The following is a 72089-nucleotide window of genomic DNA, read 5'->3' as shown; positions in this document are numbered from 1 at the left end:
GTAGAAGGTGACGCTAAAGCCAGAAAACACAAAAGGCATGCTGGGAAAAAGAAGAGAAAAAGGAGGAGAAAAGGGGAAGAAAAGCAGGAGAAGAACTCTTCTTCACACTCCCTATCAGAGAGCGAATCTATGTCAGGAACAGATTCTGAGTCTGAGGGGAAGCCAGCTGGCATGGTAGTGCAGGCTGTTCCCATGCAGTCTAAGGCCAGGCAAGAGGAGCGAGTTCCCTCCCTATGCATCACTTTGGCCCAAAAAGAGGAATCTCTGAAAGTGATGTGTCAACCCTCAGATAATGAGTCTGTGGATGCAGGAGGAAAGACAGAAGAGAAGGTTTCCCCTGCTAACAGGGAGAACCAAACCATCTCTGTCACAAAGCTGGAAGATCCACGGAGCGACGGGAGCTTCAGCCACACCCAGGAGCTTCCTGACATCATCCCCAAGCAGGATGGCCAGAAGGAGGAAACCAACCCAGAGCAGAGGTCAAAGGTGAAGAACCAGGCTCCCTCCAGGTCAAGGTCAGGGTCGCTGACAGACACTAAGATGGCTAGATCGAGTCTTAGTCGTTCGCCAAGCCCTAAGCGGTCCAGATCAAGTCGCAGTCGTTCACGAAGCCCCGCGGGATTGTCTAGTCAGCCTGTGTCTGTCAGGGGCAGGTCTCGATCTGGCTCAAAAAGCATGACTCCCAAGAGGAAGCAGTCCATGTCCCCCAAAAGGACAAGACGCAAGTCCCCATCTCTGTCCCCCAGGACAAGACGCAAGTCCCCATCTCTGTCCCCCAGGAGAGGACGCAAGTCCCCATCTCTGTCCCCTAGGAGAGGACGCAAGTCCCCATCTCTGTCCCCTAGGAGAGGACGCAAGTCCCCATCTCTGTCCCCCAGGAGAGGACGCAAGTCCCCATCTCTGTCCCCCAGGAGAGGACGCATGTCTCCCAAGAGGGGACGCAAGTCCCCTTCTCTGTCCCCCAAGAGACGACGTATGTCTCCTCTGTCCCCCAGGAGAGGACGCAAGTCATCTCCTCTGTCACCCTGGAGAGGACGCAAGTCTCCTTCTCTGTCCCCTAGACGGGGGCGCAAGTTGTCTCCTCTGTCCCCTAGACGGGGGCGCAAGTTGTCTCCTCTGTCCCCTAGACGGGGGCGCAAGTTGTCTCCTCTGTCCCCTAGACGAGGGCGCAAGTTGTCTCCTCTGTCTCCTAGACGAGGGCGCAAGTTGTCTCCTCTGTCCCCTAGACGAGGGCGCAAGTTGTCTCCTCTGTCCCCTAGACGAGGGCGCAAGATGTCTCCTCTGTCCCCTAGACGAGGGCGCAAGATGTCTCCTCTGTCCCCTAGACGAGGGCGCAAGTTGTCTCCTCTGTCCCCTAGACGAGGGCGCAAGTTGTCCCCTTCTCTGTCCCCTAGGAGAGGGCGCAAGTTGTCCCCTTCTCTGTCCCCTAGGAGAGGGCGCAAGTTGTCCCCTTCTCTGTCCCCTAGGAGAGGGCGCAAGTCCTCTCCTTTGTCCCCTAGAAGAGGACGCAAGTCTCTGTCTAAATCCCCTAGGAGAGGACGCAAACTGTCTCCATCTCCCAGACGAGGGCGGCGGTCTGAGTCCAGGTCACATGGCTGTGTCAGAAGGTCGAGGACCAGAACCCCCCCCCCTCGTCGAGGTAGACGTCTGTGGTCCCGCTCGCCTGTGAGGCAGACTCGCCGTTCACGCTCCAGATCTAGACGGCTCCATCGCTCCCGGTCAATGAGGAGAGGACGGCATTCCCAGAGCAGCTCCCCGTCTCGCAGAAAGAGGTCCCCCCCAAGGACACGACGGTCCCGGTCTCCGGTCAGGAGAGGTAGGCGGACTCGTTCCCGCTCCGTCGTGATCCTGAAGAGGAACAGGAAAGGTTCACGGTCCAAATCCCCACGGGGCAAGGACAACAAGTCCCGCTCCCGGAGCCGCAGGATATCCAGGTCACCAGTTAAGAAAATATGTTCTAGATCACCGAAGCGGAGCAGGACAAAGTCCAGATCCCCAGGACGCAGTAAACCATCAACATCACGATCACTATCGCCACGTAACCAGTCCAAGTCTCATACTCCTAAATCCAAATCCCAGAAAATAAACAAGCGTTCAATGTCAAAATCACCCACCAGCGACAAATCCAAGTCTGTCTCAAGCGACAGGCAATCTGAGAGCGTATCCCCAGAACGCTCAAGATCCAGGTCTACTGCCAAGGACCTAAAGTCTCCAAAAATGGCTGAGAAGCATACTGCAGACACGACTGTGAATAATGAAGCGTCTACTAAGCCTGTTGGGGAAGCTGTAGCTGCAGCAGAGCCCTGGAAGCCCCTCGCTTTGGCTGCTGCCTCCAGATCTACCACACAGGGCAAGCCAATGGCTGGGCATGCTGAAGAGAGCACCTCTGAGATTCCATCTGAAGACCATGACTCTGCAGAAGAAGAGCCAAAGGTGGCAAGAAGCCCAACAAGCTCCTCTGACGAAGAACCGGATGAGCATGCTACGTCCAGGTCTGTTTCACCAGAGACTGTTCCTGCTGATCGCCGCTCCAGGTCCTCACCTTCTAAATCTCCCATTAAGAAGACATTTTCAAAACAACGGCAGTCCTCAACTTCAGCGTCTCCTAGTAGGAAGTCCCGATCACCTGCTGGTAGGAAGATGTCCACCTCTCCCTCATGGAGGTGCTCCCGGTCCAAGTCCATCTCTCCCTCTCAGTCCAAGTCTGCCTCCAGAAGGAGACGTTCCAAGTCCCCAGCCAGGAAAAGGAAGTCTGTCTCTCCGCCTACCAGACGGAAGAAGAGGTCTAAGTCCAGAAGTCCGGCCCGGCGCAGGAGATCACGGTCTAAGTCACCGGTACGGCGCAGGAAGTCACGTTCCAAGTCCAGAGTCAGGACCAAGCGCTCTAAATCCCGCTCCCCAGCCAGAAGGAAGAGGTCCAAGTCTGCAGACAGGAGCAAACGCTCCAAGTCTCGTTCTCCAGGCCGGAGGAGAAGGTCCCGCTCCGGGTCGCGGCGGCGTCGGCCCGTCATGCGGAATCGCTCGTTTGACCGACGCGACCGATGGAAACGGGAACCAAGCCACTCGCCAATCCTCATCCTCCGCAAGCGCCGTTCCACATCTCGAGGCCGCCGCAGTGCCAGCAAGACCCCTCCTCGTCTCACTGAGCTGGGTAAGACTACACCTATATATAATCAGGGTTGGGCGGATTAATTGAAACATGTAATCGGTTAGTGATTAGTTGCATGAAAAATAAAGTAATCGGTAAGGTAATCCTTTGATTACTCAAAATAGTAACAATCGATTTACATTGATTACTTTTGGTTTACTTTAACTTCTAACACTTAGGGCCCTATAAAATTGTTTTTATTTTTTTGCCTGATTTTTTTTGTATTTTTTTGCCCGATTTTGTTTCAGGATTTTCCAAAATTCAGTATTCTTCCTTTTGTTTTTCTCAGATTTGTTTTGTAAAAAAAATATAATTATCGAAATTGTATGTTCTAAGTTCACAACAATGCTTAAACCACATCAGGAGATTAGATTTTTATTTATTTATTAATATATTTTAAAAACGTTATGGTTATTCTTTTAAAGTGTTTTCCTTACCAGTCAAGTTAACAGATCACCGACCATTTTGAATCCCACCGTACCTTCTCCGCTATGCAATCTGGTTCCGAGCTGGTCATGGGTGTACCTCAGCCACGCTCAAGGTCCAAATAGATATCATAACCGCCATCGATGAAAGACCGTCTGTGCTGGCGTCTTCATCGACCTGGCCAAGGCTTTCGACTCTGTCAATCACTACATTCTTATCGGCAGAGTCAATATCCCTGGTTTCTCAAATGACCGCCTCGCCTGTTTCAACTACCTCTCAGACCGGTCAGTGTGTCAAATCGGAGGGCCTGTTGTTCCGACCTCTGGCAGTCTCTATGGGGGTGCTACAGGGTTCTATTCTCAGGCTGACTTTTTTCTCTGTATATATCAATGTCGCTCTTGCTGCTGGTGATCCTCTAATCCACCTCTACGCAGACGACAACATTCTGTATATATCTGGCTCTTCAATGCCACACAGCACTCCTTCCGTGGCCTCCAACTGCATTTAAATGCTAGTAAAACGAAATGCATGCTCTTCAACCGACGGCTTCCCGCAGCTGCCCGTCTAGCGTCACTACTCTGGACGGTTCCGACTTAGAGTATGTGGACATCTACAAATACCTAGGTGTCTGGTTAGACTGTGAACTTTCCTTCCAGGCTCACATTAAGCATCTCCAATTCAAAATTAGGTTGAGAATCGGCTTCATATTTCTTAACAAAGCCTCCTTCACTCATGCTGCCAAACATACCTTTGTAAAACTGACTATCCTAGCGACGTCATTTACAAAATAGCCTCCAACACTCTACTCAGCAAATTGGGTGCAGTCTCACAGTGCCATCCGTTTTGTCACCAAAGCCCAATATACTACCCACCAATGTGACCCGTATGCTCTCTTTGGCTGGCCCTCGCTACATATTCGTTGCCAAACCCACTGGCTCCAGGTCATCTATAAGTCTTTGCTAGGTAAAACCCTGCCTTATCTCAGCTCACTGGTCACCATAGCAACCCCTACCTGTAGCACGTGCTCCAGCAGGTATATTTCACTGGTCATCCTCAAAGCCAACACTGTACCTGTACACAACCCATCTGTAAATAGCCCACCCAACTACCACATTCCCATATTGTTATTTATCTTGCTCTTTTGCACCCCAGTATCTCTACTTGCACATCATCATCTGCACATCTGTCACGCCAGTGTTAATGCTAAATTGTAATTATTTTGCCTCTATGGCCTATTTATTGCCATACCGCCCTAATCTTCTACATTTGCACACACTGTATACAGATTTTTCTATTGTGTTATTGACTACGTTTGTTTATGTGTAACTCGTGTGTTTGCTTTATATTGGCCAGGTCACAGTTGTATATGAGAACTTGTTCTCAACTGGCCTACCTGGTTAAATAAAGGTGAAATAAAATAATATGCAGTGCCTTAAGAAATGTACACTCCTTGACTGTTTCCACATTTTGTTGTTACAGCCTAAATTTAAAATGGATTCAATTTAGATTCTTAGTCACTGCCCTACACACAAATGCCACCTAATGTCAAAGTGGAATTACCACATGCTTTTAGAATTTTTTACTTAAAAAAATAATACAAGCTGAAATGTCTTGAGTCAATAAGTATTCAACCTAAATACGTTCAGGAGGAAAAATGTTGTTCTCTAGTTGCATGGACTCCGTCTGTGTGCAATAGTGTGTAACATGATTTTTGATTGACTACCTCATTTTTATCCCACTCATACAATTATCTGTAAGGTCCCTGAGTTGAGCAGTAAATTTCAAACAAAGATTCAACCACAAAGACCACAGAGGTTTTCCAATGCTTTGCAAAGATGTTCATATGGGTTAAATGGACTGTTTACAACCCAGGTGTGCAAAACTCTTAGACTTTCCCAGAAAGACTCACAGCTTTAATCTATGCCAAAGGTGATTCTAAAATGTATTGACACAGGCGGTTACTTACCTAATAAAGAAATATTAGTGTTTTATTTTTCATTCATTTTAGTTTATTTTTTACAAATGTTCTGTGTATTTTGTGTAGATTGTTGACAAATTGACAATTAAATCCATTTTAATCGTACTTTGTAACACAACAAAATGTGGAGAAAGTTGAGTTGTATATCCTTTCTGAAGGCACTATATAACAGTACATTTGATGTATAGGTTTATGCACCCACCTTGAATGTGCTAGAGCAAAAACCAAAACGTGCCCCCAGGGGGGGGTTTGGGAAACGGGTCCAGATGAGTGTGATTGACCAGTGGGCCAGTTGTAAATGTTTTGGAAGCCTTATCTATTAATTCAATCACAAAAGAAGCTGTCCAACCTTGATGGTCGATCAGTAGAATCTCTGAGAGCATGTGAGAAGTCTTGATGGTGTGCTAAATGACAGCGGCGAGTTTTAATCAAATTTTCCTCTTGATATTAGAACATAATCCCAAAAGTAATCAGCCGTATACGCTTTTCAAAATTAATCAGTTGCTCAATTACTTCATTTTATCAGATTACGTAATCCCAGTTACATGTAATTCATTACTACCCAACCCTGGGCATATTATCCAATGTACTGTTATTGTTTAGTACCCTCAGTTTAATGGTGGCTGTTCTAGAAACCTTTAGAACAGATTAGGTAGTCTGAAATTCCGCTGTTGACAGATGTCTGTTCCCTCCTCTCTCTTTCCTCTCCCCTTTCTCTATTCACAGACAAAGACCAGCTCCTGGAGATAGCGAAGGCCAATGCAGCAGCCATGTGTGCTAAAGCAGGTGTGCCCATCCCAGAGAGTCTGAGACCCAAGGCCATCCTCCAGCTGCCCCTGCCCAACCCAGCCCCAACTCCCCTGAATCTGCCTCTTCCCCTGCCGTTGCCTCTCAACATGCCCGGCATGGGCATGCCCAATATGCCCAACATGAACATGCACATGCCCAACATGCACATGCCCAACATGCACATGCCCAACATGCACATGCCCAACATGCACATGCCCAACATGCCCAACATGAACATGCCCAACATGAACATGCCCAACATGAACATGCCCAACATGAATATGAGTATGCCCAATATGAATATGCCTAATATGGGCAATATGTCCAATATGGCCATGAGTGCTGCCATGGCCAGTATGACCGCTGCCACCATGACTGCAGCCCTCACCAACATGGCCCAGATGTCAAACATGCCCCAGATGGCCCCCCTCCCCACTATCACCAACAAGCCCCAGATGGCCCCCCTCCCCACCATCACCAACAAGCCCCCTCCTAGCCAGGTTCCCCAAACAACCCTTCCCCCCCTTAACCTGGACCACATAGAGGAGGTGAAGAGGAAGGTGACTCAGCAGGCCAACATATACAGCATCAAGGAGCTCACTGAGGTAAGACTTATAAGAGGCTTCACTTGCAATGTATGTTTTAACAAAGATCTACTTAATGCATTGTCTATGTAGACTCCCCATATGGATTACAGCAAGCATTAAACTTTAGTTCAGACTCCTAGTCTTTGGTTTATGTAGTTGGGTATTTGAGGTTAGAAACAGAAGACTAGACTGTTTTTGGGGGGGGGGTTCTTTTGTACTACTGACTGTTCACATCACAATGATTTGTTTTTGTTTTTAAAATCAATCTGTGTGTATATGTGTTTAGAAATGTAAGATGATAGCGGCGAGTAAAGAGGAGATGGCCATAGCGAAGCCACACGTGTCTGATGACGAAGATGAGGACAGGAAGCCACGCGGCAAGAGCTTCCTCAGTGTAAGAACTCCCATCCTTCATCCTAACATTCATCCAACATTCACACATATTAGATGCATAATGAGCAGAGTGATGACATTTTAACTTAGACTTTTCTCTTTATTCCGCAGTAACTTTTATTTGGGGCGGATCACATGAGGCGAAAGGCTCCCCATGGAAACATCACCGGGCGGACAGAAGTGCGGGTTGTGGTTACAGAGAAGGAACAGTGTCCGATACTGCCAGCCCCTTTTCCCTGGACAATCATTCCCTCCCCCAGCACCTCCCATCATGCTCTAGTTGTCTGGGTTTCCACATGCTTCCAAAGCCACGGTTGGATTCCAAAGCTACAAAGTAAAAATTGGCTACAAAAATTAGCTTTTTGGTCTTCATTTAGGATTAGGCATAAAGTTAGGAGTATGTTTCAAATCAAATTTGAAGAAGAAATTGTACAAATGCGTGGGGTTTAGCCATAATTATGACTTCGTGGCTATGGAAGCTAGTGACGACCCATTGGACAGATTGGAGTGTACAGTGTGGTTACTCCTAGCTTCTACACATTGGTCAGACAGCTGTCTGGACAATGACTGAAGATAAATGAAAGAAGGAACACACTTTCAAATTTTGTCGACTCTTTCTAATGTTAAACTTTTTGTGTTTAGTTTTTGTGTTCAGTGATTAAATTACCAGCTCACGGTTCCTTTAGTGACATTTTAACCTGTGAGTGAACTGCTAGGACTGCCCTCGGTGCGCGCACCCACAGATGTCAGTAATATGATGGTCAGTTGTTTCTGTAGTGATGGGCAGACTGACCAGGTGTCTCCATTGAGAAGACAAACTGATCAGGGCTTTGGAGGATCCACTCTTAATGTTTTGTCACTTCTAGTATTTCTCTATGGTGTTTTTCTGTTAAATACCTGATGTAATCTTTAGCTATTTTAATGACTTAAAATACATTTTAGGATTTCCTTGGTCAGTAGGGTATTATTTGGCTGGCTTTGTACATAATGTATTGATGATTATTAAAGGAAACCAGAAAATTACCTTTCTTGTGTTCTTTATGTAGGAGCTATTAAGGTCAGAAGTACTGATGTATATTATTTCATTCTAATCGGAGATTGGTTCAGACCTGGGACACCAGGTGAGACTTCTCTCTGACCTCTTACAGATAAATGGCTAACTATGAGCCATGTGACTAAGTTTTTAAGCCCCCTCCAATTCATTCCACATGGACAGAACCCTATTGACCTCAGCCAGAGTTCTACTGGGTCCTGAGGCACTGGAGCTCCGGCCTGGCACTTTGCTGGGTCCTAAAGATCCCACTGTTGATTATTACTTACACTTATTTGGGCTTTTCAGACTGCACGTTCAGAGCTGTGCCTGCTATGATCATGTTGTTTGGACCATGGTGGCCCAAAGGCTCATTGAAGCTCTTTAGCATCGGAAATCAATGATGGGAGATCGATGGTGGAATGTTTTTGACAGCCGGACCATAGTGCTAGGAAAAGGGGTCATGCAATCGTTAGTCTGTCTGGTGAATTCTGGTGGAGAGATCAGAGCTGAACTGGTTTCAGTTGAAAAGTTGGAGGGGAGAAAATGCCAGACTTTTCTGAGGAAGGGCTGGACCACTACCTACTGAATCAAGTGAGGATCATATGCTGCTACGTAGTGTGTGGGTGTTGTGGTTATCCTGTGTGTTGATTATCGTGTATGTGTGTAATTGTGGTTCTGTGTGTGAGGTGGACCTGCGGCACCGTACAGTCAGCAGGCGTGTTGAGGAGGTTCTGACGGTGCTCAGAGATCTGACCACTGAGGTCAGCAAGAAAGACGGACGCTTCCAGTCCATCGCCCACGCTGGAGTCAACAACGAGAACATCAAGGCAACACAACGACTTTAATATCTTACATAGATGGGCATTCAGTATATCTGTCAATCTACAGAATTATGGGATCCCATCTCAGTGTGTGTGTGTGTGTGTACAGGACCAGCCTGCCATGGTGTCTAAATGGGCAGCCCTCCTGAGAGGCAGATGTTCCTTCAACCCAGCCATCCAGGTAAGGCCCACTATGCTCTGTGTATTAATATTCTGTGTGTGTCTGTGAGGGATCTAATGATTGTGTGTGTGTGTAGGTCCTGACTTCCAGCCTAGTTTTGGTCAGTGTTCCGGTGAGGGGGTTGATTGGATATCATCAGCATGTGGCTCGTCAGTGGAGGTACTATTCTCTGACTGGCTCCATTCTCCCCACTCCTGTCCGCGAGCCAGAGAAACTCCACCAATGGCTGGAGCTGGAGAGCTTCACAAGCCCCGCCCAGGACTGGCAGGTGGGATATCATAGAGCAGTGAATATAGTTAGCCAGTTAAATGTCCTAAATATTCTTAAATAACACTATTTGGTGTGTATGTCTTTTACAGCAGTGGTCATTAGTCGATTTTCAAACATTTCTGTCGCCAACGACACAAACTTGCACTCCTATTTATATACAACTATTTATTGCGCAATTGGCAGTAGGTGCACTTTATTCAGAAGCCCTGCGTACTGGGTAGGCAGAGTGTTCCCATTTTGAACCGTTTAATTTGTCAAACTCCGCCTACCTTAATCACCAGGAGAGCTGTGGCTAAGTCAAGTACTCCTACTGCGCCGGCCAATCGAATAGCTTGAATCACAGTGCTGACCGCTTCCCCCTACCCCACAGCAAAGTTTGATACCGGCCTATGTGAGATTTGGTAACTTTTAGAAACCATGACCAGAGAGACTGTCGAAGAATACAGAAAAGAGCTGCTGTTTGAGTGAGTTCATGTTTTAAGTTTTTATTCAGCACTGTCAACATTGTTTTTATTCAACACTTACAAAACATAAAATCTGCTTCCCTCGACATCCACTCACACTGCAGCTGCAATGAATGAGGAGCCAAGTGTATCGATAGGCCTGCATTTTTATTATTAGCAGCTCATCATGTCTATTTTAATATTGAGGATTTTTTTTTCTTTTTCTGGTCATATAAACAACATTAATTTGTACATAAGCAGTGTGACTCGAGTTTCCCCATCAGGTGACTGTGTTCCCCTCTCTCTGTTCAGTCTCACTGGAGGAAAGGAGAGAGCAGGGACCTTAAGAGGCAGACCCTGCTCTCTCCCTCCCTCTGCTGAGACTGACCATCAGACGCAGGTATCATCAGTCCAATCAAATAAAGAAGCTAATTATTAACATTTATGCTCAGTAGTTCCTCCCAAGTTCTACACCAACTGATCTATTTTGTTATCAAAGGTTGCATTTCGAAACATAATATGGTCTGAGAAGAAAGCAATTGTCAGGCCAAGCATATAGCCAACATGCTGTGCTGTATTAGGCCTACTGCGCAAACCTCATTCTTACAAAACTGTTTTTATTAGGGTAATGTTGTATAGGCTTGTTTAAAGTCATGTTTTTGACTGCGAACGTGATCTTCACTCCAAAGGTTGGTGACCACTGTTTTACAGGATGCCAAAGTGTGTGTTGAGGGAGACATTGTACCGGCCAAGGTGGTCAGTCTCTTCAGAGAACAACTAGAGACCGCCATACTGACCTGCAGCTTCAGTGGTGAGTGTGTGGCAGGGCAGGACAGGCCGTGGATTTGACTGATCAGATCTCCCACACACTGGAAAAGCTTTCTGTCACATTGAATACCTCTACAAGCAACATACACACACCCACACACTGGCCACAGTGTTGATAGGTGTTGGGCCAGAGTAAAATCTATAAACTGACCGGGCCAAAGGCTTCCCTCGTAGCAAAGGTGCAAACACGCACACATTCTAACCTGATCGTGTGTGTGTGTGTGTGTGTGTGCGCGTGTGTGTGCGCGTGTGTGTGTGTGTGTGTGTGTGTGTGTGTGTGTGTGTGTGTGTGTGTGAGAGAGTGTGAGCGAACGCAGGTAAGGTCAGCATCTTGGAGTCTGTGGGTTCGGTAGTGCGTGTTGCCATAGAGACGGTGGAGGGTGTGATGGAGGCAGAACTTGTTCCCACTGTGGAGCTGATCAACTATTGGCCGAAGAAGGCCCGCTGGCCCCGCCTTCTGCAGCGCTGGCCAACCACAGAGAGAGCTCGCTGCATCAAGGTCTCAGCTGGGAAACATGCTTTCTAACCCTTCTAACCTTCTACACCCTAACTTACTTTCTCTCTATCTCTCCCTCTCTCCAGTCGTTTGGGTTTAACCTCATGGCAACGTCTAATTACCACTGGCTGTTGTCGTTCTCACGGGCGGAGCAGGCATTGCTAGTGGCCGTTGATGAGGACGGTGGTTGCCGTAGGAAGTGTTACCGTGTTGTCAGACAGCTGAAGGAGGACACCTGGTGTCCCGGCACCAAGCCTGTCATCACAGCCTTCCACCTGCAGGTACCCAATCACAACGCAATGTCCCTGCCCAATGACTGCCCCCTTATCATACATCCTCAGTTAACCAATCAACTCTCACCCTTTCAGATGTTCAAGGTTATATTATATATTTCTGGTGTACATAGTCATCTCTCTCTGCGTTTATCCTTCTCGCTCTCTCTGCAGACTCTGTTGTTCTGGTGCTGTGAGAAGTTTCCATGTGGGCGTGACTGGCGCTGTGTAAAGGAGTGTGTGCTGCGTGTAGCCAGGAAGCTGTTGAAGTGTGTGAGCCAGCGCTACCTGAGACACTACTTTGTCCGCTCCTACAACCTGCTGAAATACAGTAACACCACAGAGTTAGACCACACAGCCCAGAAGATCAATGACTTTATAGCCAACCCCAGCCTATATGTCCACTAAACACTGATTATTAACACCAATTCTAGCATGATGTTTTTATTGCTACTATTCTTGTCTATCCTAATGTTGCAAACACAAAATGAATACAAGGTTGTGTTCAGTAGGGCACAGCCTACCAAAACATTTGTAGCAGTAGCTTTTTACTTAGTCAAATTCCTGTACATGCAAATGTCTTTGGTGAATAAAGATGATTCTGATTCACAGCATAGCAAAACATTTTACATCAGGTAATGAACATCCTTATTGAACAAGTCAAAAGTTTTTTATTCTGTACCTAAATAAAGTAGTTTTCTTATATTGCATGCATTGTTGCTTCTGTTGAAATTGTGGTTTCCAAAAAAACACCGTTAGAACTGTCTCTACGTTTATGATCCAGCAGAGGGCAGCATAGCTCCACTACCTGTGTGTGTTTGTGTGTCCTGCAGATGAGACGAGGGTTACTAAAAAGACCACAGGAGAGAGCTAGTCCTCACATTGCTTCACAGGTATGGTTGCAAAGGGAGGGTTTATTACTGTGAACTTTTTACATTTACCAGTAAACTACCAGAATTTTGGTCACTTATGTTTTTTTTTGGCGGGGGGGGGGGGGGGGGGCTTTATCACGTGACATCTAGTGGCCTTTTTTGGTTACTTCAGATTATCACAGGTGTCTAATTATTGCTGGCCCTCTGTGTGGCCTTATCACATGTAAAATATATATATTTTTAAGAACTTTTGGACAATATGGGCACAGATATGAAAAATGAATACTATATGAATACTTTTTAAATAACTTACCAAAGTTGCCATAGATTAACTGTTAATTAACAAAATTACTAAATTCTGGTAATTTACCGGTAGCGTTGCAGCCCTACTCCCAGAAGACACCTGATGCAGGCTTTATATTGGAAGACATGCAGTATCTGACTGAATGGCAAGGGCGGCATGGTCCTCCTAGGCACCCGTTTTATGGATGTTATTAACTTGCCCTCATGCACTGAACTGTATTGGGCTGATGTATACATACCCAGTTTGTTTTGTTTTCCTGAGAGAATGGATACAACATCTGAAGGAAAATAAACGTCTGTAGCCGCCAGTTGATGTGATGAATGACTGCTGAGTAGAGGTCTTCATTGGTCCAATAACTGAATAACCGGGACTCGAGCGGGTCCTGTTTGATTGTCATCGGTTTTCGGGTCTATGTAACTACAGCTGATAGACCCGAATGGACCCCGCCACGGCTCTGAATAGCCTACAGCATATTTATTTTACGCTCATAAGGAATTTATTGACCTTTAGAAAGCTTAGCCAACACATTTTGTGTTTTATTAGGATCCCCATTAGCTATTGCAAAAGCAGCAGCTACTCTTCTTGGGGTCCACATGAAACATTACATAGTACAGAACATTAATAGACATGAACGGCTCAGTTTTTAAAAAAGGCAAACTTAGCCTACATATCAATACATACACACAAACTAACTAGGTCAAATACAGGGGAGGCGTTGTGTCGTTGCTTTATCTGTTTTTTTGAAACCTGTGGAAACAAATGCTGTTCATTTGAGCAATATGAGATGGAACAGTGTTCCATGCAATAATAGCCCTATGTAATACTGTACGCTTTCTTGAAGTTGTTCTGGATTTGGGGACTGTGAAAAGACCCCTGATGGCATGTCTGGTGGGGTAAGTGTGTGTGTGAGAGCTGTGTGTATGTTGACTATGCAAACAATTTGGAGTTTTCAACACAATATTTCATAAAAAGAAGTGATGCAGTCAGTCTCTCCAACTCTTAGCAGAGAGAGATCGGCATGCATAGAATTTATATCAGCCCTCTGATGACAAAGAGTAAGACATGCCGCTCTGTTCTGGGCCAGCTGCAGCTTAACTAGGTCTTTCCTTACAGCACTGGACCACACGACTGGACAATAATCAACAGAAGATAAAACTAGAGCCTGCAGGACTTGAATTTTGGAGTGTGGTGTCAAAAAAGCAGAGCATCTCTTTATTACGGACAGACCTCTCCCCATGTTCACCATGACAGTTTACAATCTAAGGTAACGCCAAGTAATTTAGTCTCCTCAACTTGTTCAACAGCCACACCATTCATTACCAGACTCAGCTGAGGTATTTGTATTTATTATGGATCCCCATTAGCTTCCTGGGGTATGACAAAATGAAGGCAGTTATACGATTTTAAAAACATAACAATACATTCATTACAGAATTCTCAACACACTGTGTGCTCTCAGGCCCATACTCTACTACCACAAAATCCATGTGTACAGTTAAAGTTTACATACACCTTAACCAAATACATTTAAACTCAGTTGCTCAATTCCTGACATTTAATCCGAGTAAGGATTCCCTGTTTTAGGTAAGTTAGGATCACCACTTTATTTTAAGATGGTGAAATGCCAGAATAATAGTAGAGATAATGATTTATTTCAGCTTTTATTTATTTTATCACATTCCCAGTGGGTCAGACGTTTACATACACTCAATTATTATTTGGTAGCATTGCCTTTAAATTGTTTAACTTGGGTCAATGTTTCAGGTAGCCTACCACAAGCTTCCCACAATAAGTTGGGTGAATGTTGGCCCATTCCTCCTGACAGAGCTGGTGTAACTGAATCAGGTTTGTAGGCCTCCTTGTTCGCACACACTTTTTCAGTTCTGCCCTCAAATTTTTTATAGGATTGAGCCTTGTGATGGCCACTCCAATACCTTGACTTTGTTGTTCTTAAGCCAATTTGCCACAACTTTGGAAGTGTGCTTGGGGTCATTGTCCATTTGGAAGACCATTTGTGACCAAGCTTTAACTTCCTGACTGATGTCTTGAGATGTTGCTACAATATATCCACATAATGTTTCTCTGATGCTTATCTATTTTGTGAAGTGCACCAGTCCCTTCTGCAGTAAAGCACCCCCACAACATGATGCTGCCATCCCCGTGCTTCACGGTTGGGATGGTGTTCTTCAGCTTGCAAGCTGCCCCCTTTTTCCTCCAAACATTACGATGGTCACTATGGCCAAACAGTTCTATTTTAGTTTTTATCAGACCAGAGGACATTTCTCCAAAAAGTACGATCTTTGTCCCCATGTGCAGTTGCAAACCATACTCTGGCTTTTTTATGGTGGTTTTGAAGCAGTGGCTTCTTCCTTGCTGAGCGGCCTTTCAGGTTATGTCGATATAGGACTCAGTTTACTGTGGATATGGATACTTTTGTACCTGTTTCCTCCAGCGTCCTCACAAGGTCCTTTTCAGTTGTTCTGGGATGGATTTGCACTTTTCGCACCAAAGTACGTTCATCTCTAGGAGACAGAATGCGTCTCCTTCCTGAGCGGTATGACGGCTGCATGGTCCCATGGTGTTTATTCTTGCGTACTATTGTTTTTACAGATGAACATGGTACCTTCGGGCATTTGGAAAGGATGAACCAGACTTGTGGAGGTCTACAATTGTTTTTCTGAGGTCTTGGCTTATTTCTTTTGATTTTCCCATGATGTCAAGCAAAGAGGCACTGAGTTTGAAGGTAGGCCTTGAAATACATCCACAGGTACACCTCCAATTGACTCAAATGATGTCAATTAGCCTATCAGAAGCTTCTAAAGCCATCAAATTATTTTCTGGAATTTTACAAGCTGTTTAAAGGCACAGTCAACTTAGTGTATGTAAACTTCTGACACACTGGAATTGTGATACAGTGAATTCTCAGTGAAATAATCTGTAAACAATTGTTGGAAAAATGACTTGATGTCATGCACAAAGTAGGTGTCCTAACTGACTTGACAAATCTATAGTTGTTCACAAGAGATTTGTAGAGTGGTTGAAAAACAAGTTTTAATGACTCCAACCTCAGTGTATGTAAACTTCCGACTTCAACTGTACATGGCTATGTTATCATGTGTGTGTATGCATGTGTCTGTGCCTATGTTCGTGTTGCTTCACAGTCCCCACTGTTCCATAAGGTCTATTTTTAGTATTCATGGCTCTATGTAGTACTGTACGCCTCCCATAGTCTATTCTGGATTTGGGGACTGTGAAGAAACCTCTGGTGGCATGTCTTGTGGGGTATGTATGGGTGTTTGAGCTGCAAACAAGAAGTGATGAAGTCAATCTCTCCTCTACTTTGAGCCAGCAGAGATTGACATGCGTATTATTGTTTGCTCTCTGTGTACATCCAAGGGCCAGCCATGCAGTCCTGTTCTGAGCCAATTGCAATTTTCCTAAGTCCCTCTTTGTGGCATCTGACCACATGACTGAACAGTAGTCCAAGTGCAACAAAACTAGAGCCTGTAGGACCTGCCTTATTGATAGTGCTGTTAAGAAGGTAGAGCAGCGCTTTATTATGGACATACTTCTCCCTATTTTAGCTACTGTTGTATCAATATGTTTTCACCATGACAGTTTACAATCCAGGGTTACTCCAAGCAGTTTAGGCACCTCAACTTGCTCAATTTCCATATTATTTATTACAATATTTAGTTGAGGTTTAGGGTGTAATGAATAATTTGTCCCAAATACAAAGCTTTTAGTGTTTGAAATATTTAGGACTAACTTATTCCTTGCCACCCATTCTGAATCTAACTGCAGCTCTTTGTTAAGTGTTGCAGTCATTTCAGTTGCTGTAGTAGCTGACATGTATAGTGTTGAGTCATCCACATACATAGACACACCGGCTTTATTCAAAGCCAGTGGCGTGCCGTTAGTAAAGATTGAAAAAAGTAAAGGGCCTAGACAGCTGCCCTGAGGAATACCTGATTCTACCTGGATTATGTTGGAACGGCTTCCATTAAAGAACACCCTCTGTGTTCTGTTAGACAGAACTCTTTATCCACAATATAGCAGGGGGTGTAACAAAACAGCCGCCACAATCTTTTTATCATACATTTCTCTCAGCCAATCATCAGTCATTTGAGTAAGTTCTGTGCATGTTGCATGTCCTTCACTATAAGCATGCTGAAATGTCAACTTGTTTATTGTAAAATAGCATTGTATCTGATCAAACCCATTTTTTTCCAAAACTTTACTAAGGGTTGGTAACAAGCTGATTGGTCGGCTATTTGAGCCAGTAAAGAGGGCTTTACTATTCTTAGGTAGCGGAATGACTTTTGCTTCCCTCCAGGCCTGAGGTCACACACATTCTAGTAGGCTTAAATTTCAGATATGGCAAACAGAAGTGGCGCTATTATCCTCAGTAATTTTCCATCCAAGTTGTCAGACCCCGTTGGCTTGTCATTGTTGATAGACAACAATAATTTTTTCACCTCTTCCACACTCACTTTACGGAATTCAAAATTACTATTCTTGTCTTTCATTATTTGGTCAGATATACTTGGATGTGTAGTGTCAGTGTTTGTTGCTGGCACGTTTGTTGCTGGCACGTCATTAAAGCACTTGGCAATATCAGTCGGTTTTGTAATGAATGATTCAATGAATGATGTAGCTGAGTTTGCCTTTTTCCCCAGAATTTCATTGAAGGTGCTCCAATGCTTTTTACTATGAATATTTATGTCATATCTTTGTTTCATAGTGTAGTTTCTTCATGTTTTTCTTCAGTTTAATCACATGATTTCTCAATTTGCAGTACGTTTGCCAGTCGGTTGTGCAGCCAGACTTATTTGCCATTCCTTTTGCCTCATACCTCTCAACCATACACTTTTTCAATTCCTCATCAGTCCACAGGGATTGAATAGTTTTTAAAGTCATTTTCTTAAAGGGTGCATGCTTATTAGTAACTGGGATAAGCAATTTCATAAATGTGTCAAGTTCAACATCTGTTCGCTCCTCATGACACACCAACACATTTTATTTACATCAACAACATAGGAATCACTACAAAACTTATTGTATGACCTCTTATACATTATCAAGCATTACACACATGTTATCCAGATACTGACTGTTAGCACTTGGTGGTCTATAGCAGCTTCCCACAAGAATAGGCTTTAGGTGATGCAGATTAACCTGTAGCCATATTACTTCAATAGTATTTAACATTTTTACAGGAATGTGGTTCTGAATATAAACAGCAACACCTCCACCACTGGCATTTCTATATTTTCTGTAAATGTTAAAACCTTGTATTGCTACCACTGTATCATCAAAGGTATTGTCTAAGTGAGTTTCATACATATTCAGAATATGAATGTCTTCTGTTACAAGCAAGTTATTAATTTCATGAACCTTGTTTCTTAAGCTACATATGTTAACGTGGGCTATTTTGAGCACTTTTCTTGGATGCTTGCTTGTTTTCATTGCTTTACTGGGAAGCTTAGCAGAAGTAGATATTATCATGTTATTTTAGTGCAGGGTGAGCTGCACACAGGGAACATCCTACTAGGACACACCGCCTCAGTGCTAACAGCATAAATCTGGTTCGTAGACACATAATTGCTGCATAGAATAGATGTAGGATCAGCAGAGGCATTTAGGGCAGTTAGAGGGTGACTTAAATTGTGTCTACCACTGCCCCTGGTATAATGTACATTTGCTAAAGCATTATGATGACTCAGCGACACAATGGTAGGGATTAACTGAGCTGGGGTCATTGATAAATCAGGTCTAGAACTTAGGGAATGATTTGTACCAAATACAGTGCTCTTAGTTTTAGAGATGTTCAGAACCAGTTTCTTACTGGCCACCCATTCCAAAATAGACTGCAACTTGATTAGCTGTGGTTTCTGGTGCGAATATGGTTGAATCATCACAATACATGGACACACATGCTTTGTTTAATGCCAGTGGCAGGTCATTGGTAAAAATAGTAAAGAGTAGAGGGCCTAGAGAGCTGCCCTGCGGTACACCATACTTACATTTGACATTACAGAAACTTCCATTAAAGAAAACCCTTTGAGTTCTATTAGATAGATAGCTCTGAATCCACAATATAGCAGAGGTTGAAAAGCCATAACACATACGTTTTTTCAACAACACGTTATGGTCAATAATATCAAAGGCTGCAGTGACATCTAACAGTACAGCTCCCACAATCTTATTATAAATTTATTTCAACCAATCATCAGTTATTTGTGTCAATGCAGTGCATGTTGAGTGCCCTTCTCTATAAGCATGCTGAAAGTCTGTTAATTTGTTTACAGAGAAATAGCATTGTATTTGGTCAAACACAATTTTTTCCAACTGTTTCCAATGAGCTTGTAGCAAGCTAATATGTCTGCTGTTTGAAACAGTAAAGGCCTCTTTACCACTCTTGGGTAGCGGAATTACTTTAGCTTCCCTCCAGGCCTGAGGACAAAGACTTTCCTCTAGGCTCAGATTAAAGATATGCCAGATAGGAGTAGGTATAGTCAGCTACCATCCTCAGTAGCTTTCTAAGTTATCAATGCCAGGAGGTTTGTCATTATTGATCGATAACAAAAATAATCCACCTCTCTCACACTAACTTTATAAAATTCAAACTTGCAATGCTTTTTTCATTTGTTTTTTGTATGCATGAATATGATGGCTCACTGTTCATTGTTGGCATTTCCTGCCTTATTTTGCAAATTAAGTAATCAATAAAATTGGCAACATCAAATGGTTGTGTGATGAATAAGCCATCTGATTCGATGAAATATGGAGTTGAATTTGTCTTTCTGCCCATCATTTCATTTAAAGTACTCCAAAGTCTTTATCAGTGATCTTGGCTTTATACAGTTTCTACTAATTTTTGTTGAGTTTAGACACATAATTTCTACATTTGCAGTAAGTCAGCTGCGTAGCCAGACTTAGTCACTCCTTTTGTCCCATCTCTTTCAACCATACAGTTTTTCAACTCCTCGTCAATCCATGGAGCCTTAACAGTCCGTTTAACAGGTGCATGTTTATCAATAATTGGAAGAAGCAATTTCATAAATAAATCAAGTGCAGCATCTGGATGCTCCTTATTAATCACATCAGACCAACAAATACTTTTAACATCATCCGAATATGAGTCACAGCAAAATCTTTTGTATGATCTGTTATACACTATTTCAGGCCCAGCTTTTGGAACTTTGGATTTCCAGGATATAGCCACTATATTTTGATCACTGCATCCAATGGTTATGTGTAACGTTCGTCGTTGCATGAAGAAGGAGTGGACCAAAGCGCAGTGTGGTACATGTTCATGGTATTTATTTAAACTGAACACTGAAACAAAAGAACAAAGTGGAACAGTTCTGTCTGGTGCAGACACAAAACAACTACCCAAAGAAAACAGTTGGGAAAAAGCTGCGTAAGTATGATTCTCAATCAGAGACAACGATAGACAGCTGCCTCTGATTGAGAACCACACCCGGCCAAACACAAAGAAATAGAAAACATAGAACTAAAGAAATTAGAATGCCTACCCTAGTCACACCCTGGCCTAACCAAACTAGAGAATAAAACCCTCTCTATGGCCAGGGTGTGACAGTACCACCCCCCCCCCCCCCTCCCCCCCACAGGTGCGGACTCCGGCCACAAAACCTGACTAAAGGGGAGGGTCCGGTTGGGCCTCCTTTACAGCGGCGGCTCTGGTGCGGGACGTAGACCCCCCCTCCGCCTCTGGCTCCCCCCACTTTGGTGGCGCCTCTGGTGTGGGGACTGGGGACCCTAGTAGCGGGCCCCGGACTGGGGACCCTAGTAGCGGGCCCCGGACTGGTCACCCTCGTTGCTGGAGGCCCCGGACTGGTCACCCTCGTTGCTGGAGGCCCCGGACTGGTCACCCTCGTTGCTGGAGGCCCCGGACTGGTCACCCTCGTTGCTGGAGGCCCCGGACTGGTCACCCTCGTTGCTGGAGGCCCCGGACTGGTCACCCTCGTTGCTGGAGGCCCCGGACTGGTCACCCTCGTTGCTGGAGGCCCCGGACTGGTCACCCTCGTTGCTCGAGGCCCCGGACTGGTCACCCTCGTTGCTGGAGGCCCCGGACTGGTCACCCTCGTTGCTGGAGGCCCCGGACTGGTCACCCTCGTTGCTGGAGGCCCCGGACTGGTCACCCTCGTTGCTGGAGGCCCCGGACTGGTCACCCTCGTTGCTGGAGGCTCCGGACTGGGCACCCTCGTTGCTGGAGGCTTCTTGCCATGGATCATCACTGGAGGCTTCTTGCCATGGATCATCACTGGAGGCTTCTTGCCATGGATCATCACTGGAGGGAGGAGACGTGTGGGCAGTCTGGTACGTGGAGCTGCCACAGGGCTCACCAGGCTGGGAAGACATACAGGAGGCCTTATCCTTGGCCGAGGCACCGGATACACTGGGCCGTGGAGGTGCACTGTAGGTCTCGAGCTAAGAACCTGCACAACCCGTCCTGGCTGGATGGTGACTTTGGCCCAGCACGTGAGGGGCGCAGGCACCGGACGCACTGGGCTGTGCAGACAGACTGGAGACCGAGTGCGCAGAGCCGGCGTAGGATATCCTGGGCCGTAGAGACGTACGGCGTAGGAGAGCAGGACTGGCATAATCCTTTCTGGCTGGATGCTCACCCTAGCCCGGCAGATGTGGGGAGCTGGGATGTAGCGCACCATAACACGGTGCCCGCATAACACGGTGCCTGACCAGTACGACGAGTATTCCCCGTAAGCACGAGTTGGCCCATTACACGCTGCTCCTCCTTACCACGCTGCTTCGTCCGTTGGTGGTGGGTAGTTCTGTAACGTTCGTCGTTGCATGTAGAAGGAGTGGACCAAAGCGCAGCGTGGTACGTGTTCATGGTATTTATTTAAACTGAACACCGAAACAAAAGAACAACGTGGAACAAAACAGTTCTGTCTGGTGCAGACACAACAGAAAACAACTACCCACAAAACACAGGTGGGAAAAAGCTGCCTAAGTATGATTCTCAATCAGAGACAACGATAGACAGCTGCCTCTGATTGAGAACCACACCCGGCCAAACACAAAGATGGATCATCAGTATGGATACAGCTTTAGAACAAAGTTCTACAGCATTAGTAAAAATGTGAGCGATACATGTGGATGATCTTGTTCCTGTAGTGTTTGTAAACACCCTGGTAAATTTATTAATAACCTGAACCAGATTACAGGCTCTGGTTACAGTGAGAAGCTTCCTTTTGAAGCAGACAGCTTGATGAAAACCAGTCAATATTCAGGTGCCCAAGAAAGTCTCTGTTTACATCACATACAATATCAAGCATTTCACACATATTATTTAAATACTGACTGTCAGCACTTGGTGGCCTATAGCAACACCCCAAAAGAAAATACTTTAGATGTGCCAAGTTAACCTACAAGCAAAACACTTCAATAACACTTGACATAAGATCTTCTCTAAGCATTACATGGATATGGGTCTGAATATATACAGCAACACGTCACTCATAAGTATTTCTATCTTTTCTATGAATCTTATATCCTTGTATTGCTACTGCTGTATCATCAAATGAATTATTGGAGTCTCAGAAATTGCTAATATATGAATGTGATTTGATGTTTGCTCATTTTTGATTTCATGAACCTTATATCGAAGGCTAGATATATTAATATGGGGTATTTTCAGCCCTTTCCTGTGTAGCTTATCAGAGATAGACATAATATGGAAAAGATCAAACAAAGCAAGATACAAAAAATATATTCAGGAGTCCATTAATCAATTGGTGTGTGTGTGTGCTGTGGGGTTGAAGCTACGAACCCATAGGCTTGGCTCTCTCATCCCTTCCAGGCTTCTGTCATAGTGGATGTAAGCAATGTATCCGTGCGCTCTGGCAGCTTTCATGGCTGGGATGAGTTCTTTTGTCTTCTAGCGTACAGCTTCAGGGTAGTCCTCGTTGATAAAGATATTGTAACAATGTGCGCTGAAGCAAGTCGAGAAGCAAGTTCAGGGAGTGAGTCTTTTAATAAAATAAATGGAACATAATACAAAACAAGAAACACGAACATCACACAGACATGAAACAGAAACAATGACGCCTGGGGAAGGAACCAAAGGGAGTGACATACAGTGCCTTGCGAAAGTATTCGGCCCCCTTGAACTTTGCGACCTTTTGCCACATTTCAGGCTTCAAACATAAAGATATAAAACTGTATTTTTTTGTGAAGAATCAACAACAAGTGGGACACAATCATGAAGTGGAACGACATTTATTGGATATTTCAAACTTTTTTAACAAATCAAGAACTGAAAAATTGGGCGTGCAAAATTATTCAGCCCCTTTACTTTCAGTGCAGCAAACTCTCTCCAGAAGTTCAGTGAGGATCTCTGAATCCAATGATCCAACATTGACCTAAATGACTAATGATGATAAATACAATCCACCTGTGTGTAATCAAGTCTCCGTATAAATGCACCTGCACTGTGATAGTCTCAGAGGTCCGTTAAAAGCGCAGAGAGCATCATGAAGAACAAGGAACACACCAGGCAAGTCCGAGATACTGTTGTGAAGAAGTTTAAAGCTGGATTTGGATACAAAAAGATTTCCCAAGCTTTAAACATCCCAAGGAGCACTGTGCAAGCGATAATATTGAAATGGAAGGAGTATCAGACCACTGCAAATCTACCAAGACCTGGCCGTCCCTCTAAACTTTCAGCTCATACAAGGAGAAGACTGATCAGAGATGCAGCCAAGAGGCCCATGATCACTCTGGATGAACTGCAGAGATCTACAGCTGAGGTGGGAGACTCTGTCCATAGGACAACAATCAGTCGTATATTGCACAAATCTGGCCTTTATGGAAGAGTAGCAAGAAGAAAGCCATTTCTTAAAGATATCCATAAAAAGTGTCGTTTAAAGTTTGCCACAAGCCACCTGGGAGACACACCAAACATGTGGAAGAAGGTGCTCTGGTCAGATGAAACCAAAATTGAACTTTTTGGCAACAATGCAAAACGTTATGTTTGGCGTAAAAGCAACACAGCTGAACACACCATCCCCACTGTCAAACATGGTGGTGGCAGCATCATGGTTTGGGCCTGCTTTTCTTCAGCAGGGACAGGGAAGATGGTTAAAATTGATGGGAAGATGGATGGAGCCAAATACAGGACCATTCTGGAAGAAAACCTGATGGAGTCTGCAAAAGACCTGAGACTGGGACAGAGATTTGTCTTCCAACAAGACAATGATCCAAAACATAAAGCAAAATCTACAATGGAATGGTTCAAAAATAAACATATCCAGGTGTTAGAATGGCCAAGTCAAAGTCCAGACCTGAATCCAATCGAGAATCAGTGGAAAGAACTGAAAACTGCTGTTCACAAATGCTCTCCATCCAACCTCACTGAGCTCGAGCTGTTTTGCAAGGAGGAATGGGAAAAAATGTCAGTCTCTCGATGTGCAAAACTGATAGAGACATACCCCAAGCGACTTACAGCTGTAATCGCAGCAAAAGGTGGCGCTACAAAGTATTAACTTAAGGGGGCTGAATAATTTTGCACGCCCAATTTTTCAGTTTTTGATTTGTTAAAAAAGTTTGAAATATCCAATAAATGTCGTTCCACTTCATGATTGTGTCCCACTTGTTGTTGATTCTTCACAAAAAAATACAGTTTTATATCTTTATGTTTGAAGCCTGAAATGTGGCAAAAGGTCGCAAAGTTCAAGGGGGCCGAATACTTTCGCAAGGCACTGTATATAGGGAAGGTAATCAGGGAAGTGATGGAGTCCAGGTGAGGGACGAAGCGCAGGTGTGCGTAACGATGGTGACAGGGGTGCACCATAACGAGCAGCCTGGTGACCTAGAGGCCGGAGCGGGAGCACACCTGACAGTACCCCTCCCCGAAGCGTGGCTCCAGACACAGGACGCCGGGCAAAATGAAGATCCCGGGGATCAGGAGCGGAATCTGTCAGTCCGGCTGAGAAGTGGGAGCATGGCGACCTAGAGTGTACATATGTGACACTCCCCCCTCCCTGGCGGGTTCAGCTCCAGCCGCAGGACACCAACCAAAGGGACGATCCAGGGGATCAGGAGCAGACCGGTCACCCCGGCTGATGCACAGGAACCTGTCGCCAGCTGGGGCGCAGCAACCTGACAGACCGTCTGAGGCATGCGAGCCTGTAGCGGCTCCCGGACCGACGTCATTCCCACAAAAAAAAACAATCCCTGATGCTTCCCTTAGGTGAGGCCTCATTCTGTAACAATGTGCGCTGAGAGTCGTGAAGCAAGTTCAGGGAGTGAGTGTTTTAATAAAATAAACGGAACATAATACCAAACAAGAAACACTAACAGCACACAGACATGAAACAGAAACAATGACGCCTGGGGAAGGAACCAAAGGGAGTGACATATATAGGGAAGGTAATCAGGGAAGTGATGGAGTCCAGGTGAATCTGACGAAGAGCAGGTGCGTGTAACGATGGTGACAGGTGTGCACGATAATGAGCAGCCTGGTGACCTAGAGGCCGGAGAGGGAGCACACGTGACAGATATAAGTTCCTCTCAAGTTCTTGGCTCTTTCCACAACAGCTACCGTGTCCTTGAACCTCAGGAACTTGACCACTATCGGCCTGGACCTGTCACCTGGGCCGGTGGTGGGTTTTACAGTCCTGTGGGCGTGTTCCATCTCAATCTTCCTGTGGTCCATCTTCAATTTCTCAGAGATAATTTCCCTCACTTTATCTTTAGACTCTGTCCAGGTCTCATGTGGAGATTCTGCAATTCCGTCCACAACCATGTTGTTCCACCTTGATTGTCCCTCGAGTCTGATTTATCCGTCATTGTTATCATGGATTCACACACAGAACTGATGTCCTCTCTCAATGACTTACAGATTGCTGTCATCTTGTCGTTCTCCTGTTTCAACTCGAGCTGACCCTGGGAAAACTGCAAACTGTTCATCAGGTCAAGGACCTCTCTGGTCAGGTTGCCCATTCTTTTATTAGTTAAATCCACCAGTATTTGGACAAAACACTTGAAGCTATTTTCTTCTCGTTGTAACAACTGCTTGTATAACTATTTTTGTTTGTTTAAAATATCCTTCACCTGTGATAGAGAGACACTGTCACGTTGTATAAATGATTGGAGACAGGCACAGGAATACGTAATAGGGGGTTTTAACCTGTCTGGGAACGGGGTTCCGTTAACAGCCAGTGAAATTGCAGGGCGCCAAATACAAATCAACAGAAACTTCTCAAACATACAAGTATTAGGCACCATTTTAAAGATAATATTCTCGTTAATCCAGCCATAGTGTCAGATTTCAAAAATACTTTACAGCGAAAGCTCCACAATCGATTATGTTAGGTCACCACCAAGTCACAGAAAAACCCAGCCATTTTTCCAGCCAAAGAGAGGAGTCACAAAAAGCACAAATAGAGATAAAATTAATCACTAACCTTTGATGATCTTCATCAGATGACACTCATAGGACTTCATGTTACACAATACATGTATGTTTTTTTTTCGATAAAGTGTATATTTATATCCAAAAATCTCATTTTACATTGGCGTGTTATGTTCAGTAGTTCCAAAACATGCTGTGATTTTGCAGAGAGCCACATCAATTTACAGAAATACTCATTATAAATGTTGATGAAAATACAACTGTTATGCATGGAACTTTAGATAAACCTCTCCTTAATGCAACCGCTGTGTCAGATTACAAAACAACTCTAAGGAAAAAGCATACCATGCAATAATCTGAGTATGGAACTCAGAGCCCAAATCAGCCAAAAGAAATATCCGCCATGTTGCGCAGTCAACATTAGTCAGAAATAGCATTATAAATATTCACTTACCTTTGATGATCTTCATCAGAATGCACTCCCAGGAATCCCAGTTCCACAATAAATGTTTGATTTGTTCGAGAAAGTTCATAATTTATGTCCATATACCTCCTTTTGTTAGGGCGTTTGGTAAACAAATCGAAACGTGCGTGCAACTTCCAGCGGAAAGGTCGGACGAAAATTCCAAAAGGTTATATTACTGGTCGTAGAAACATATCAAACGATGTATAGAATCAATCTTTAGGATGTTTTTATCATAAATGTTCAATAATGTTCCAACCGGAGAATTCCATTGTCTATAGAAAAGCAATTTAACGGAAGCTACCTCTCATGTGAATGCTCGTGACTGCTGGCATACCTCTGACTCATTCCCCTCTCATTCAGCCCCCCTTCATAGTAGAAGCAAACAACATTCTAAAGACGGTTGACATCTAGTGGAAGCCTTAGGAAGTGCAACATAACCAATATCCCACTGTATCTTCAATAGGGGATGAGTTGAAAAACTACAAACCTCAGATTTCCCACATCCTGTTTGGATTTTTTCTCAGGGTTTTGCCTGCCATATGAGTTCTGTTATACTCACAGACATCATTCAAATAGTTTTAGAAACTTCAGAGTGTTTTCTATCCAATACTTCTAATAACATTCATTAGCATCTGGGACTGAGTAGGAGGCAGTTTACTCGCACGCTTTTCATCCAAAAGTGAAAATGCTGCCCCCTAGCCCAAACAGGTTTTAATAGTCCTCCCAAAAATACAACATGTCATGAAAAGGCACGGGACAATGCCCCCCCAAAAAACACGTATATAAAAACACAGGGATGTAACCCAAACAAAAGAGCGAGGGATGAAAAAACACGGGATAAAACCCGTAATAACAATACAGGTGAACAAGTGCACAACACCAGCAGCGGGACGACAATGGCCTTGAGGACGACCACAAGGACGTGGTACGGGTCGGTCAGGGCCAGTTGCAGCTGTCGAAGTTGTGTTGTCGTCAGATGGACCAGTTGCAGCTGCCGAAGTTATGTCGACTTCGGACAGGCCAGTTGCAGCGGCGTCGGACGTGCCAGTTGCAGCTGCCGAAGTTGCGTCGGACGGGCCAGTTTCAGAGAGCCTATATAGCCATAGACCTCCGGACATGATGCACGGAATGAGCAGCAGTACCGGAGGAATCCGTGACAGACACCACTGTCCTCAATGGTACTCCCGCTGGCTTTGGTCTTTGTTATGGTAGCTAGCAACGTAGGTTACGCTGTTACTACTCGCAGTTCCAGACAGGGCAGGTCACAATGAAGATTGAAAACAACAAACAGCAGGGATCTAGGACCTATTCGTTAACCAGAAGAGCAACTTGGCTGACACACATTGTTTGGTCACTCAGGTCCAATCGGTCTGGATGTTGTCGTGTCTGGGTCTGATTGTTCTCTGGTCCGTTCGGGTCTGGGTCCCCCCTTTTCTTAAATGATCAGGTCCATTCTGGTCTGGTTCTGTTTGTCCTCGGTTCCAGGTCCAACTTTATGGACCCGAAAACACCTTCACGGGCCATTTCACATATCCACTTTGGGGTGGCAAAGGCAGAATCGTCTTTGTTGCGTGGCATCATTGGTACAGTTAGGGTTAAACTGAGCTGACATTGAGGGCTAAGGATTTGAGGTAATTGGGTGAGTCATGTGTCACACAGTCCAGCTGGAATGGCCCCAGGAAAGAACACAGACATAGGTGGAGACAGAACACACTAATGTGATGTTATCTTGTGACTCAGTCATTTGATTGTTTTTTTAAGGTTGTTTGTCATGAAGCTGTTTGTGTGATTTAAAAAACAACATTCATACAGTATGTATTTTACCATGGTGGTGCTATCGAGAAAATGTGTGGTTTTGGCGAAGGCTGCTTTATCCTTTTTGTATCAAATAGAAGAAAGCTATTATGAAGTTATCACATCCCATTTATGTTCCATCTTGCCTGAGACACAGTTCTCCCAACTTGGATCCAGAAGCTAAGATGAGCTGTGCTGTGATTACTGATAGCCTGTCCCGTAAGTGTGTGTTTGTGTGTGTGTCCAAGCTGATGAGGGTGCAGGAATCTATTGGCTGCAGGCTCAATTCAACACTTTCCATTAGCATCTTTTGAGAGGGAGAGACAGAGAAAGAAAGACAGAGAGGGGAAGGGAGAGGGAGATGTGAACATCGTGTTTTTGTTATTCATTAACAATAACCACGTCTAGTACCGTATTCAGTTGTGGGGTTCGGACAATAAATACATAGGCTATTCCCCGGAGCTCACGGCGGAATATACCCCAGGCACGTCGCTGGCGCACGAGGCTCTGCAGCCCAGTGACACACGGTCCCGGGATTTCTCTCACCGCTCTCCTGTTCTCTCTCTCCTTCTTGTCTTTTCTTCGCGGTGAAAGATGAAATGCTCTGCCAGCTGACATTTTTTTTTTTTTACCGCAGCAGCCACATGAACAGACCAATGGAGCTATGACGTGTGTATCGGTGAGTCTCATTTATCACCCTGTTCTTCTGTGTGTGTGTGTTTGGTGTCCTGTAGGCTGTAACACTCATTACTATTCATCGGATGTTGCGCTTCACAGTGAAAATGTTGTGACTAAAACCCGCTATAAAATGTATTTCACTATAGGCTGTAGATAGATAATATAGCTGGATAGCAGATGGATAAGGTTGCTTTCTTTAGATATGTCCGGAGTCAAAGCGTCATGATCTAAGCTGCACAACCTGTGTCATGGCCACTGTAGCACCTGGGGGGTGTCACTGCAGCGAATGGAGAGGAATGGGCTCTGATTAAAATATACAGCCATATGCAGCTGATATAGGCCCAGACATAGGACGTTGCAGCTGCAGTAGGCCTACCAGTCACAGCTAAGAGATACATTTAGATGTTATTTGTTGTATACAAATATTTACCCCCCCCCCCCCCCCTCCCAAAAAAAAAATATATATATTCCATTCAAATGACATGTTTTGTCATGAATGGAAAGACCAATACAATATCAATACAATAAGAAAAATTACTTGTCCTAAACATTGGAGTGGGGGGGTTTAGAAACCAATCATTTAGAAACCAATAATTACAATGAGGAAATAGCTAAGGAGTAACATTGGGGTATTTTGTATCTGTTTTTCCCACCTTAATTTATGACAGGTTGTTGTCACATACTATGCTGCCAGCTTTAAGATTGTTGGCATGTTGATTTTGAATATAGGCAGAAAAGATTATTCCTCTGAAACAATAACGTAATTACACCATGCTATTGCCATGTTATTACCAGTTTATTCTGTGCTGTAGCCTGTAGTCCAATGTAAAATGCTACCAAGATTACTCTCATTTACTTTGTAGTTGGGGCATGAGAGGAGAGCATATCTCTCAGTTTCTATCATTCTGCACCCTGAAAGGTTGTACAACTTGTTCTCTCTGGCCAATGATGTTTTTTTAATTAGGTCTTCATATCTATACTTTAAAGTCTGCCTTTATTTGCACTATGGGCTTTGTCAAAACGTGCATGCATTTTTTTTCAACTGGCAGTAGAAGAGGGAATTTGCCCAGTTCAGCCCACATGCTAAGAGGAGTCTCAATGTACAGTTGAAGTCGGAAGTTTACATACACTTAGGTTGGAGTCGTTAAAACTCATTTTTCAACCACTCCACAAATGTCTTGTTAACAAACTATAGTTTTGTCAAGTCAGTTAGGACACCTACTTTGTGCATGACACAAGTCATTTTTCCAACAATTGTTTACAGACAAATTATTTCACTTATAATTCACTGTATCACAATTACAGTGGGTCAAAAGTTTACATACACTACGTTGACTATGCCTTTAAACAGCTTGGGAAATTCCAGAAAATGATGTGATGGCTTTAGAAGCTTCTGATAGGCTAATTGACATAATTCGAGTCAATTAGAGGTATACCTGTGGATGTATTTCAAGGCCTACCTTCAAACTCAGTGCCTCTTTGCTTGACATCATGGGAAAATCAAAAGAAATAAGCCAAGACCGCAGGAAAATAATTGTAGACCTCCACAAATCTGGTCCATCCTTGGGAGAATTTTCCAAATGCCTGAAGGTACCATGTTCATCTGTACAAACAATAATATGCAAGAATAAACACCATGGGACCACGCAGCTGTCATACCGCTCAGGAAGGAGATGTGTTCTGTCTCCTAGAGATGAATGTACTTTGGTGAGAAAAGTGCAAATCAATCCCAGAACAACAGCAAAGGAACGTGTGAAGACGCTGGACGAAACGGTACAAAGGTATCTATATCCACAGTAAAAGTCCTATATCGACATAACCTGAAAGGCCGCTCAGCAAGGAAGAAGCCACTGATTCAAAACCTCCATAAAAAAGCCAGACTACAGTTTGCAGCTGCACATGGGGACAAAGATCGTACTTTTTGGAGAAATGTCCTCTGGTCTGATGAAACAAAAATAGAACTGTTTGGCCATAGTGACCATCTTTATGTTTGGAGGAAAAAAGAGGAAGCTTGCAAGCCGAAGAACACCATCCCAACCGTGAAGCACGGAGGATGGCAGCATCCTGTTGTGGGGGTGTTTTGCTGCTGAAGGGACTGGTGCACTTCACAAAATAGATGGCATCGTGAGGATGGAAAATTCTGTGGCTATATCGAAGCAACATCTCAAGACCTCAGTCAGGGAGTTAAAGATTGGTCGCAAATGGGTCTTCCAAATGGACAATGACCCCAAGCATACTTCCAAAGTTATGGCAAAATGGCTTAAGAACAACAAAGTCAAGGTATTGGAGTGGCCATCACAAAGCCCTAACCTCTATCCTATAGAAAATTTGTGGGCAGAAATTAGCAAGGAGGCCTACAAACCTGACTCAGTTACACCAGCTCTGTCAGGAGGATTGGGCGAAAATTCACCCAACTTATTGTGGGAAGCTTGTGGAAGGCTACCCAAACGTTTGACCCAAGTTAAACAATTTAAAGGCAATGCTACCAAATAGTAATTGAGTGTATGTAAACTTCTGACCAACTGGTAATGTGAGGAAAGAAATAAAAGCTGAAATAAATCATTCTCTCTACTATTACTTTGACATTTCACATTCTTAAAATAAAGTGGTGATCCTAACTGACCTAAGACAGGGAATTTTTACTAGGATTAAATGTCAAGAATTGTGAAAAACTGAGTATAATGTATTTTGCTAAGGTGTATGTAAACTTCCAACTTCAACTTTATATATTCAGTGGGGCAAAAAAGTATTTGGTCAGCCACCAATTGTGCAAGTTCTCCCTTTTAAATAAATTCATAAAAAATCGTACAATGTGATTTTCTGGATTTTTTTTCTCATTTTGTCTGTCATAGTTGAAGTGTACCTATGATGGAAATTACAGGCCTCTCTCATCTTTTTAAGTGGGAGAACTTGCACAATTGGTGGCTGACTAAATACTTTTTTGCCCCACTGTAATTCAAGGTTTGTCTTTCCATCTTTGTCTGTCTCTATCTCTCTCCCTCCAGGCAGAGCAGTGTGACTGTGCGAAGAGAACTGGGAGGTGAGTGGCTGACCCAGGGAGGAGAAAGACATATTCTGAGACCATCGCTGTTTGAGTGTGTGCTAGACTCACAGTCGGAGTCCTGATCTAAACCAAACACCAACGCTCCCACCGTCCCTCCCACATGTCTCCCCCGACTCCCCCCATCCCTCTCCTCTTTCTCCCCTCCTCTCTACTGTGTGTCCTCTCCATGCTCCTGTCCCTGTCCAAACTGAGGGGCATCCTCCCCCCTCTCCTCTCCCTTATCCTGTCCCTCCCCCCTGCTGCTAGCCAGTCAGTCATCACCACGTCCCAGGGCAGACTGAGGGGTCAGTTGACCCCCATGCCCTCTGACCTGCTGGGCCCTGTGGTCCAGTACCTTGGGGTCCCCTACGCCCGCCCCCCCACCGGGGAGAGACGCTTCCAGCCCCCTGAGCCCTCCCTGTCCTGGCCGGGGGTGAGAAACGCCACCCAGTTCTCCCCCGTCTGCCCCCAGCCTGTAGAGGAACACAGCTTGCTGACAGAGATGTTACCTCTCTGGTACTCTGCCAACCTGGACATAGCCAGCGCATACCTGGCACAGCAGAGTGAAGACTGTCTCTACCTCAATATATACGTCCCTACTGAGGAAGGTATGTAGTATGTACAAACACACACACACCAATGCACTGCATCTACCTGAAATTATATTATGCATGCACCCACATGTTTCTTTGCTATCTGCAAGAGCTGTTTAGCGCTCTGAAAATATGGCTTGTGTGTGTGTTTCCAGACATCCATGATGAGGGCGGTCTGCGGCCGGTGATGGTGTATGTCCACGGAGGTTCCTACTCAGAGGGGAGCGGCAGCATGATGGACGGCAGTGTCCTGGCTAGCTATGGAAATGTCATCGTCATCACAATCAACTACAGACTGGGAGTACTGGGTTAGTCACTTTCATCATCATCATCATCATTGTCGTCATCATCACCATCATCACGTCGTTGTCATCATCATCATCATCGTTAAATTCTGCCTAATCACCTTTCTGTTACTCTCTCACTGGTTGAAATGTCACATTTCTGTTTTAACACTGGAAAGCTAGCAGCCTGTACACAGCCAGATTCATCTCTTGTGTGTGTGTGTGTGTGTGTGTGTGTGTACGCCTGGTTAGAGGGGAGCCATCAGCTCTGTGTTTATGGCTCACAGTAGGTGGAGTTCAATTAAGTTTCTGAGAGAAGGATGAGAGAGGAGAAGTAGGGGTGAGAGAGTAGAGGAGAGAGAGAAGAGAGGCAGGGTGAGAGGCAAGAAGGTGAAGGGAATGGGAGAGAGGGTGAGGGAAGGGGGAGAGAGGAGTGGAGAGGAAAGTATAAACTGAAAGAGGTAGTGAGGGAGTGGAGGAGGAGGAAAAGAGGGGCGGAGGAAAAGAGGGGAGGGGGGAGGAAAAGAGCGGGAGGAGGAGGAAAAGAGTGGCGGGGAGGAAAAGAGTGGCGGAGGAGGAAAAGAGGGGCGGGGGAGGAAAAGAGTGGCGGAGGAGGAAAAGAGGGGAGGGGAGGAGGAGGAAAAGAGGGGCGGAGGAAAAGAGGGGGAGGGGGGAGGAGGAAAAGCGGGGGAGGAGGAGGAAAAGAGGAGCGGAGGAGGAAAAGAGGGGAGGGGAGGAGGAGGAAAAGAGGGGTGGAGGAAAAGAGGGGGAGGGGAGGAGGAGGAAAAGAGGGGAGTGGAGGAGGAGGAAAAGAAGGGGAGGAGGAGGAGGAAAAGAGGAGCGGAGGAGGAAAAGAGGGGAGGGGAGGAGGAGGAAAAGAGGGGTGGAGGAAAAGAGGGGGAGGGGAGGAGGAGGAAAAGAGGGGAGTGGATGAAAATAAAACCAAACATAACTCAAACGGAAAGCATTTGCATTTCTGCGCAGAGGGGCGGAGGAAAAGAGGGGGAGGGGAGGAGAAGGAAAAGAGGGGAGTGGAGGAGGAGGAAAAGAGGGGAGGGAAGGATGAGGAAAAGAGGGGAGGAGGAGGGAAAGAGGGGAGGGGAGGATGAGGAAAAGAGGGGAGGAGGAGGAAAAGAGGGGAGTGGAGGAGGAGGAAAAGAGGGGAGTGGACGAGGAGGAAAAGAGGGGAGGAGGAGGAAAAGAGGGGCGGAGGATGAAAAGAGGGGAGGGGAGGATGAGGAAAAGAGGGGAGGAGGAGGAAAAGAGGGGAGTGGAGGAGGAGGAAAAGAGGGGAGTGGACGAGGAGGAAAAGAGGGGAGTGGACGAGGAGGAAAAGAGGGGAGGAGGAGGAAAAGAGGGGCGGAGGAGGAAAAGAGGGGAGGGGAGGAGGAGGAAAAGAGGGGCGGAGGAAAAGAGGGGAGTGGAGGATGAGGAAAAGAGGGGAGGGGAGGAGGAAAAGGGGATGGGAGGAGGAGGAAAAGAGGGGAGTGGAGGAGGAGGAAAGAGGGGGAGGGGAGGAGGAGGAAAAGAGGAGGAGGATGAAAAGATGGGAGTGGAGGAGGAGGAAAAGGGGGAGGGGAGGAGGAGGAAAGGGGAAGAGGAAGGTGGGGAGAGGAGGGTTGAAGTGATTTTACATGATCATTTAAGGTCACATGTATTTTGTGGCACAGCCCTCAGTGACACCCACACTCTCCAGCTCATCATGCATATGTCTGTTAGTGACACACTCATGTCCCTAGTGTGGTGTGTGAATTAGTGACACACTCATTTTGCGTCTGTGCATGTGTTCAGTGACACGCAGATGTTCTGGTGTCCCAGGTCTACCCCAGGTCTGACTGAGGGTGGTGAGCCACGGTCACATGACATCATTAGTCACTGAGTCCTCAGGGTTTGGCTACACTGCAAAACATGTCTGTCAATCTCACCAAGTTTTTTCTTGTGTTAAGACAATGAATATTGTCTACAGTAAGGCTTCACAACTGCAGCCACATACTGGGTTAGCATTAGGCTTAGGTTGTAACAGCATACTGTAATACTTGTTATTATTGATTTATTAAAATCATTAATGAGAGATTTATAAGTATCTGCCGCAGTAGCCAATTCCTAGTGAGCCGACTACATGTAGTCCCCGAATTGTAAGGAATAAAACCTTGTCTTTCCCTTTAGTTCCTAGCCCATATTTACATCCTGCTGTTCATATCATTGATGAAAATTATTTTTAAATATGATATTCCTGTTTGATGTGTTATTTTTAAATATAATTTTACTTTTGGTATTTACTAGACTTTCCTTTTATATTTTTGTGTATTTTTATGTGTTATTTCTTCAGGTTTCCTCAGTACGGGTGACCAGGCAGCTAAAGGCAACTATGGTCTGTTGGACCAGATCCAGGCTCTGCGCTGGGTGAAGGAGAACATTGCTGCATTCAGCGGAGACCCAGACAGAGTCACTGTGTTTGGCTCTGGGGCTGGAGCCTCCTGTGTCAGCCTGCTTACTCTGTCCCACTACTCTGAGGGTAAGTAACCTCTTACCCCTGAACCAAACCTCTGAACCCTTACCCTTGACCTCTTAACTTCTGTCAGCCTGGTCACACTTCTCAAAGAGTCACCTCCAATTCCTGACCTATAACCTCTGAACTCTAACCTCTGTCAGCATGCTGTGTATCAGATCTGTTCCAGAAGGCGATCATCCAGAGTGGGACAGCCCTGTCCAGCTGGGCGGTCAACTACCAGCCAGGGAAGTATGCAAATCTGCTGGGGGACAAGGTGGGCTGCAGCCTGGAGGACTCATCAGAGCTAATCGTCTGTCTGCAGGGGAAGACCTACCAGGAGCTGCTGGAACAGAACATCACCCCAGCTAAATACCACACCGCCTTCGGACCTGTCATCGACGGTGATGTCATCCCTGATGACCCCCAGATACTCATGGAGCAGGTGAGAAAATATAAAACACTCTATGGTTTATATACACTGTGTATACCAAACATTAACCTCTAGCGTCGAGCAATCCCGTATCCGGGAGCGTAATCATAGCCTCAAGCTCATTACCATAACGCAACGTTAACTATTCATGAAAATCGCAAATGAAATGAAAGAAATATATTCACTCACAAGCTTAGCCTTTTGTTAACAACACTGTCATCTCAGATTTTCAAAATATGCTTTTCAACCATAGCTACACAAGCATTTGTGTAAGAGTATTGATAGCCTAGCATAGCATTAAGCCTAGCATTCAGCAGGCAACATTTTCACAAAAACAAGAAAAGCATTCAAATAAAATCATTTACCTTTGAAGAACTTTGGATGTTTTCAATGAGGAGACTCTCAGTTAGATAGCAAATGTTCATTTTTTCCAAAAATATTATTTGTGTAGGAGAAATCGCTCCGTTTTGTTCATCACGTTTGGCTAAGAAAAAAACCAGAAAATTCAGTCACTACAACGCCGAACTTTTTTCCAAATTAACTCCATAATATCGACAAACATGGCAAACGTTGTTTAGAATCAATCCTCAAGGTGTTTTTCACATATCTATTCGATGATAAATCATTCGTGGCAGTTGGGTTTCTCCTCAGTAGCAAACGGAAAAGTACTGCAGCTGGAGATTACACAATAATTGCGACGGAGGACACCAAGCAACCACCTGGTAAATGTAGTGTCTTATGGTCAATCTTCCAATGATATGCCTACAAATACGTCACAATGCTGCAGACACCTTGGGGAAACGACAGAAAGTCTAAGCTCATTCGTTGCCCATTCACAGCCATATAAGGAGTCATTGGAACACAGCGCCTTCAAAATCTGGGGCACTTCCTGTTTGAAATTTCATCTTGGTTTCGCCTGTAGCATCAGTTCTGTGGCACTCACAGACAATATCTTTGCAGTTTTGGAAACGTCAGAGTGTTTTCTTTCCAAAGCTGTCAATTAAATGCATAGTCGAGCATCTTTTCGTGACAAAATATCTTGTTTAAAACGGGAACGTTTTTCATCCAAAAATTAAAATAGCGCCCCCTATATCCAAGAAGTTAAGAACACCTTCCTAATACTGAGTTGCATCTTGATACACACAGGAAACTGTTGAGCAGTTGCAGTTCTTGACACAAACCGGTGCGCCTGGCACCTACTACCATACCCTTTTCAAAGGCATCTTTTGTCTTGCCCATTCCCCCTTTGAATGGCACTCATACACATATTCACTGATTGAAGTGGATTTAAGTGAGATCAATAAGGGATCATAGCTGTCACCTGGATTCACCTGGTCAGTCTATGTCTTGTAAAGAGAAGTTGTTTGTAATGTTTTGTATATTACTCCGTGTAGATTATACATGTATTACAAGTTATATGGTTTATTCGTTTTGGCAAGATTTCATTTTGGGTTCTGAGATGAGGGTTAAGGATGCATTTTATACATATAGTGGGGAGAACAAGTATTTGATACACTGCTGATTTTGCAGGTTTTCCTACTTACAAAGCATGTAGAGGTCTGTCATTTTTTATCATAGGTACACTTCAACTGTGAGAGACGGAATCTAAAACAAAAATCCAGAAAATCACATTATATGATTTTTAAGTAATTAATATGCATTTTGATTTAAGGACATAACTCTACCATTCCAATTTACAATATCATTTAAGAACAAAATACCCTTTTCAAATATCTTTCCCATAAATACAGGTATTTTATGAACCAGCACATTCGAGTTCAGCCATAATATTTGTTCTATCTTTTCAGGGGGATGAAATTGAAATTGTAGCCAGCTCTGCAATGATTGTTTGAAAAAGAGAGATACTTTGAAAAAAGTATTATTTTCAATTAATAGAAAATGAGACATGGCAATCTGCACAAAGGCAAAAAGGCATTTTTTTTAGCAATGGATGAGCTTTTCTTATTAATCTACTTGAGAACCATTTAGGGTTCAAATAAAACTTTTGAATGAATTAACTTTTGAGTGAAGCTTTTAGAGAGAGGTTTAGTGCTTTTGTCACGATCGTTGTTGTATGAATCGGACCAAAATGCAGCGTGGTATGGTTCCATTATCTTTTATTAGAAGTGAAACACACAGAAAACAGTAAAGCGCAAAAACGAAACGTGAAGCTAATGTAGTGCTCACAGGCAACTAACTATACATAGACCAGATCCCACAAAGCACAATGGGGAAATGGCTGCCTAAATATGATCCCCAATCAGAGACAAAGCTAAACAGCTGCCTCTGATTGGGAACCATACCATGCCAACATAGATATATAATAACCTAGATAACCCACCCTAGTCACACCCTGACCTAACCAACATAGAGAATAAAAAGCTCTCTATGGTCAGGGCGTGACAGCTTTTATATTTTATCATCTCAACCCACCCAATTCATATTCATTATATAGATAGGCACGTTATATTTTATCTGGTTTAGCATCCCAGATAAAGCAAAATAGTTTTCGCTCATATGATTTGAAAAACAAATCTTCAGGAGTAGGCAGCGCCTATAAGTAAGTGAGTAAACTGAGATATGACTATGGAGTTAATCAGGGCAATTTTTCCATAAATAGACATACCTCTCCATGGTTGCAGGAGCTTGTCTATTTTTTTACAAGTTTTCTATTGAAATTCATTGTGGAGAGCTTATTTATATATTTTGTGATATGAATACTGAGTATGTCTACTTCACCATCAGGCCATTTTATAGGTAAACTGCAGGGTAATGTAAAAGTTATATTTTTTAAGGATCCAATACGTAATATTGCACACTTGTCATAATTAGGTTTTAGTCCAGAGAGTACAGAAAAGTTATCTTCAATGAGACATTGCAGGGATCTAGCTTGCAGACTTAATATAAAACTTGAGTCATCAGCATACATGAACACCTTTGTTTTCAAGCCTTGGATTTCGAATCCTCTAATGTTGTTATTAGATCTGCTTTTAATAGCTAGCATTTCGATGGCCACAACGAATAGATATGGTGACAGCGGACATCCTTGTTTAACTCCTCTTGACAATTCAAAACTCTCTGAGAAGTAGCCGTTAAAAATAAAATCCAGTCCTACTTTATCAAATGCCTTTTCAAAATCCGCTATAAATACCATTCCTGGCTTCTTATATGTTTCATGATGTTCTATTATTTCTAGTAGTTGTTGTATATTATCGTCAATGTATCGTCCATGTAAAAAACCTGTCTGATCAGGATGAACAATACCTGTTAAAACCGTTTTTAATTCTGAGTGCTATGCATTTTGCTAGTAGTTTTGCATTACAACATTGAAGTGTTAGGGGCCTCCAGTTTTTTAGATTAGACTGGAAAAGACCCATATCTGCCATCTGGGTCTTGTTTTAATAATAGAGAAATCAGACCTTCCTGCTGAGTACCTGACAGACTACCATTTCTATAGGAGTAGTTAAAACAATCTAACAATGGAGCTTTTAGTATATAAAAAAATACTTGATACACCTCTACCGGTATGCCATCAAGCCCTGGGGTTTTTCCAGACTGAAAGGATTTAATAGCCTCAAAAAGTTATTTCTCTGTAATTTGGTCTTCTCACTAATCTTTCTGTACATTTGTTAATTTTCAATTTTTTATATTATTTGGGAAGAATTCCTTACCATAATCTTCATTCAGTGGGAAAGGATGAGACGGAAAAGAGAACATCTGCCTAAAATAAATAGCTTCCTCTTGTAAAATATCATTAGGAGAATCATAGATGACTCTGTCTTTATTTTGTATCTCTGTAGTATCGTTTTTATTGCAATCTACCTGTACTATTAGTTCATGGATTTCCCTTGTAAGTCTTGTCTCTTTAGCCAGAAACTGCTTTTTTATTATTGATGAATATTGAATTGAATGACCCCTGAAGGTACATTTAAAGGTATCCCAAACAATAAGGGGATTTGCTGAACCTATATTATATAATATATAAATTATTTTGTCTTAGTTAAAAATAAGTTGTTCTCCAGTAAACTTTGATGAAATTTCCAATATCCCCGTCCACGTTGAGAATCTATAAGAGTTATGTGAATGCCAATTAGATGATGATCCGATTGCATTCTGTCTCCTATTAAAACTATTTTAACCTTTGATGCAAGAGAGAAAGAGACAAGAAAGTAGTCCAGACGACTAGCTTGATTAAGTCTCCTCCACGTATATCTCACTAGGTCTGGTTTTTTTAGTCTCCAAATATCCACTATTTCTAATGTTTCCATAATATTTGCGATTTCCTTAAAGGCCCTGTGATGATAGTTTGTAGAGTGATTACCTTTACGGTCCATTGAGGTACTTAACACTGTGTTATAGTCTCCTACCATAAAGATTAGATCATTTGTTGTCTGTAAGTTCAATAAATTGGTATAAATGTTTTCGAAGAAGTGTGAATCATCCTGGTTTGGATCATATAGATTAAGCCAAATCTCTTTTTCATCCACTTGTGAATCATTCCTGACTATTTGCACATTCAGATCGAAATTTTTGTTAATTAATATCATCACACCTTTTGAGTTCCTTTGTTCATGACAGAAAATTATTTCACCACCCCATTCCTTTTTCCATGCAACTTCATCTAAGGATGTAGAGTGAGTTTCCTGTAAACAGTATATGTTATATTCCTTTTCTTTTAGCCATGTAATCTGCTAAACTGTTACAATTATAACTGACTATACTTATTTCACCCCTTACCATGACTAGATACTATTCTCAGTCTAAATTGACCATAATTAGTGCTTGTAAAGTTACTTCCATCAGAGGTATGAAGGTCAAAACTAGAGCTTTCAAATGTCTGATATTTAGAATTCAAGAAATAGGTTCTAGCAATATTTGTTTTATTCCCTTGCCTGTTTGCCTGTGAGCCAATGCCACAGATGTTAGAAAATTGTGACAAGATATTATGTGTGTAGCAAATCTGAATCTGATGTGTATGATATTGGATGTGATATAGGGAGAGTGTGTACGATGTCTGTATAAGTGTAAGACTATAATGTGTGATGTCCAACTAAATAATAACTCTCTCAATTTGCATGGTTGAGTGTCTATGTGTGTAACATGTAGTGCGTAGAACCTTAATATTCATGATGATAATTGTAATCCATATCGTATCACCATCATAGTTGCATCATAATTATCTTTAACATAATTGAAAAACACATCCTAGCATTTCCATAGCAATTGACGTTTCACGTGATGAAAAAGACCTTGCATTACTCTAGAGACGGCTTCACTACAGTACAAATGTGTTCCGTACAATATGTTATTATTCTCCAATGCCCCTATTCTGATATCTTCCCCTTGCTTGTTGTAAACAAATACATAAAAAATGTAAAGCGTTGGACTAGTAACCGAAAGGTTGCAAGTTCAAATCCCCGAGCTGACAAGGTACAAATCTGTCATTCTGAACAGGCAGTTAACCCACTGTTCCTAGGCTGTCATTGAAAATAAGAATTTGTTCTTAACTGACCTTCTTTTTTTGTAACCTGAAGTCCCTATAGAATTTAGTACAGCCACTGTGTTATGGAGCTGTCTCAGAATAGCTGTACATCTATAAAGAGTTTGTCCACAATGATAAAGGCACGCTTACCCTTCTCCCTTTGTTGTCTTTGTAACGGATACAGTCTCTTACGACGTTCGTTTATCTCCCTTGGAAATTGGTCACTGAGACCGAATTTGGTCCCTTTAAGCTTCCTTCCCCTGCTTTTGAGCAGCTCCTTTTGTAGGTAGTGTTCAAATGATCAGTTGGGGACCCTTGGTCTTGTCGCTCTGAGCTCCAAGTCTGTGTACTCGGTGGAAAGCCACCTTGTTTACAGTCTCTGTAGGAAGTTTCAAGTCGGATTGCATGAATGTTCTGATCGCGCCTGGATTATTGCATGCTACTACTTTGTATGTCTACTAGTGACTCCTTCATCACCCTGTTTTTCCTGAGTATACAATCTATGTCGGAATCCTGGATTTTTACCTTGGCTGTGAGTGTCTTTTTTTTCTCTTTGGAGCGTGAGAATTTCACTCTGGCTGAAGTCCAAACTCCCCCTCAGACCTGCTACCTCCTCACACAACTTTTCCAGTGTTGCATGGATTCCAGCCAGAGCACTAGCCTCTACCTCAATGGTAAATCGTCCGTGTCTGTAGATTAATCTGTTTTTCTTTTTTTTGTCTGGTTAAAGTTATTTTGTGAGGTGGTCGGATCTTACCATGATGGAGTATGTTGTTCCTCCATAGCGTAAAGCTGTTGGTACTCGTTGATTTCCCTCAGGTTCTCCTTAGTATCCAGATTGGCTCTTTACTGCAACCAGTTGTTTTACGAAAAGATAACAATGAGTCTTTCCCACGACAACGACAGGTGTCTGTAGTACAGCCAGCTAGCATTCGCGGAATCCACGCAAACTTGCAGTCCCAGCCGTAAAGGCTAACCGCATCGTGGAATCCTTAGCAACAAAACTTTAGTTCGGATTAAAATCGATTTAATGAAAATATTTGAATATAAACAACAAACCAAGTGTAGACAGTACAATGTTCTGTTGCGCATAATATTGTTATTGACAACCCTGTTCTTCACACACAGGGGGAGTTCCTCAACTATGACATCATGCTGGGTGTGAACCAGGGGGAGGGGCTTAAGTTCGTTGACGGGATGGTCAATGGGGAGGATGGCGTCTCCGGCGACGATTTTGACTTTGCCGTGTCAGACTTCGTGGACAGTCTCTACGGCTACCCGGAGGGGAAGGTAGGCTGCAGGAAAATGTCTATCCACATCCAGTGCTTCTATGCAGTTGCTGGAGGGCAAAGAATATGTTCAGCAAAAAGTAAAAATAGACTCTGCATACTGCAATCCATCTATGCTCCCATGTGCTTTATTGACAAGGTATTGTTTATCCTTGCGGTAGGACACGTTGAGAGAGAGCATCAAGTTCATGTACACAGACTGGGCCGACCGGGAGAACCCTGAAACCCGGCGGAAGACGCTAGTCGCTCTGTTCACTGATCACCAGTGGGTGGCGCCGGCGGTGGCCACAGCAGACCTCCACGCCCAGTATGGATCGCCAACATACTTCTACTCCTTCTACCACCACTGTCAGAGTGACGTGTCGCCCGCCTGGGCTGACTCCGCCCATGGAGATGAGGTGCCGTATGTGTTCGGTCTGCCGCTGATCGGACCCACGGACCTCTTCAACTGTAACTTCTCTAAAAACGACGTGATGCTCAGCGCCGTGGTCATGACATACTGGACCAACTTCGCCAAGACAGGGTGAGATAAATGTCTTGTATAACTCTTTCTCTAAGAAACATCTCTTACTTTCCTCTAATGAATGGTAAAGTAACTATGATTAACCTTTAAGATAACTTTTCCTGACTGTGTTTTTCTTCTCTGTCTCAGAGATCCTAACCAACCAGTGCCCCAGGACACCAAGTTCATCCACACCAAACCCAACCGCTTTGAGGAGGTGGCCTGGGCCAAGTATACCCCCAAGGAACAGCTTTACCTGCACATCGGCCTGAAGCCACGCGTCAGAGACCACTACAGGTAGATACGATAATCACAGACCATTACAGACCACTACAGGTAGATACAATAATCACAGACCACTACAGGTAGATCAAATTATCACAGACCACTACAGGTAGATCAGATCATCACAGATCACCACAGACCATTACAGACCACTACAGGTATATCAGATCATCACAGACCACTACAGGTAGATCAAATTATCACAGACCACTACAGGTAGATCAGATCATCACAGACCACTACAGGTAGATCAAATTATCACAGACCACTACAGGTAGATCAGACCACTACAGGTAGATCAAATTATCACAGACCACTACGGGTAGATCAGATCATCACAGACCATTACAGACCACTACAGATAGATCAGATAATCACAAAACACTACAGGTAGATCAGATCATCACAGACCACTACAGGTAGATGTTTCCCTGCCTGCTTTTCTTGCTCCTGCCATATCTTGTTGAATAATGTATAATGAACCACTTTGCACTATTAGCACTTCATGCTAGCAGCACTTGCCACTTTCCCCTGCTATCTGTTTAATGTATAATAACTATAATTTATAATGTATGATGTTATCTTATGCTATTGGGTATATTTTGTCAGATTCCTTGTGAAATGTAGTTTTTCTTTTTATGGATGATGATTCTGCTGCAAAACAAAAACAAAAAACTTTTCTCTACCTCCAGAGCCACCAAGACAGCGTTCTGGCTGCAGCTGGTTCCCCACCTCCACAACATCAACGAGTTGCTGCAGTACGTGTCCTCTGCAACCCACAGCCCTCCCCAGGACACAACTCCTCACTCCTACACCAAGCGGCTGTCAAAAGGCCTGGGCTTGGGAAGCACGCGCCACCCCAACCCCCCGTCCACGCCCCAGGCTCCGGCACTGCAGGGGGAGGAGCTGCAGGTCCCCCACCCCGTCATGGAGGACTACTCCACTGAGCTGAGCGTTACCATCGCAGTGGGAGCCTCACTCCTCTTCCTCAACATCCTGGCCTTCGCTGCTCTGCTCTACAAGAAAGACAAGCGCAAGATGGAACATCGCAGGCCGCCACGCCCACCTCCACGCCATGATATCATCAATGCTGACATCACACACCAGCTGCAGGGGGAGGGGCTTCTGAAGCAGCTGGAGGCTGAGGCCCTGCATCAACACAACACCCTGGAGATACACGACACACACAACATACACCACACGCTGGAGGCTCTTGACACGCTGGACACACAGGACATCTACAACACTCTGGATACCCTGCGACTGACCTGTCCACCAGACTACACCCTGACCCTGAGACGCTCCCCTGACGATGTGCCCCTGATGACTCCCAGGTCTCTGCCCATGACCCCTGGCTCTCACCCCGCCACCCCCATGACCCCCATGACACCTGGATCTGTTGTGGGGATGCAGCCCATGCAGGGCTTTAGTCCTTACAGTAACACACACTTGCCCCATATGCACACGCACACACACCCCAACACACACACACACTCCACCACACGCGTATAACCACAGACAGAGATGGAGCAGGACAGTTTCTCCAGTCCAACTAAGACAACGATCCAGTCTGCCGTGTTGCATGTGTAGAACACAGAGGGAGTGGAAGTGATGAAATCTGAGAGAGGGAGTAATGTGCATCAGTAAATGGAACATTATAAATGGGAACATCCAAAATGGCTGCCAATACATCATGCAAACAATGCTTGTCTATAAGCTGCATCAAAAATGGTCTGGGTTGCCGTGTGACTTGCTCTGAAGTGGTGCTTCTGGGTTGTGCAGATCAGATCAGACTACTGACTGAACCACTCTGGGAAAAACTTGAAGAACCAGTGAAATTTGAATGTAGAATTTTTCAATTGCAATGAAATCCTTCAGAGGCTCAACGTTCCCTGCAGCTCTGTGCTCAGCCTGGCCATAGATGTGGTCTGAAGGATAGGAACAGACAGACAGTGTGAACAACAGACAGACGGGGAAAGATTCAGACTCTATTCCTGGCCTTTAGGTCAAAGGCCTCTGAAGGGTTCAACAATAACAACTTCAACAGTCCAAAGGTCACATCTACCAACCAGCAGTCTGTTCAAATATGTAAATAACTTGTAAACATGATGGAGAAAAGATTGTAAGATTTAAAGGTTTTACTGTTTTATCGCATCAAAATATGTTATTTAAGGCTTTAATTTGAGTTGATTATAAATGTATAGGTCCTCAGAACAAGATGTCATTTTACGCTTACTTCTGACATCTTAACCCTGACCCTAATCCTAACCCTGATTATATCTATCCCCACCCTCTTCTCTGATCCGAGACTTGTACTTGGACATGGAACTGAGTCTGTCCTTGGCCCTCTCTCTGTCATGGTCCCTTACCTTTGTCCTTAGGCTAAAGGCGTCAGCATGCTTTAGTTCGAATGAGGGTGCTCGCATAATCCCTTAAAATACCTTTGTTTGAAAAATGAAAAATAAGCGGCAATAGTACTGTTTGTCCATTTTGAGATGCCGTAGCCACTTCCCCGAAATAGTCAAGAAATCTTTCATTAATTTTGACGTTTTTTGTCAAGGAGATTTAATTCACGCAATTTGACATCTAACTAAGATGTATGGTGCAGTATTTCTCAAGTGAAAAAATCTGCATCAGAACGAGTCGTTTCGAGTTGAATGACAACAGGCACTTCATTGAACAATTCCGACGAGGGGGCGTAGACTTCGGCTTGCCTCGCGAAAAACATTTAGTGTGCCTGAACAGTTGAAAAAACCCTTGCCAAAGTCCAAAACAAACAAAAACATTGCAAAGTGTTGTCATAATATATGTACAAACTGTTCTGAACTGTTCTGGAAGCATGCGGACGCCTTAACCCCTGACCTGTAACCACTGACCCTGACTTCTAACCCTGATCCACATCCTAACCTCGACCCTCATCCTAACCTCAACCTGTCTATGAACCCTTATTTCAGTCCCATACCCTAGACCCCTTACCCGAAACGCTGACTTCTAACCCAGAAACTTAACTGATCAGTTGACCTGAAACCGGAATTCAATCATGCTGAAGTCTAAAATGTTACGATTGAATTCCGTCCCGACACATATTCTGCATTTGTGAGCTTTTTGAACCACAAAAGTAACCTAAATAATATCATATACTGTATTGTATTTAAAGAAAGCTGAAACAGTGGATCTGAAACCAGGAATCTTATTTGAAATGCTACCATAGGCTAGATTAGAAGATGTCTTTTTATATCATTATTTTCAGTTTATGCGTAAACGGATGGAAGGAGTCTTTGCTGTATGAGAACTTTCTGCTGCATTTTGTTAAATAAAATATATCTGTATTTTACCATTTATATGCTTCTCATATACAGTGCCTTCAGAAAGAATTCACACCCCTTGACTGTTTCCATTTTTTTGGTGTTACAGCCTGAATTTAAAATAGATTAAATTGAGATGTTGTGTCACTGGCCTACACATAATACCCCATAATGTCAAAGTGGAATTATGTTTTTAGAAATGTTTACAAAATAATTAAAAATGAAAAGCTGAAATGTCTTGAGTCAATAACTATTCAACCCCTTTGTTATGGCAAGCATAAATAAGTTCAAGATTGAAAATTTGCTTAACAAGTCACATAATAAGTTCTGTGTGCAATAATAGTGCCTAACATGATTTTTGAATGACTACCTCATCTCTGTACCCCAAGTCCAAAACAAACAAAAACATCGCAAAATGTTGTCATAATATATGTACAAACTGTTTCCGAACTGTTCTGGAAGCATGCGGACGCCTTAACCCCTAACCTGTAACCTCTGACCCTGACCTCTAACCCTGATCCGCATCCTAACCTCGACCCTCATCCTAACCTCAACCTGTCTATGAACCCTTATTTCAGTCCCATACCCTAGACCCCTTACCCGAAATGCTGACTTCTAACCCCGAGACTAAAGTGACTAGGGGGCAATATTTTCATTTTTGGAAAAATAACGTTCCCGTAAGAAACGGGATATTTTGTCTGGACAAGATGCTAGAATATGCATATAATTGACAGCTTAGGATAGAAAACACTCTAAAGTTTCCAAAACTGTAAAAATATTGTCTGTGAGTATAACAGAACTGATATTGCAGGCGAAAGCCTGAGAAAAATCCAATCCGGAAGTGACTCATCTTTTGAAAGCTCTGGGTTCCAATGCGTCCCTATTGAGCAGTGAATGGGCTATCAACCAGATTACTTTTTCTCCGTATTCCCCACGGTGTCTACAGCATTGTGACGTAGTTTTACGCATTTATGTTGAAGAATACCCATAAGCAGCTACATTGCGCAACTGGTCACCTGATGGCTCCCAGAGTGATTCTCGAGTAAAATACAGAGGTAGCCATTATTCCAATCGGTCCTACTGAAAAACCAATTGTCCCGGTAGATATATTATCGAATAGATATTTGAAAAACACCTTGAGGATTGATTATAAACAACGTTTGCCATGTTTCTGTCGATATTATGGAGCTAATTTGGAATATTTTGGGGTGTTTTCGTGACTGCAATTTCTGGGCGATTTCTCAGCCAAATGTGAAGAACAAACGGAGCTATTTCGCCTACAAAAATAATATTTTGGGAAAAAAGGAACATTGGCTATCTAACTGGGAGTCTCGTGAGTGAAAACATCCGAAGCTCATCAAAGGTAAACAATTTAATTTGATTGCTTTTCTTATTTCCGTGACCAAGTTACCTGCTGCTAGCTGGACAAAATGCTATGCTAGGCTATCGATAAACTTACACCAATGCTTGTCTAGCTTTGGCTGTAAAGCATATTTTGAAAATCTGAGATGACAGGGTGATTAACAAAAGGCTAAGCTGTGTCTCAATATATTTCACTTGTGATTTTCATGAATAGGAATATTTTCTAGGAATATTTATGTCCGTTGCGTTATGCTAATTAGTGTCAGTCGATGATTACGCTCCCTCATGCGGGATGGGGAGTCACTAGTTAACTGATCAGTTGACCTGAGACCGGAATTCAATCATGCTGAAGTCTAAAACGTTAAGATTGAATTCCGTCCCGACACATATTCCGCATTTGTGAGCTTTTTGAACCACAAAAGTAAACTAAATAATATCATATACTGTATTGTATTTAAAGAAAGCTGAAACAGTGGATCTGAAACCAGGAATCCTATTTGAAATGCTACCATAGGCTAGATTAGAAGATGTCTTTTTATATAATTATTTTCAGTTTCTGCGTAAACGGATGGAAGGAGTCTTTGCTGTATGAGAACTTTCTGCTGCATTTTGTTAAATAAAATATATCTGTATTTTACCATTTATATGCTTCTCATATACAGTGCCTTCAGAAAGAATTCACACCCCTTGACTGTTTCCATTTTTTTGGTGTTACAGCCTGAATTTAAAATAGATTAAATTGAGATGTTGTGTCACTGGCCTACACATAATACCCCATAATGTCAAAGTGGAATTATGTTTTTAGAAATGTTTACAAAATAATTAAAAATGAAAAGCTGAAATGTCTTGAGTCAATAACTATTCAACCCCTTTGTTATGGCAAGCATAAATAAGTTCAAGATTGAAAATTTGCTTAACAAGTCACATAATAAGTTGCATGGACTCACTCTGTGTGCAATAATAGTGTTTAACATGATTTTGAATGACTACCTCATCTCTGTACCCCACACATACAATTATCTGTAAGATCCCTCAGTCGAGCAGTGAATTTCAAACACAGATTCAACCACAAAGACCAGGGAGGTTTTCCAATGCCTCGCAAAGAAGGGCACCTAATGGTAAATGTGTAAAAATTAAAAAAGCAGACATCGTATATCCCTTTGAGCATGGTGAAGTTATTCATTACACTTTGGATGGTGAATCAATACACCCAGTCACTACAAAGATGCAGGCGCCCTTCTTAACTCAGTTGCAGGAGAGGAAGGAAACCGCTCAGGGATTTCACCATGAGGACAATGGTGACTTTAGAACAGTTACAGAGTTTAATGGCTGTGACAGGAGAAAACTGATGATGGATCAACAACATTGTAGTTACTCCACAATACTAACATACATGACAGAGTGAAAAGAAGGAAGCCTAAACATCATACAAATATTCCAAAACATGCATATTATTTCCAAAAAGGCACTAAAGTAAAATGTAACTTTATGTCCTGAATACAAAGCATTATGTTTGTGGCAAATCCAACACATCACTGAGTACCACTCTTCATATTATCAAGCATGGTGGTGACGGCATAATATTGTGTGCTTATATTCGGCAAGGACGAGTTTTTTGGATTAAAAAAATCAGAATAGAATTAAGCACAGGAAAATCTGTTGCTCAAGGTGATTCTAACATGTATTGACTCAGGGGTGCCTGCCCCTCGGTAACCCAGCTGGTAGCGGCGCCGTCACCTCGGTTTCCCGGGAACCCCGCTTACCTCCCCCGGAGCGCTACGACGGAGATTCCAGAACCTGACGGGCCTTTCTCTCCCAGTGCTAATTCGTTTTTGAGCTGCAGCCTTTTTCGTTCCCCTCGGACCGCTTGAAGATAGCGTACATTATTATGCTGATGTCCGGGAGGGCACTCGCCTGGGCCACGGTGGTGTGGGAGCAACAGTCTGCCTCAGTCTGGAGGTATTTGTGGCAGCGATGAGAAGTTTTTGAGGCTCCGGTGTCCGGGAGAGAGGCTGCCTGGAAGTTACTCCAGCTTCGGCAGTGGTGGAGTTCCGCACGCTAGCAGCAGAGGTACCTGGAACCCGGAAGCGCTGTTCAACATGTTCCTGCACAGATTATCGGAGGAGGTAAAGGATAAGCTGGCAGCCCGAGAACTACCGACGGATCTCGACTCACTCATCGCTTTAACCATCCGGATCGATGGTCGGCTATGGGAACATAGAAGGGAGAAGAGGACCGATTGCGGTCCCAATCGCTCACTCAGGGATCCCACCTTGCATCTGATGAACTCCGGAAGAACCTGGGCATCTATGTCCCAGAGAGAATCCAAGCTTACCCGAGTCCCTCCAAGAGCCTCCGGAGACTGCCGATTCACATCTTCCCGAGCCGATGCAGCTAGGCTGTCTCCATTCAACCGTGTACGCAGACATTTTATTTTTTATTTTTTTTTATTTCACCTTTATTTAACCAGGTAGGCTAGTTGAGAACAAGTTCTCATTTGCAACTGCGACCTGGCCAAGATAAGGCATAGCAGTGTGAACAGACAACACATGAGACCCAGAGTTGTCTGTATTGCTGTACTGCCAGTCATTTTGTATCTACCTGTCCCTTCAAGAGACCTAGCTCATTCGTTGGAGTGAGTACACTGGTGGGTCTTAAAGACAATTGTTATTCTTCCCTTACTCGCCCCTCTCTCCGTGCCACCTTGCTGTGGGGTGACCAGTCCAAGTCTCTCCAGGTACTCATTGACTCGTGGGCCGATGTGAGTCTCATGGATGTTACCCTTGCGTCCGACCTGGGCATTCCTACTCAACCCCTCTCCATTCCCATGGGTGTTAGAGCGCTGGACTGGCGCTCTATAGGCCAGGTCACCCACCAGACCACCCCGTCAACCTACGAGTGTCGGAGAACCACAGCAAGACAATCCAATTCCTGCTGGTTGAGTCTCTGCAGGTTCCCGTGGTATTGAGATTCTCTTGGCTCCAGCGATACAATCCCTCCATTGACTGGGCTACTTGTGCCATCGTGGGCTGGAACCCGTCCTGCCACACTCACTGCCTGAAGTCAGCTCTGCCTGCCCAGGGACGTCTTCCTGGGGGCTTGGAAATTGCCCCGGACCTCTCCGCCAGCTCCACAGAGTACCATGACCACCGGGAGTAGTTCAGTAAGGCCCTGGCCACTTCGCTTCAACAGCACCGACCGGTATTCAAGAAGGTCAAGCCTGAGGCGCTGGCACGCCGCTATAGTGCCGCGGCTACACCCACGGAAGCCGAGACCTTCACTCCCTGCTCCAAGATCATTAGCCCCTCTGCTGTTCGTCCTCTGTTGCCAAAACCTTCCGTATTCCTCCAACTTTTTCTGTGTCTAGAGTCAAAACCATGTCTGACTGCCCCTTGTCTTCTGTTTCTAGGCCCACCCCCCCTTATCATCGATGGCCAGCCAGCGTACACGGTGAGACACCTCCTGGGGGTTCGACCACGGGGCAGGGGTTTCCAGTACCTGGTTGACTGGGAGGGTTATGGCCCAGAGGAGAGGTGCTGGGTGTCCCCTAAAGACATCCTGGACCTGGCCCTCATCGCCGGCACCCCAGTCAACCAGGTATTTGCCCAGGCGTCCTTTTATGGGAGGAGTGGGGAGGGGGGGCAGTGGTGTACTGTCATGCCCTGATCTGTTTCACCTGTCCTTGTGCTTGTCTCCACCCCTCCAGGTGTCACCCATCTTCCCCACTTATCCTCTGGGTATTTATACCTGTGTTTTCTGTCTGTCCGGGCCAGTTCTTCTTGTTTGTTCAAATCAACCAGTGTTTTGTGTCTCAGCTCCTGTTTTTACAGTCTCTCTTTTCTCGCCCTCCTGGTTTTGACCCTTGCCTGTCCTGACCCTGTACCTGCCTGCCTGACCACTCTGCCTGTCCCTGAGCCTGCCTGTCGTTCTGTACCTTTGCTCCACCTCTGGATTACCGACCTCTGCCTGACCTGACCCTGAGCCTGCCTGTCATCCTGTACCTTGGCCTCTACACTGGATTATCGACCCCTGCCTTGACCTATCATTTGCCTGCCCCTGTTACAATAAACATTGTTACTTCACACATTCTGTACTTGGGTCTTACCTTGATTACTTATAGTTCACTTTAGATCCTCATGGGAAGAAAATCATCAGTGCTCTTTCTAGTGGAAATTAAATTGTCGTTCTGGAGAGGAATTTTGAGGGAAATTGTGAAGCTGGAGATTAAGTGATTAAGCATTCGCTCTACATCCAAAGAACAATAGCTCACAAGGGCTGAATTACAATGACTCTCTTCTCCTCTTTCTCAGTCATCACTAGCCACCCCACCCCCCTTTTTGCATCGCTATTTTCGGATTGTGCCCTCCTTTGAATGGGAGCATGATGCTGTAACCTTGCAGAATAATACCTTATTTTCCTTCTGACACACTAAAGGGGAGTTTTTCTATTTACAGAGATTAAATAATAGGGGCCTTTTCACAATGCACATTTTCCTGCTTAGGCCAGATCTAAAAGCTAAGCTGCCCTGGTCTGGAGCAGGGTCACTGTCTGTTTGGTGTTAGCCCCAGAAATCTCCCCAAATTTCCAGTGTGAAATGTTAAAATATTTAGTAGGCATCAACATTTATTTAGTCTCTCGTGGACGTAACTGGCACCGTAGAATCTGTTAATTATGGGATGGAATGCGTGGGATAACAAGCAGCAGTAATTCTGGTGTATGGGTTTTTCTTCACTGGTTATTTGGACAAATCATAATTTCGCAGGTGTTAGCATCTTTTGAATTTCTGAAGGGGAGGGGATATTCACCCGTAAGTTGCAAAGAGAGAGGGTGAAGCTCCTCATTCTGGTTCCGGTCCTTGTTCTAGCATTTCTTGATCCCCTCTCTTAACATGTATAGAGCCACAACTTAATTGAGAAGCTGACCAATTACGTGAGACTTTAGTTCTGGGTTAACCGAGATGAACATTTATTCTCCAATTACACTGCATCACCATTACTACATTTGGATATTTTCTCTAAGTAATTTGTTTGTTCTGGTGCCTAGAAAGGCTGGAGTTGTCACAAAATACTCAAAAACCCAATATAGAGTTCTTGAAACTTCACGATTTATACTTCTTTCTTTCTCTCTCTCCATCTCTTCCTTCTCTCACATCCTGGCAACAGTAACTACACTAAGGGACCTGAACAGAATGCCTTTTCCCATGGAGCCCTTCTCTGCCCTAGATAGATACTGTTGCCCATGCCACACACACACACACACACACACACACACACACACACACACACACACACACACACACACACACACACACACACACACACACACACACACACACACACACACACACACACACACACACACAACTATATATACATACAGGTCGGGTGAAGGTGCTGAATGTTGCCTGAGAACCGAAGTGAAACTCGTTAATACGTTATTATATCTGAGATTACATTTTCATTATGTATGACACGGTAATAGAGTAATTCCATGTTAAATCCTTGAAGAAGCCTTATTCCCTTATTCTGAGTTTGTGTTTAATTGTTGCCTGAGGCTTAGTGACCAAGCTGTGCTTTGATGCTGGAGTTTATTTATCTTTAAAACTGCATCGCTGTTCTATTTCTGTTCTGCTGCCGCAGCTGATACAAGAACTAAACAGATTTTTTAAAGATTAAATGAAACTGCAGCCAAAGCTCTGGGTGCTGTGCATCCGGCTTATAGGGCCTTTATTGAGATACTCAATAGTCCATCAGGTCTACAGACAATTTGATTAATATAGTCATTAGTCCTTCAAAGCTAACTCAGTAGTTATGACATTTATGAACCATTAGGCCATCAGAAATAATCTTTCTGCAGGGATAATGTAGTTTATTAGTCCATTAGAGACAAATCCACCAAATAGAAATACACAAAGACAGAAAACGTAGGTCTGAAATAATATCCTTAAACAGCCACTGCCTTTAAAAAGCAACTAATCTCTTTGAAAACGGCCTATGTGGCATTGACGTGAGTCAGAAAACAGTGTCAAAATTGACTACAAAGTGTAAATAGGATAATTTTGGTCATAAAGTCAGTCTCGCCTAAAACTGAGTTTGGAGCATCTGTGAGTCACGACAAATAAATGAAGGCTGGGTTTTGATTCGAAGATGTTCATTTGCCCACTAATATGGGGTGAACAGCTGCAAGATTGCCTTTTTTGGTTGAGAAATACCACACCAAAGATAGATAGATGTAGAACTGCACAGCTAAAATGTCAAAATGAATCCTTCTGGGGATTTTGAGGAAGTGAAATAGGCTTCCGCGTGCGTCTACCGTGTCTCATGGGGGACTAACATCATTAACCAAACACGGAATAGGTCCTCCAAGACTGAAATCTCATTTTTCAAATAAGCAACAGAAAAACACACGTGACAATTGGCGTGTTCAGTGGCTCTTTAACTGTACTGTACATAACAATCCCCAACTCTCACACATTGAGAAAAAGCTCCATGGTCCAAATATATAGGGCTAAAGTATACTCTATTGTATTAACAATGTATGAGGGGACACTATGGTCTAAGTGCTATATGTTTGGACTTCGGAGTCAAAATGAATGAATAAACCATTCAAGTGGTTGTCCAACTATCTGTGTGCTTCTAATATCAACAAATGCCACTAGGTGTCCGTCTTGCTTCATAATCCCAAGAGGATAATAATAAAGTCGGTGAAATGTAGCCTGATGACTCACACTAAATGATTATGTTGCTCTGTCTGAGACTGCCATCATTGGTCGTTTGTGGTGACCAGGGGCGTTGTACAAAACAAAGTCATCAGTGATTGGATCGGCTCGAACCAATCAGAGTGTTAAAGCCAATGATGAATTTTCAAACTACCCCATTACCCAACTTTGTTCTGGCTCTTGCCCAACCCATAGTTTTGTGGACCAATCAGACGGCCCTGAATGTGTTCGTATTTGGTGAAGGGTCAGGAAGGTACTCAGATCCAGACTCATTGCAGAGAAGAAACTAATGTTTGCGGGTGTGGCGTAGCATTTGACCGGAGCAAGGAGTCTGGGTAGCCAGGCAAAGTGAAATGTTGAATAAACGGACAATTGCACAAGAGTACAATATAAAAAATCTGTGAAAATATATTGTTTTTTTTATTGTACCCTAAATCTTTCCAGCTGAGCCTAAATGTTTGATAACTATTCAGTAACAAGTCACACTTTATACAAATGAGCCTAAAGGGTTTATAAGGGTTAATATCAAAAAAAAAAAAAAAAAAAAAGGCACAGTAGGATTTACTGCTTCACAGATCATGTGTGTCTATGTTCAGTTCACAGGGCCCTGTGTGGGTGTGACTGATGTGTGTGTGTGTTCTGGCTGGTGTATGTGTGTACCATTCACATTGCCTGTCCTCTGGTGGATGAGTGTGTGTGTGTGTGTGTGTGTGTGTGTGTGTGTGTGTGTGTGTGTATGTGTGTGTGTGTGTGTGTGTGTGTGTGTGTGTCATTCAGGCAGGAAGGAAGTTTGGCTATAAAAGCTTTTACTGTTCTCAAGGCAAACACTCACTGTCCAAGTGAAGAAACACACACTTCCCATCTGAATAAAGAGAGTGGACCTCAACAGCAGTGGGGAAACTGTCAGTGAGGAAGATAGAGTAACTGGGTTTACAGAGATCAGAGGTGATGCCCTCTAGACAGACAGAGTAACTCCACCCACTGAGGTCAGCCTCTATAACTTCCACCTCTTTGATGTCTCAGCTACGTGTGTGCGGGTGTGTGGCTGTGTGTGTTTGTGTGTGTCAGTCAGTCAAGTCAGTCAGTCAGTCCTCTTCTCCTAGGGCCCCTTGGTTTAGTGGGCTGCTCACCCACTCTGGAGGGGCTGTGGCATTAGGGGTAGTTTTAGTGTTAGGGGTCCTGGAAAGTGGTCAGCTCTAATGTGGGGCATCATTCAGATGGTGTGTGTTGCAACTTTACTAAACAGCTGTAAACAGAGTAACTGTCAGTGATTATAGACTCTGAGGTGGTTTCACTCACTAAATCACCACACACAGGCTTGTGTGTTCAGTAATCTTCTAGGGTCAGGACTCAGGAGAGGAGAGAATCACTCTCCTTGCTCCAAAGACATAGGACAGCTCTAGCAGTAGAGAGAGTCGGTGTGTGACATGTGCTGACAGGTCCTGCAAAGCCTCTGGTTGTTTTTATCTTTTTACCGTCAGTGACCAGCAGCCCTGCTTTCTCCTGCACACACCCTCCTCTTTCTCATGCAGACACCCTTCTCTTTCTCATGCATACACCCTTTTCTTTCTCCTGCACAAACCCTCCTCTTTCTCATGCATACACCCTTTTCTTTCTCATGCATACACCCTTTTCTTTCTCCTGCACAAACCCTCCTCTTTCTCATGCAGACACCCTTCTCTTTCTCATGCATACACCCTTTTCTTTCTCCTGCACAAACCCTTCTCTTTCTCATGCATACACCCTTTTCTTTCTCCTGCACAAACCCTCCTCTTTCTCATGCATACACCCTTTTCTTTCTCCTGCACAAACCCTCCTCTTTCTCATGCATACACCCTTTTCTTTCTCCTGCACACACCCTCCCCTTTCTCATGCATACACCCTTCTCTTTCTCCTGCACACACCCTCCTCTTTCTCCTGCAGACACCCTCCTCTTTCTCATGCAGACACCCACCTCTTACTCCTGCAGACACCCTCCTCTTTCTTCTGCAGAAACCCTCCTCTTTCTCCTGCAGACACCCTCCTCTTTCTCCTGCATACACCCTCCTCTTTCTCCTGCAGACACCCTCCTATTTTTCTGACTCTCCCTCTCCTCATTTTTTACCTCACACACATGAACAGTCCCATTGTAAGGGTTTATGGCTGGAGCTGACACACAACACAGACAGACAGACAGACAGACAGACAGACAGACAGACAGACAGACAGACAGACAGAGACACACACACACACACACACACACACACACACACACACACACACACACACACACACACACACACACACACACACACACACACACACACACACACACACACACACACACACACACACACACACACACACACACACACACACACACCAGTCAGATGTTTCCAGACTGGAATGTCTGCGTGTCTGTCCAGCGAAAGGTTTTGTTTTCAAGCTTCAGTGAGAGCCATCACACATGGAAAGGTGCTTTATATGTTGGACATTTTAGATGATTGGCAGATGAAGCCAATCCTAAATAAATCTGCCTATCCTGTCTGATATATCCAGAGCCAGAAGTCACAACGCACGTGCATGTGTGTATGTGTCGTGCCAATCCAAACTGTACCCCTTGGCTTGTCTTTGTCACATTTTGAAATGGGGATGTACTACCTGAACTTGTCCAATAAGAAACCCACATTTTTGTTATCTGCTTCAAATTGTTTTTGTTATGGTGTTTACTACGGTGACCTACAGTACACAACCCTAGCCAAACTAAACCAGGCCATAGCGGGCCAAAGCAGGCTAGAGGGCCTTGCAATCAGAGTCTGTGTTAATACGCAGGGTTTTGGACCTCCCCAGGTCGAAAGTGCTTCCTTGTGTGAATCATTAGATGTTGGTGGTTGGCAGGGTTGTCCAGAATACCATTATGTTTTCTATAGCCACATCTGCCTGGGCCAATATAATACTATCTGGGGAGTGAGTTTAATAACAGTTAAGCAGAGCCTCTTACTAACAGGCTAATAACCCTCTGCCTCTCAGTAACACTGGCCTCATTCATTCTCCTTTCTTCTCCAGTGACTTCTACTGTTTCTCTGATTTTCACTGGCCGAGTAAATTAAATTACTTGATTTACTACGCTTAACGTTTCTGAAAATTCAATCTGAACTGAATAAGAAAACCATAAACAAGTAACAGACACATAAAACGACTGTAGGTGTTCAAATGCTGCAGCCATCACAGCATAGAAACCCAGGGAGGAGCCCACAGCCTAAATGACTTTACCATCCTCAAGTCTAGTCTACATCCACTGCCACCACAGATGAATTATGCTCAACATTACAACCAATGCCATGTCTCTCTGAGCACCAGCAGAACTGATGTTGGAGTGTTGTAACAGGGTTGTTACCGTGATGTGAATGTAAGTGGCTCTGAGTAGTGATGTCATTCATACATAGCTGCAGGGGAGGCCTGATTTCCTACCACTTCTGTGTTTAAATTAGCACTATCATGTGCTATTAGTGGTATTAACTAAAGTAATATGGTGTTAGTGGTTATAAAAACTAAACTGCTATTTAAGTGGCTCCACGGTAATCAGTTTGAATGTACAGATTTAAAGAGGAAAAATACTAATAAAAGACCTGGCAGACTACAATCAGATCACAATGAATCTAATTCAGTGTGTGTGTGTGTGTGTGTGTGGCTTTCATTTTGTGTTTGTTTTTCTCTTCATTTTAAAAGCTTCCACATTAACTGGATACATATGTCAACAGCTAGCCTTGTGTCCCCTCACAAACCCTCTCTCTCTCCTCCTCTTACCCTCTTCTCAATCTCCTCTCCTCTCTCTATACTCTTAGAATTAGTAGTGACTCGAGGAACCCTGGATATCCTCAAGGAACCCCTGGAGTTCCTCAAGAAACCATTTGCATCTTCGGTTAGTTGAGGGGTTCTTGGAGGAACCTTCAATGGTTCAATGTAGCAACGTGTTCCTGGAGAAACCCTGGAGTGGAGGCGTGACTTAGCAGGGGCGAGGCTTTAAGATAGATATTTTTTTCCCAGACATTTGAGTAAATGTCATTCTTGTTAATAATCTGTTCTATTGTATTGTTTTTGCATGTTAAGGTTGAAAACTGACAGTGTTTTAGCTTCAATGAGGCTAACAGAGATGTATGAGTTCCTCAAGAGCCTGTGCAAATCCTAGAGTTGGAACAGTTACCACTTTATTACTGTATGTAATCAGCAATGTTACAACTATTAATATTATATTAGAACATGTAATACATATAAATATTCAAGGAACATTTTAATTTGCAGTGTACAAACTTAACATGATGCACAAGAATTTCATTTATGCTTACAGGTGACCAAAAATGTAACCCCTCCCATCACAAAAATATTCTGGTTTTTACATTTACAATGGGGTTCCTCAAAGACCCTTTTCAGAGGAGTTCCGCAAGGAACCTTTTTCAACTGGAAAGGTTCCACCATTTTGGCAACCCAAAAGGTTCTTCCAGGCACCTTCATTTCTAAGAGTGTCGTCTGAAACAGAGCTGATACAGTGTATATCAAGTATAAAGTATAATCTGGCCCAGAGGAGAGCAGACACAGCAGGAGGAGGAATGTGAATGGATTTGGACAGAAAACTATTTTCCCCTGGAGAACATTTTACACTATAAACGTCCATTCCATCAGGATTAAGTAGTTTAGATATCTCAGTCCATGCAATCTCTGGGCTCTGAGAGGCCAGCAGTGGCTGTGTAAAAACAACCAGGATAGAAACACAACTGCTTGATTATTATTGTTCTCTGCACTTCCTGTCCACTGGAACATTTTTCAGACTTTAGCAAGCCATGAGAAACTGTCCCTCGAGCTAAGTCCCTAAAACACCCTCTCGCTCTCCCTATCTCCCTGTCTCCCTCGCTCTTTGATCTCCACCTCTTCTCTCCTTTCTCCCCCTCTCTACTCTCCCTCCCCATTCTCTCCTCTCCCCCTCTCTAAAGTAGCCAGGTGGTCACAATGTTTTTAAAAATCCTTTCTTTTTTACAGTAAATTACTGGCAGCACAGAAGCCAGTAAATTACTGTAGATTTACAGGACCTTTACAGTAACACAAATGTACAGCATATTACTGGAAAACCTGATTACTGTAACATGTATTTCTAGAATGTACTGTGCATTACTGGAAGTAAACTGTTACAAATTTACAGTGCAGGTAACTAGAGCCAACGACCGGCAGTATTTCTGTTAGATTAATTTGATATAGGTATTTCAATACTTTCAATACCTATTTTTCAATTTGCATTTCACTGTCCTGAGCTACAATACACGTAGCCTATTTTGTAACAGTTAAATTTGAATAAACGTATCTCATATTTTCGAATACAAGTACAGTGGCTTGCGAAAGTATTCACCCCCCTTGGCATAAAATAGATTTTCTGGGGGTTTGCATCATTTGATTTACACAACATGCCTAACACTTTGAAGATTCAAAATATTGTTGTTGTGAAACAAACAAGAAATAAGAAAAAAAACAGCAAACTTGAGTGTGCATAACTATTCACCCCCCCCAAAGTCAATACTTTGTAGAGCTACCTTTTGCAACAATTACAGCTGCAAGTCTCTTGGGGTATGTCTCTATAAGCTTGGCACATCTAGCCACTGGGATTTTTTCCCATTCTTCAAGGCAAAACTGCTCCAGCTCCTTCAAGTGGATGGGTTCCGCTGGTGTACAGCAATCTTTAAGTCATACCAAAGATTCTCAATTGGATTGAGGTCTGGGCTTTGACTAGGCCATTCCAGGACATTTAAATGTTTCCCCTTAAACCACTCGAGTGTTGCTTTAGGGTCATTGTCCTGCTGGAAGGTGAACCTCCGTCCCAGTCTCAAATCTCTGGAAGACTGAAACAGGTTTCCCTGAAGATTTTCCCTGTTTTTAGCGCCAGTTTCCCAGTCCCTGCTGATGGAAAAACATCCTCACGGCATGATGCTGCCACCACCATGCTTCTCTGTGGGGATGGGATTCTTGGGGTGATGAGAGGTGTTGGGTTTGCGCCAGACATAGCATTTTCTTTGATGTCCAAAAAGCTCAATTTTAGTCTCATCTGACCAGAGTACCTCCTTCCATATGTTTGGGTAGTCTCCCACATGCCTTTTGCCGAACACTTTTGCTTATTTTTTTCTTTAAGCAATGGCTTTTTTCTTTCCTTTTCTTTTTTCTTATTTTACCCACCTTTTCTCCCCAATTTCATGGTATCCAATTGGTAGTAGTTACTGTCTTGTCTCATCGCTGCAACTCCCGTAAGGACTCGGGAGAGGCGAAGGTCGAGAGCCATGCGTCCTCCGAAACACAACCCAACCAAGCCGCACTGCTTCTTGACACAATGCACATCCAACCCGGAAGGCAGCCGGAACCAATGTGTCGGAGGAAACACCGTTACACACGTCCTGGTCAGCGTGCACTGTGCCCGTCCCGCCACAGGAGTCGCTAGTGCGCGATGAGATAAGGATATCCCTACCGGCTGGGCCAATTGTGCGCCACCCCATGGGCCTCCCGGTCACGGCTGGCTGCGTCAGAGCCTGGGCTCGAACCCAGAATCTCTGGTGGGCAATGGCTTTTTTCTGGCCACTCTTCCTGTAAAGCCCAGCTCTGTGGAGTGTATGGCTTAAAGTGGTCCTATGGACAGATACGCCAATCTCCCCTTTGTAGCTCCTTCTGGGTTATCTTTGGTCTCTTTGTTGCCTCTCTGATTAATGCCCTCCTTGCCTGGTCCGTGAGTTTTGGTGGGCGGCCCACTCTTGGCAGGTTTGTTGTGGTGCCATATTCTTTCCAATTTAAAAAAATTGATTTAACAGTGCTACTTGGGATGTTCAAAGTTTCTGCATTTTTTTTAATAAACCAGCCCTGACCTGTACTTCTCCACAACATTGTCCCTGACCTGTTTGGAGAGCTCCTTGGTCTTCATGGTGCCGATTGCTTGGTGGTGCCCCTTGCTTAGTGGTGTTTCAGACTCTGGGGCCTTTCAGAACATGTGTATATATACTTATATCATGTGACAGATCATATAACACTTAGATTGCACACAGGTGGACTTTATTTAACAAATTATGTGACTTCTGAAGGTAATTGGTTGCGCCAGATCTTATTTAGGGGCTTCATAGCAAAGGAGGTGATGCACGCACCACTTTTCCGTTTTACATTTTTTGAAGCAAGTCATTTTTTTTCAATTCACTTCACCAATTTGGACTATTTTGTGTATGTCCATTACATGAAATCCAAATAAAAATCTATTTAAATTACAAAATAGGAAAAACATCAAGGAGGATGAAAACTTTTGCAAGGCACTGTATTTACTTGTAAGTAGTCCGCTTAACTACAACATTCTCGGTAATGGTAACATAGTGTTTTTAGTTGCTATGACTGTGGTATATTCTTGTTTACCTTTAAGTCGCACTGGATAAGAGTGTCTGCTAAATGACTAAATGTTCATGTAAATGTCAAAATGAACACTTGCAAAGCGCACTGCTTGGATATTATTCTAATGACCTCTGCCCCCAAACAAGCCCACATTTGATCAAAATACAAATCATTTGAGGGCGGAGCTCATTAGAATAATACCCAGCAATGTGCTTTGCAAATGTTCATTTTTAACATTTCCATTTTGGTAATTTAGCATATGTTCTTGTCCAGAGCAGCAGTCAGTGCCTTCATCAGAGCTTGATAGAACAAACACATATCACAGGCATAGCAAGTAAAACATTTCAATGTTTCAAACATTTCAAACAATATTGTTGTAGTTAAGGATACATTGATCTTCAAAATAATCAGAATTTGCAATAAAATACCTTTTGGATGTACTGTATTTTTAGCCAAGTACTTTACTGTAATATTCACAGAAACTTGCAACCAGCTTTCTGTAATTTGCTGGAAAATGCAGAGCACTGACACAATACTGTAAGAAACTGAATGCTACTGTAATCACATTATTATTTTTACTGTAATTCTACGGGATTAGTGCAAGCAAATTGTCTGCTAGGTATTTGTATATTACAGTATATTTATTCATATTGGTGTTTTATGTCACTTGTACTTCTTTCTAGAGGCCCAAACAAAGGCTTCCAAACTGTCTGGGATTACAGGGCAAAACAGATCAAAAGGATATGGCTTAATATTCAACAAGGTTTAAAACCCAGTGTCACTTTGATATGTCCCCTTTATACACAAATTTAAATAAGTTTGACCTCATTTCTACCAGCATGCCACATGGGCAACCAGAGGGAAAAAACTCTAGACCACATTTACTCCACACACAGACGCATATAAAGCTTTCCCTCACCCTCCATTTGGAAAATCTGACCACAATTCAATCCTTCTCATTCCTACTTACAAACAAAAACTAAAGCAGGAAGTACCAGTGACTCGCTCAATACGGAAGTGGTCAGATGACGCGGATGCAACGCTACAGGACTGTTTTGCTAGCACAGACTGGAATATGTTCTGGGATTCTTCCGACGGAATTGAGGAGTACACCACCTCAGTCAACGGCTCCATCAGTAAGTGCATTGACAACGACTCCCCATAGTGACTGTACGTACATATCCCAAACTGAAGCCATGGATTACAGACAACATTCGCACCGAGCTAGAGCTTCCGCTTTCAAGGAGTGGGACACTAATCCGGACACTTTTAACAATTCACGTTATGCCCACCGATAAACCATAAAACAGGCAAAGTGTCAATACAGGACTAAGATTGACTCCTACTACAACGGCTCTGACGCTCGTCGGATGTGGCAGTGCTTGCAAACTGTTACGGACTACAAAGTGAAACCCAGCCGCGAGCTGCCCAGTGATGCGTGCCTACCAGATGGGCTAAAAAACTTTTATGCTTGCTTCGAGGCAAGCAACACTGAAGCATGCATGAGAGCACCAGCTGTTCCGGATGACTTTGTGATCATGCTCTCCATAGCCAATGTAAGAAAGACCTTTAAACAGGTCAACATTCACAAGGCCACGGGGCCAAACGGATTACCAGGACGCATACTCAGAGCATGCGCGGGCCAACAGGCAAGTGTCTTCACTGACATTTTCAACCGATCGCCGACCGCGTCTGTAATATCTATATGTTTCAAGCAGACCACCATAGTCCCTGTGCCCAAGAAAGCGAAGGTGACCTGCCTAAATGACTACTGCACCATAGCACTCATGTCGTAGCCATAAAGTAATTTTAAAGACGGGTCATGGCTCACATCAACACCATCATCCCGGAAACCCTAGACCCACTCCTATTCGCATACCGCCCCAACAGATCCACAGATGACGCAATCTCAATCGCACTCCATACTGCCCTTTTCCACCTAGACAAAAGCAACACCTATGTGGGAATGCTCTTCATTGACTACAGCTCAGCGTTCAACACCATAGTGCCCACAAAGCTCATTACTAACCTAAGGACCCTGGGACTAAACACTGCAACTGGATCCTGGACTTCTTGACGGGCCACCCCTAGGTTGTAAGGGTAGGCAACAACACATATTTATATATATAAATATTTATTTATTTATTTAATATATTTAACCTTTATTTAACTAGGCAAGTCAGTTAAGAACAAATTCTTATTTATAATGATGGCCTACCAAAAGGCAAAAGGCTTCCTGCGGGGACGGGGGATGGTATTCATTTAAAAAAATTAATTAAATACAAATATAGGACAAAACACACATCACGACAAGAGAGACCACACAACACTACATAAAGAGAGACCTAAGACAACGAAATAGCATGGCAGCAACACTTAACAACACAGCATGGTAGCAACATAACATGACATGACAACAACATGGTAGCAACACAACATGCTGATCCTCAACACTGGGGCCCCTCAGGGGTGCGCGCTTAGTTCCCTCCTGTACTCCTTGTTTACCCACGACTGTGTGCCCAAACAAAACTCCAACACCATCAATTAAGTTTGCTGACGACACGATCACCAACAACGATGAGACAGCCTATAGGGCGGAGGTCAGAGACCTAGCAGTGTGGTGCCAGGACAACCTCTCCCTCAATGTGAACAAGACAAAGGAGCTGATCGTGGAAAACAGGAAAAATGTGGGCAGAACAGGCCCCCAATAACATTGAGGGGGCTGTAGTGGAGCGTGTTGAGTTTCAAGTTCCTTGGTGTCCACATCGACCAACGAACAATCATGGTCCAAAAACAACAAGACAACTGTGAAGAGGCCACGACAACACCTTTTACCCCTCAAGATTCGGTATGGGTCCCCAGATCTTCAAAAAGTTCTACAGCTGCACCATCGAGAGCATCCTGTCTGGTTACATCACCGCCTGGTATGGTAACTGCTCGGCATCTGACTGTAAGGAGCTACAGAGGGTAGTACGTACGGCCCAGTACATGGGGCCAAGCTTGCCGCCATCCAGGACCTATATACTAGGCGGTGTCAGGAAAGCCCGAAAAGACTTCAGTCACCCAAGTCATAAACTGTTCTCTCTGCTACCGCAAGGCAAGTGGTACCGGAGCGCCAAGTCTAGGATCAAAAGGCTCCTTAACAGCTTCTACCCTCAAGCCATAAGACTGCTGAACAATGAATAAAATGGCCACCCGGACTATTTACATTGACCCCCTCTCTGTTTTTATACTGCTGCTACTCGCTGTTTATTATCTATGCATAGTCACTTTACCCCTACCTACATGTACAAATTACCTCGACTAACCTGTACCCCCGCACAATGACTCAGTACCCCCTGTATATAGGCTTGTTATTGTTATTTTATTGTGTTACTTTTTGGGTTATTTTTTCTTTGGTTTATTTGGTAAATATTTTCTTAACTTGTACTGCACTGTTGGTTAAGGGCTTGTAAAGTAAGCATTTTGTCACATGTGACTAATTAAGTTTGATTTGATTTGAATTTGAGAGAAATAAGCTTTTTGTGCTGATAGAACATTTCTGGAATCTTTTATTTCAGCTCATGAAACACGGGACCAACACTTTACATATTATATTTTTGTTCAGTGTACATTAAATTGTCTGGGCACAACTACCACATATCACTTAAATTGGTACAGCACTCTCACTAATGGGTGCAACAAGTATAGCGTCTTACAAGGCACCCCTTAAAATGTGTTAATGAGACATAACAATACCATGCACCCACAAAAGGTTTTTGACGCTCCAAAATTAAAGTATGGTACAGTATTTTGTGGGGCTGTACTGAATTGCAGTAAATTACTGGCATTACAGTAGCCATTAAGTTACTGTAGATTTACAGGACAAAAATAAAATAAAATAATACAGTATGGTACTGTATTCTGAGGGCTACAGCATTCTTACTAATCGGTGCAACAAATATATCCTCTTACATGGCACGCCTCAAAATATGTTAATGAGACAGAGATTATAACACCGCCCACAACATTTCCCCACAATGCACTATAATTCACTATACTTTACTGTAAAATGTTACAGCAGCATAGTGGAATGCCAGTGAGTCCCCATAATGCATTGCTCTTTACAATACTGTACAGTAATATAGAATTACGGTAGTAAATTTACAGCAATTTCTTACAGTGTAATGGTAAATGTTGGTCTGCACCCAGAGCCCAGCGCTACTACCACCTGTCTGCTGTTTGTCAGGCCAGTTTACAACATGATAGAGCAGCATTTAATCTGTTCTTATATAAAAACATGTTTATCCAAGAGACTTCAGGAGACCTGCATTGCATAAGCCAGTTAGCCTTCTCTCTCCAAATCTAGAGCTCAACTCTCATATTCATCAATGTCTAGGGTCCCCAGTAAGCGAATGGGAAAGTCTTGATAGCAGCTGTGGGTTTTATAGTTATACTTTGGAAAAGGAGCTTGAAATCTGTTCCAACTCTGCTTGACTGTAGGTAAAAGCCTGTCTCACTCCTCTGCCAGGATCTAATGATAACAGTGAGAATATCTATATTGTAAACTCTGTACAGCCTGAGGCGGGTGGGCTTCCCAGAGCCTCATCTCTCGGCAACCCAGACTCACGCATGTCCTAGAACAGCAAAGTGCCTCATTTTATGAAGTGTGTTTGCTCACGCATAGAATATTTGATCGGTTTTATAACGATAACTCTCTTGCGGATTGGAGTGAAATAATGAACTACTTTAGCCATGATGGCTTTGGGAACCCCCACTGGATGCTAATAGAAGTAACAGTGGTGATAATAGAGGGTCCTAGCAACAGAGGTGATAATATCTCAGAGACAAGGCTTGATACTGGCAGGTGTCAAATCAAATCAAATTGTATTTGTCACATGCTTTGTAAAAAACAAGTGTGGACTAAGAGTGAAATGCTTAATTATGGCCCTTCCCAACAATGCACAGAGACAGAAAATAGAGAAATAATATAAAAGTCAAACACATAATAATACAAGTAATAATAGATACACAATGAGTAAGGATAACTTGATATTATACAAGGGGAACCATCCCCGAGTCAATGTGCAGGGGTACGATGTTATTGAGGTAGATATGTACATATAACTAGGAATAAAGTGACACATAGTAAACAGTAGCAGCAGCATATGCGATGAGTCCAAAAAGTTTCTGCAAAAATGGTCAATGCAGATACAGTGCATTCGGAAAGTATTCAGACCCCTTGACTGTTTCCATATTTTGTTACATTACAGCCTTATTCTAAAATTATTTATTTTTATTTCTCAGAACAATACCCCATAATGACAAACCAGAAAACAGGTTTTTATAAATGTTTGCAAATTTATTAAAAATAAAAAAACAGAAATACCTTATAAGTATTCAGACCATTTGTTATGAGACTGGAAAATGAGCACAGGTACATCCTGTTGCCATGAGGTCGAAGGAATTGTCCATAGAGCGCCGAGGCAGGATTGTGTCGAGACATAGATCTGGGGAAGGGTACCAAAACATTTCTGCAGCTTTGAAGGTCCCCAAGAACACAATGGCCTCCATCATTCTTATAAGGAAGAAGTTTGGAACCACCAAGACTCTTCCTAAAGCTGGCCGCCTGGCCATACTGAGCAATCGGGGGAGAGGGGCCTTGGTCAGTGACCAAGAACCCGATGGACAGAGCTCCAGAGTTCCTCTGTGGAGATGGGAGCACCTTTCTGTTAAAATGGCCAGCTTCAGTCAGCTGATTCTAGCCATCCTTTATGGTTAATTCCAGTCGTGCAGCTTAGTCTACTATTCAGAGGACCCACAGTTTTGTTTGTGTCTTATTGGTCAAGGTCACGCCAAATAGTTATCACCACATCTTGTTCAGCCTATCAGCAGCCTTGATTCCCGGGATTTCAGTTTCATTTGGTCTATGACCCCAGCATGCTGTGTGGTCAGAAACATGCTTTCCCCATCCTGATGAGCACTTCCACAGTTTTCCCTCCTGCTGAACTTTTCCTCCTCGGCACTGAATCCCTGTATGACTGATGTTTAATTGTGCATGCATCTAAACGACCACATAGTCAATGTCAGTTCTCACTGGACATGATTCGCAGTTATCTAAACCATGAGTGGTCAGATGTGTGTGTAAATGTGGACATCTTCTTCCATTAAACTCCCATTAACCTGGACATCCGCCTCATCTTTGTTCTTACCCGGACATTCTAAAGTGGTTGCTACCGGCCTTAAGTCAGCACCTAACGTTTCTTATTAAATTCATGGTTCTTCGATTCTCTACAACGCTACCACTATTTTTCACATCCAGAAGGACAACCATCTCTGTAGCACTCCAACAATCAGACCAGTAAAAGGCACATGACAGCCCACTTGGAGTTTGCTAAAAGGCACCTAAAGGACTCAGATAATGAGAAACAAGACTATCTGGTCTGATGAAACCAAGATCGAACTCTTTGGCCTGTATGCCAAGATTAATGTCTGGACGAAGCCTGGCACCATCCTTACGGTGAAACATAGTGGTGGCAGCATCATTCTGTGGTGATGCTTTTCAGCGGCAGGGACTGGGAGACTAGTCAGAATTTAAGGAAAGATGAACGAAGTAAAGTACAGAGAGATCCTTGATGAAAACCTGCTCCAGAGCGCTCCAGACCTCAGACTGGGGCGATGGTTCACCTTCCAACAGGACAACAACCCTAAGCACACAGCCAAGACAACACAGGAGTGGCTTCGGGACAAGTCTCTGAATGTCCTTGAGTGGCCCAGCCAGAGCCCGGACTTGAACCCAATCTAACATCTCTGGAGAGACCTGTAAAATGCTGTACAGCGATGCTCCCCATCCTACCTGACAGAGCTTGAGAGGATCTGCAGAAAAGAATAGGAGAAACTCGCTAAATACAGGTGTGCCAAGCTTGTAGGGCAATATCCAAAGAGACTGTAGTCTGTAATTGCTGCCAAAGGTGCTTCAACAAAGTACTAAGTAAAAGGTCTGAATACTTACGTAAATGTGATATTTCAATCAAATCAATCAATCAAATGTATTTATAAAGCCCTTCTTACATCAGCTGATGTCACAAATTGCTGTACAGAAACCCAGCCTAAAACCCCAAAGAGAAAGCAATGCAGATGTAGAAGCACCGTGGCTAGGAAAAACTTAGAGAGGAACCAGGCTCTGAGGGGTGGTCAGTCCTCTTCTGGCTGTGCCGGGTGGAGATTATAACAGAACATGGCCAAGATGTTCAAACGTTCATAGATGACCAGCAGGGTCAGACAATAATAATCACAGTGGTTGTAGAGGGTGTATCAGGTCAGCACGTCAGGAGAAAATGCCAGAGTTAGAGACAGCAGGTGCGGTAGAGAGTCTAAAACAGCATGTCCGGGACAAGGTAGCACATCCAGTGAACAGGTCAGGGTTCCATAGCCGTAAGCAGGACCGTTGAAATTGGAGCAGCAGCATGACCAGGTGGACTGGGGACAGTAAGGAGTCATCAGGCCAGGTAGTCTGAGGCATGGTCCTAGGGATCAGGTCCTCCGAGAGAACAGAGAGAGAAAGAGAGAGAGAGAAGGAGAAAGAGAGAAAAAGAGAGAGAGAATTAGAGGGAGCATACTTAAATTCACACAGGACACCGGATAAGACAGGAGAAATACTCCAGACTTAACAGACTGACCCTAGCCCCCCGACACATAAACTATTGCAGCATAAATATTGGAGGCTGAGACAGGAGGAGTCGGGAGACACTGTGGCCCTGTCAGATGATACCCCGGGACAGGGCCAAACAGGCAGTATATAACCCCACCCACTTTGCCAAAGCACAGGCCCCACACCACTAGAGGGATATCTTCAACCACCAACCTACTACCCTGAGAAAAGGCAGAGTATAGCCCACAAAGATCTCCCCCACGGCACGAACCCGAGGGGGGCACCAACCCGGACAGGAAGATCACGCCAGTGACTCAACCCACTCAAGTGATGCACCCCTCCTAGGGACGGCATGAAAGAGCACCAGTAAGACAGTTACTCAGCCCCCGTAATAGGGTTATTTCATTATTATTATTTTTTTTGGGGGGGGGACTGTTTTAACTGTTTCATTATGGGGTACTGTGTGCAAATTGATGAGGGAAATCAATTTTAGAATAAGGCTGTAACGTAACAAAATGTGTAAAAATTCAAAGGGTCTGAATACTTTCCGAATACACTGTTGTCCGGGTAGCTACAGTATTTTATTTAACTATCTATTTAGCAGTCTTATGGCTTGCTTGGGGGTAGAAGCTGTTTAGTGTCCACCTCAGAGACACTATTTCAGTGTCCACCTCAAAGAGCTGTCTGTGTTGGGTGAGTATGTATCCGTTTTAGATTAGAGTCTGCGGCCTGCTGCCTATAACCCAGAGAGGAAGTAGAGGTGGGACAAGGTCCAGGAGGAGAAAACAGAGGGATGGGCAGATCCTTCTATCATCCAACATCCAACCCACCTCACATACCCTCATCTGTCTGGATGGTTTATCACTTACTGGAATTGCAGTAACAGCACTACTCTCCTAGAAAGATGCCTCGTATATTTTCTGCAGAGTCAAGTTAGCAGACCAATGATCTCTGAGACATTGTAAACTACTGAGGACAGTGTGCTAGATAGAGTATGATTCACTGACTGCAGAGGGAAATCATTAGTATGTGTTGAAATCTCCTGTACAGTATGAACACAAAAACATATGCTGGACTAATCAATCATCAGACAGTATCATTCCCATCTCTCCTCACTCCCTCTCCCCCTCACTCCCTCTCCTCCTCACTCCCTCTCATCTCTCCTCACTCCCTCTCCTACTTTCTCATTCCTCTCCTCTCCTGCCCCCCCCCCCCCTCAATGGGTCTGCTGTGTCTGCCAGAGAACTGAGCTGGCTTTACATCCAGTTGTAGGTGGGGCGCAACACACACACACACACACACACACACACACACACACACACACACACACACACACACACACACACACACACACACACACACACACACACACACACACACACACACACACACATGCAAGCATGCACATACGCACAAACACACATGCAAACACACACACACAGAGTCAGCAGCCTTCTGGTGTTAATTTAGTCAACAATAACTATAAAAACACAATACCCGTCAACTACAGATTTTTCCTGACCCCCCCAAAATATGATGCTAACAAGACATGATGCCCTGGAAAAAAACGATAACTATTACAAATCATTTCTCATTTTCAGTCAGGAAAATGTGATGACACAAGAATTCCCACGTGAGACTAATGGCCATTTAATTTGACATAAAACTCCTTTAAATCTGTTTTGCCCAATCCTAGACATGCATGCATGCAGAATTTTTCATGCAGTCCTCTCTTTGGCAGAATTGACACCTTTCTGTTGGAGGTCTGATTGAGCTGATCTGCCTGGCTCTCCCACACAGCTCCCAGGCAGTCACTTCAGTCACTCGTTAACCTTTCGAACTGATGCGAAACCAGGACACTTGACTTGTAACTAACCTCAACTAGAAACAATGTTTACTCTCTTACTTTGTTGTTGGCCATTTTTGCTTTGATCTCATCAGACGCTCTATTTTCCCATGCGCACAGATATTCATTCATCTGTTGCCACTCTCGCGCTGCGGTTAGATTAGAGACACATACACAGGGTCATTAGTCACATGCATGTCATTGCAGGGTACAGTGAAATGTTTAGGCTCCAAACAGTGCAGGTCAAGAGAAGTGAATGGGACAA

General features: G+C 43.8%; 3 protein-coding genes across 3 annotated transcripts in view; all 3 read left to right on the top strand.

Moving 5' to 3' along the window:
* sona (SON DNA and RNA binding protein a) overlaps window positions 1-8344 on the top strand; it is a 10832-nt gene extending 2488 nt beyond the window's left edge. Inside the window, exons 5-8 of the mRNA XM_036959094.2 lie at window positions 1-3151; window positions 6279-6946; window positions 7215-7322; window positions 7433-8344. The exon at window positions 1-3151 is cut by the window's left edge and continues 11 nt beyond it. Coding sequence (XP_036814989.1) covers window positions 1-3151; window positions 6279-6946; window positions 7215-7322; window positions 7433-7435 — 3930 coding nt within the window. The 3' untranslated portion in view covers window positions 7436-8344. The remainder of the gene's footprint in view (window positions 3152-6278; window positions 6947-7214; window positions 7323-7432) is intronic.
* A 436-nt stretch (window positions 8345-8780) lies between these two features.
* mab21l3 (mab-21-like 3) lies at window positions 8781-12368 on the top strand. The gene is made up of 8 exons (XM_036959096.2): window positions 8781-8945; window positions 9041-9181; window positions 9285-9356; window positions 9433-9624; window positions 10781-10880; window positions 11215-11396; window positions 11480-11674; window positions 11840-12368. Exons 1-8 carry the CDS (start codon window positions 8898-8900, stop codon window positions 12071-12073), a joined length of 1164 nt encoding a protein of 387 aa, XP_036814991.1. The 5' UTR covers window positions 8781-8897; the 3' UTR covers window positions 12074-12368.
* A 16347-nt stretch (window positions 12369-28715) lies between these two features.
* On the top strand, window positions 28716-47119 carry LOC110501725 (neuroligin-4, X-linked-like). The gene is made up of 9 exons (XM_021579473.3): window positions 28716-29185; window positions 32190-32835; window positions 32976-33128; window positions 35434-35619; window positions 35772-36037; window positions 42636-42797; window positions 42958-43319; window positions 43449-43595; window positions 44276-47119. Exons 2-9 carry the CDS (start codon window positions 32349-32351, stop codon window positions 45093-45095), a joined length of 2583 nt encoding a protein of 860 aa, XP_021435148.2. The 5' UTR covers window positions 28716-29185; window positions 32190-32348; the 3' UTR covers window positions 45096-47119.
* Window positions 47120-72089: the final 24970 nt, after the last annotated feature.

Source organism: Oncorhynchus mykiss, chromosome 22, assembly GCF_057628025.1.
Source record: "Oncorhynchus mykiss isolate SJ-2025 chromosome 22, ASM5762802v1, whole genome shotgun sequence".
Lineage (NCBI taxonomy): Eukaryota > Metazoa > Chordata > Actinopteri > Salmoniformes > Salmonidae > Oncorhynchus > Oncorhynchus mykiss.
The sequence above is the reverse complement of the archived record's forward strand: the minus strand, read 5'-3'. Positions and strand labels throughout refer to the sequence as shown.

What these genes read in the sequence shown, in the direction of transcription:
- mab21l3 (XM_036959096.2), top strand. Translation starts at nt 8,898, where the DNA reads ATGCCAGACTTTTCTGAGGAAGGGCTGGACCACTACCTACTGAATCAA. An exon ending in CCTTCAACCCAGCCATCCAG is followed by an intron (nt 9,357 to 9,432) that starts GTAAGGCCCACT and finishes GTGTGTGTGTAG; the next exon opens with GTCCTGACTTCCAGCCTAGT. An exon ending in GCCCCGCCCAGGACTGGCAG is followed by an intron (nt 9,625 to 10,780) that starts GTGGGATATCAT and finishes ACTGTTTTACAG; the next exon opens with GATGCCAAAGTGTGTGTTGA.
- LOC110501725 (XM_021579473.3), top strand. Translation starts at nt 32,349, where the DNA reads ATGTCTCCCCCGACTCCCCCCATCCCTCTCCTCTTTCTCCCCTCCTCT. An exon ending in CTACAGACTGGGAGTACTGG is followed by an intron (nt 33,129 to 35,433) that starts GTTAGTCACTTT and finishes TTATTTCTTCAG; the next exon opens with GTTTCCTCAGTACGGGTGAC. An exon ending in CCCAGATACTCATGGAGCAG is followed by an intron (nt 36,038 to 42,635) that starts GTGAGAAAATAT and finishes CTTCACACACAG; the next exon opens with GGGGAGTTCCTCAACTATGA.